Here is a 72,089-nt window from a genome sequence, read left to right as displayed (position 1 = left end):
AGATACTCACCACCACGATCGGATCGGAGCATCTTTATCTTCCTGCCCAACTGATTCTCCACTTCCTGTTTAAACTCTTTGAATCTCTCAAAGGTTTCTAACTTATGCTTTATTAAGTAGACATAACCATATCTATTGTAATCATCAGTAAAAGTCACATAGAAGCAGTTAGCATCCCTTGTGGTGGTTATGAAGGGCCCACACACATCTGTGTGTATGAGATCCAACAAACCCTCACCCATAGCACAAGTACTAGTGAAGGGTGACTTAGTCATTTTTCCAAGCAAACAAGATTCGAAACTATCATCTGACTTTAAGTCAAATGACTCCAAGACTCTAGCCTTTTGGAGTTGGCCTATGCGCTTCTTGTTAACATGTCCAATACGACAATGCCACAAGGATGCCTTATCCAAACTAGTGGAAGAATCAATATGCAAAACATTGTTTCCTAAGTTGTCTACAATCGACACAGTTTCATATACACCGTTATAAGGTAATGCTTTAAAATAAAGAACATCATTATAAAAAGCATCAATACCACCACATTCATTATCAAATGAAAAAGTAAATCCTTGTTTGTACAAACCATGAAAAGAATAACATTTCTCGCCATTTCAGATGAGTAACAACATTTATTCAAATTTAATACTAATCCACTACTAAGCAATAAAGAATAAACTCCAATCTTGGTGACAGGTGAAACTTTCCTATTCCCCATGATCAAGTTTATCTTCTCGTGCTCCACATCCTCACTTCTTTTTAGGCCCTGCAAATCAGAAAAAATATGAATTCCACACCCTGTATCAAGGACCCAAGAATTAGTATGTGGTGAATTATTAGAAAATATAGTGTAACTACCTGCATGGGTGGGTTTCACTTTCCCATCCTTAAGATCCTGCAAGTACTTGGGGCAGCTTCGCTTCCAGTGCCCCTTTTCCTGACAGTAGAAGCATTGTGCATCCTTCGGGTTGGAAGAGGGAGTAGCGGAACCTCCTTTGGTTCCACTTGAAGAGGAGCCATCAAGAGACTTTCCCTTGGGACCCTTTGAAGAGGATTTCCTCTTTTTCCCTTTACCTTGCCCGATTGTCAGAACAGGGGCTATGGTAGGAGTAGATACAACCGTTTTAAGTTTGAGACCAATTTTGGCTGTCCTCAAAACTCCTTGAAGTTTGCTAAGTGTGACCTCCTCCTTGTTCATATGATAGGTCATACGGAATTGATCATAACATGGAGGTAAGGAGTGCAGTATGATATCAATAGCCAACTCCTCAAGGAAGTTCACATTCAACTTAACCAATCGGTCCATCAAACTTTGCATCTTCTGCAATGTCCCGTGATGGGTTCACCATCCTTCATCCTGGTTGTTATCATGGAAGATATGATTTCATACCTCTCTTGAAGAGCACTCTGATGGTATCTCTCCATCAGGTCCTGGTGCATCTCATAAGGGTAGAAATCTTCATAGGATTTCTGGAGTTCTGCTGTGATGGTAGCCAACATGATACAAGACACCTTAGTGGCATCCTTCTCATGGCTAGTGTACTCAGCAATATCCTCTGGAGTAGCAGAAGACTCATCGATTTCCTTCAGCTCCTTGTCTAGGAGATATTCCTTGTCCTCATAACGAGTGACCATCCTGATGTTCCTAATCCAATCATTGCGGTTGGAACCATTAAAGATGACTCTCCCACAAAGGTTCATGAGAGAGAAGGAGCCAGAAGGGTTTGAGCCAGAAGCACTATTGGAAGACATCTAAAAAGGAAGAAAGACAAGTTTAGATTAGATATAGAATCCTTAATATGACACCCAAATGAAATATTAAGGCTAGGACCCAACACAATACTTTATAACTTGGAAGTGGGATGCCGTAATCCAAGCTTTAAAATATTTGAAGGTAGGTAAATGACGATTTACCAATTTCCACTAAGAAAAACAAAATAGATTATTAGGTTTTAATTGGATTGAAACTCCTAGATCTTTTGAGATTCATTGAACAATTCAATGTCATGTTTAAATCTCGATTATGCCCTTCAAGTTTGTGACTGGGATACCGAGGATCACAAACAAGGTATGAATAACCATACAAATTACTTGGTACTCTTAATTTTATCACCTAACCAATGTGCCAGTTAACCACACACACTCCACCGATCTATGATAAACCTTAAGCCACCCTTTTCCACCCTCGTTAATGTGACAACCCGGGAAAAATTTGATTTTTAAAGCTCAGCCAGTCAGCTCAGCTGAGTGTCAAAGTCATTTCTGCTATAATTTAGCTTCATTTGGGGTCCGTTTAAAGGTCCAAAGGTCAGTACATTCAAGCTTTGAACAATAAAATGGATCGCGTACACTTTTAGCATCAAAATCGGGCCTTACACTCCAACATCAGGAGTGTACGGCCGCACACTGGGTGTGCGGCCGCACACCCCTCTCCTGGCAGCACACACTCTTGTATAAGGTTAGAACTTAGCCTCCTTTAATCCCTTTTCACTTTCCAAGGCTTAGAACTCGGTTTCTCTCTCAACTATCATCCGATTTTCAGCCTAGATCTTCAAGAATGTAAGTGTTCTTCACTTAAATTGTTGTTAATCCTTCCAAACTAGTAACACTCCTTGATTTCATCCATTTGAAATTGTGTTTTGGCTAGATCTTCAAATCTTCATCCATTTCACCAAGAACACCAAGAACACACACTTGTTCTTGGCGATTTTGGACCTTCTCGAGCTTCCGGATCGTAAGTACTCTTTCGTTAAGCTTAGAACTTGATAAGAACACTTGTTTAAAGCCTTGAAACTGCCCAGAACTCAAGAGCATGTGGTGTGTGCGGCCGCACACACAGTGGTGGCCGTACACCCCTCAAAAACCCCTCAAATCACCCTATAAACACACCTAAAGGCTTCCATATTGTAAGGACCATTACCAAAGCCTGTTACTACTAGATATGAGCCTTAGAAAACGTACAAAACATGTTCGTCAAGGAGTGTGCGGCCGCACACACTCCATGTGGCCGCACACCCCTTTGTTTGGTGCTTTAAGGCTTCCAAAGTGCCTTTCTAGCTTCAACACTTGATGAGCATCAGCCCTACAAGCATCCTCGCCATTTGGAAAACGTTTTGTGCGCTATTTACCATGAGTGTGCAGCCACACACTCCCCTGGCTGCACACCCATGGCCGCACACGCCCTTATTTTGAATCACATGTGATTCCAACACTTGGACAAAGTGTTTCCTAGTCCCGTAAGGTGTTTCCTTGCAATTGGTTGCTTCCAAGCACTATGTTTATGTCAATATATGTCATTATATGTCTTTTAGGACTCGTTAAGTCTCAGGACTTCATTCGTGGAACTTCTCATCCATACGGGCATACCCGTTTGAATCACCCGCATCAGGTGAGTTCATACCCCGTAATGAATCTTTTAAGTGTTTTAACTGTTTTAAGGGGGGGGGGGATACAAGTTGAACACAATGATAATTGTGTAAATGTTTGTTATAAACATCTTTCCAAATGTTACTTATGTCATTTATAAGTCGTTAAAACATTTCAAAACTGTTTTAAAGTTATGTTACTCTCTAGTTATACAAAACTTTGTTTTTAAAGTACAAACATAACTTAGTAGATAAACGAGTATTTCCAGTAACAGTCTAAGTAGAACATTAGTAAGCTATAATAGGTATAGTTTAGGAGAATGCTATTTCATTACTTCTAGTACAATGAAGCACATAAAGAGTCAGTTCTTACATGAATCAAACAATACCATACAGAACATATAGTGAAGAGAATCAAACAATACCATACAGAACATATAGTGAAGAGAATCAAACAATACCATACAGAACATATAGTGAAGAGAATCAAACAATACCATACAGAGAGAACGTACAATATACAGTCCAAAACAAACAAGTTAGGTTGCTATAGCATGAGAACACATACAGGATCTAACTATACCAATTAATCACTAACTCGTTGTTTTAAACAAAAGGTGATAGTTATATTGGGTATACATGATCATATACTTTAATGTGAATTACACGGCTTGCAAGAATTTGCAGAGGTCGCGTTTGGTTCCCTTAATCTCTTGATAGGGAGAGCGTTTAGTAGGGGTTCTAGCCTTCACATTATAACCGTAATAAAACAAATATGTTTTTAGGTTATTAGTACATCCGCATGTCATTATAAACGACAACTGTGTACTTACATTTCCCATTACTTTCATAAAGTGACAGTACCACTTGAAAGTCAAACTCAAACTATTTTCGAGTCAAGATAGTTATAAACTAGGGAAAATATACATTTTTTACAATCGACAAACGGAACAGTCGAGTCTAGCACGTAACAGAAGATGCCTTGGTAGAAGGCTACACTTAAAAGAAAGGACCATAATGCTAGTCTTATGATTCCTTAATGTATACATCACAGGATATATATATACCAATAGGTTCCGACAGGTAATAGGATGTGTGCTCTCCGCTTCATTTCATGTTCCTTGTTTGGTTGTGGGCTTGGAACGAGTTCACCCAATCTATTTTCTACCCGATTCTATATATATGTATGCTTAGTATACATTAAGTCTTCATAAGGGTACCATGTATGGGTCAGGTTAGGACACAGAGTCAAAGCACAGTTTTTCTAGTACAAAACATACTTTCTAAAATCAGTACTTTTGGTATTCAAAACTAGAAATTTCCCAGTAAAGGGTTTAATCGATTTTATTAAACCAGTACTTTTGGTATTCAAAACATACTTTCTAAAATCAGTACTTAGGTGAGTAACTCTATAATACCTTACTTTATATGCCATGTTTTTATATAAAACTAATACCCAGTAGGTAGTTGGATGTGTGCTTTCCGCCTTACTTCCTGTTCCTTGTTTGGTTGTGGGCTTAGGGCAGATTCACTCAATTAACTTTCTATCCGATATTAGATTATGTATATCAGTATAAACTAAGCTATTATAAAAGTAGTCACTGTGGTTACCATTTTATTATAAGAAATAAGGGTTTTCTTAAAGAACTTTTCATTAGATACAAAGGAACCATCACAACTAACTCCATGAGTAACAAGTGAATACACCAGGGTTATATATGACGACGATCTAACAAACAATGGGATGTGTGCTATCCGCCTTAAATTCAGTTCCTCGTTTGGTTGTGAGCTTGAGGCAGATGCGCATAATCGATTGTTTGTTTACTCTGAGTCTTATATAACTTGTACCCACTTAGTACCCAGAGAATGGGTTGTAGTGTCATTTTACTTAAACTTCCATCAAAGTAGGAAATATATGATTTTCTAGAGGAACATGCGAACTTTTCAAAACAGAACTTACAACTTACACCATTTTTACATATACATTTTCAACAACACCTTACAACTTACTCACATCACTAAAATCTTATGAACTCACCAGCTTAATTGTTGATCAACTCTTTCAAATAACTTGTATTCTCAGGAGACTATTAGACAGGTGCTCGTGCTGGGAATTCAGAAGATGGAGCATTCTAGCTTCAAGTCTTGTTTTGTTATTTGTTTATGAATTCTATGTTTTGTGAACACACACATTGTAAACACTTTCTTTCGAAATGAAATGGTTGTTCTTTACTTGCTTACCATATACATATCTCGTGATACTAAACATGACGTCCTCCACCCCCGAACGATTCCGTCGTTTCAGTTTTGGGGTGTGACTGATTGGTATCAGAGCATTGTTTATAGTGAACTAACTATACCAACCGATAAAAGATATACAACTATAAATACAATGGGGCTTAAGTGCTCTGGATAATGATATATTTTTAGAGTATAACTACAAGTTATAAAAATATACCTACTTGCTTATACATGTACATAATAGAACTAGTGTCACGAGGAGAACAGAACTAAAAGTATTTAAAAGTTGGGCACTGTCGTCAACCTGAACAGTTATGTAATCATAGCTAGGATCAATATAGCCTGATCAACTATATTCATTCGAGATGTGACCGACATGTGTTTGGGAATGATGTGGTGTTGCAACAGTGTTTAAAATTACCTGAACACGAGAACAAGTACATCCAGAGTTAGAATACTATAGGAGTATTTTAGTCCATATAAATAACTTATGTGATAACTTAAAAAGACCCTTACGGATAGGTCTATAATCTTGCAAGGTATATTCCTAAAGTTTTATATATAATCAAGATCTTATAGACTTAGAATCTGTGATCTACGCTTCGCTATCCATTCCTCTTAAGGGTGTAGTTTTGGAGTAGGATCACTTATTCGAAGGTCTATTTAATCTTCAAATATATACAAACTTGTATACATTGTACAATTATAGGAGGACTCCGTAAGGATTACCCCATAAAGTTACCTTAAAGCTCATAGACTCTTTAGTCACTTTCATTCTCGCACGACAAGCCCAGATACATGTAACCACTTCCTCATAGTAGACAACAAAAGAGTCCAGGAGGAACAAGAACAAGTTCATGAGAACTTTTCAAAGAGGGATCAACCGAAGTAACCAAAACGTCTTACACGTCACACTAATAAATAATAATCTTGTTAAATGAGCGAGTGGAAACACTGCTCACATTATATGTTAAGGATTATTTTCTTACATGCAGCTGGTAACAGTTATTCAGGAAAACAGATATTCGTTCGAGGATAGTTATTTCAAATTCATAGAGTTTATTAGGTATAGACTCTTTTATGAATTGTTTCTAGAACCCTATGGAAGTCAGGACCCGATACATCCAGAACTAGGATAACCTTGTCTTTTTAGCTTTCGGCTTGTGTCCATTGCTTTAGACTTATTCTGTCTCATCTTTGTATTCTTTTAGCAAAGATGCCTCCTCGCAGATCTATCAGACGCACTACTTCGATAACTCCAACGACGTCTCCTTTGCAAATCGATATGGCAGCTATAAACGTTGCAGTGGCTGCGGCTGTGGCAACAACCATGGCTCAATATCACTCCATCAGTACCAATGGAGGTGGAACGCCTACTGATTCTACTCGAGGTGAGGTCCTCGGGCGCTCGAGAGAGTTCTCCTACAAGGACTTCACCAAATGCCAGCCATTGTCCTTTAATGGGACTGAAGGAGTCATTGCCCTCAAGCAATGGTTCGAGAAAACAGAGTCGATCTTCGAAATCTGTTTATGCCCAGAAGGAAGCAAAGTGAAGTTTGCTGCCTGCACCTTCTCTGGCAAGGCCCTAACATGGTGGAACAGCTATGTTAAGTCACTGACCCTATCAGTGGCTAACTCATTAGGTTGGGAAAACCTAAAAGAGTTAATGCGGGAGGAATACTGCCCATTAGGCGAAATTCAAAAATTGGAACAAGAGCTGTGGGATCTCACTATGGTCGGCTCAGACATAGTGATCTACACTGACCGGTTCAGCGAACTAGCAGCTCTATGCCCCGGTATGATTACCTCGGAGAGCAAGAAGATAGAAAGATACATTTGGGGTCTGACTGCTCCGACCCAAGGAAATGTGTTGTCTTCTAACCCAGCCACGTTCGATAGTGCTAAATGCCTGGCTCAGCGACTCATCGACCATGGAGTCCGCCATGGCGTAAAAGTCCCTATTCCCAAGCCATCAAGGGAAGAAGACTATAATCAAAAGTCGGGGAACAAGAGGAAGAAAAAGCGAACAACACAAGACACCCCGCAAGAGCAACGAGCGAGTACTATGTACGCCGCTACGACGCCTACTGCTTCAGCACCTGCCAGTCGATATGCTGGAAACCTTCCGAAGTGTGGAAAGTGCAACTTTCACCAAACCAGAGTATGCCGAGAAATGCAGTGTCTGAACTGCCACAGAAAGGGACCCACAGTCCGTTTCTGCAGGGCACCGGCTCAACCGATCTCCCAAGTCCCCGGAACCGAAGAAAACCAAGCCTGTTATGGTTGTGGTGAGACTGGTCACAATCAGAGGGACTGCCCGATAACAAAGAACTCAGGCTCGGATGGGCGCATTCTGATGATCACCGCAGGAGAATCTACCCCGGATTCGTCGACGAGTAGCGGTACGTTTTCGAAATAGTAATTACTTTTAAAAATTTATTTATATTCATATAAGATTAAAATTTGGGGATAACACTTAAAAGTAACTATAACAACTCACATGTTGAAATAGGTCACAATATTCAAGAAAACTAAAGGATCCGTTTAGAGAAGCTATTAGGGCTTACCATATACATCAGGGTTATGCACAACTAAGATGTTGCAGGCTTAGAGTGAGTGACTCCGCTTAGGTCCCCATTCCTTAATTGGTCGAGGATTTGAGGCAGAGTTACTCAGTCGACTGCCTGGTACATCTTAAATATTCATAACTTGTATATGGCAGGCGATTATAGTGGTACCAAAGAGGATTATGATATAAAGTATCCCCACAGTTAGTAGAGCACTTTTATTCGTATGTATGCACACCTAGCGGTACGATACGTAGGAGTGTTAACTTCAAAGAGAAAACAGGAAACACGGGAACAATTACAAAGAGTACATTGTCGAACATACTAGGAGTACAGTATCGAACATACAAGGGATACATCGTCGAATATCAGACGTTTCTTTCATTTGACCAAAACTTTTTTCAGTATATAGTCCGTTGTTTTCATTCGTCATGAGCTGGCGTGGTCCTCACCATACTGAGTTCATATGTTTCTACCGCCTCGATCGGCAAGTTCTCGAAACTTTCGTCATTAATATCGAAAGTCTGACATAAACCTCGATTTTATCTTTCGTATTCTAAACCCCGAAGTACTCGTGCGAAGAGTACTTTGTCCTCCGAAGCCTTATCGTCAGATGTCCGCAGACCGTCACAAAATACCACTCGCCCAGCAGACCAAGCTCGAGCACAGAGGCCAAGGACAAATACAGCCGACCTATCACTATTCAGTGTATACGCGAGGGTGGTATATGATTATGATTACACAGATTTAGTATGTGTGTTTCCGCCCTGTCTCCTGTTCCTTGTTTGGTTGTGGACCTGGGGCAGAGTCGCACATCTAACCGTCTAACTAATTCTAATCACATACGACTTGTATACACGAGGTAATGATAGATGGACCAAGTACAAATCCTATTATGAACACTAGAGCAAAATTGCCAGGTCTACGAGTAGGTATTCCGCCAATCAGAGAAGCGCAACCCCAGTAGTACGGCCAAGAAAGCTAATTTCGGGACGAAATTCCATCTAACGGGGGGATGATGTGACAACCCGGGAAAATTTTGATTTTTAAAGCTCAGCCAGTCAGCTCAGCTGAGTGTCAAAGTCATTTCTGCTATCATTTAGCTTCATTTGGGGTCCGTTTAAAGGTCCAAAGGTCAGTACATTCAAGCTTTGAACAATAAAATGGATCGCGTACATTTTTAGCATCAAAACCGGGCCTTACACTCCAACATCAGGAGTGTACGGCCGCACACTGGGTGTGCGGCCGGATACCCCTCTCCTGGCAGCACACACTCTTGTATAAGGTTAGAACTCAGCCTCCTTTAATCCCTTTTCACTTTCCAAGGCTTAGAACTCGGTTTCTCTCTCAACTATCATCCGATTTTCAGCGTAGATCTTCAAGAATGTAAGTGTTCTTCACTTAAATTGTCGTTAATCCTTCCAAACTAGTAACACTACTTGATTTCATCCATTTGAAATCGTGTTTTGGCTAGATCTTCAAATCTTCATCCATTTCACCAAGAACACCAAGAACACACACTTGTTCTTGGCGATTTTGGACCTTCTCAAGCTTCCGGATCGTAAGTACTCTTTCGTTAAGCTTAGAACTTGATAAGAACACTTGTTTAAAGCCTTGAAACTGCCCAGAACTCAAGAGCATGTGGTGTGTGCGGCCGCACACACAGTGGTGGCCGTACACCCCTCAAAAACCCCTTAAATCACCCTTTATACACACCTAAAGGCTTCCATATTGTAAGGACCATTCCCAAAGCCTATTACTACTAGATATGAGCCTTAGAAAACGTACAAAACATGTTCATCAAGGAGTGTGCGGCCGCACACACTCCATGTGGCCGCACACCCCTTTGTTTGGTGCTTTAAGGCTTCCAAAGTGCCTTTCTAGCTTCAACACTTGATGAGCATCAGCCCTACAAGCATCCCCACCATTTGGAAAACTTTTTGTGCACTCTTTACCATGAGTGTGCGGCCGCACACTCCCCTGGCCGCACACCCATGGCCGCACACTCCCTTATTTTGAATCACATGTGATTCCAACACTTGGACAAAGTGTTTCCTAGTCCCGTAAGGTGTTTCCTTGCAATTGGTTGCTTCCAAGCACTATGTTTATGTCAATATATGTCATTATATGTCGTTTAGGACTCGTTAAGTCTTAGGACTTCATTCGTGGAACTTCTCATCCATACGCGCATACCCGTTTGAATCACCCGCATCAGGTGAGTTCATACCCCGTAATGAATCTTTTAACTGTTTTAACTGTTTTAAGGGGGGGGATACAAGTTGAACACAATAATAATTGTGTAAATGTTTGTTATAAACATCTTTCAAAATGTTACTTATGTCATTTATAAGTCGTCAAAACATTTCAAAACTCTTTTAAAGTTATGTTACTTTCTAGTTATACAAAACTTTGTTTTGAAAGTACAAACATAACTTAGTAGATAAACGAGTCTTTCCAGTAACAGTCCAAGTAGAACATTAGTAAGCTATAATAGGTATAGTTTAGGAGAATTCTATTTCATTACTTCTAGTACAATGAAGCACATAAAGAGTCAGTTCTTACATGAATCAAACAATACCATACAGAACATATAGTGAAGAGAATCAAACAATACCATACAGAACATATAGTGAAGAGAATCAAACAATACCATACAGAACATATAGTGAAGAGAATCAAACAATACCATACATAGAGAACGTACAATATACAGTCCAAAACAAACAAGTTAGGTTGCTATAGCATGAGAATACATACATGATCTAATTATACCAATGAATCACTAACTCATTGTTTTAAACAAAAGGTGATAGTTATATTGGGTATACATGATCATATACTTTAACGTGAATTACACGGCTTGCAAGAATTTGCAGAGGTCGCATTTGGTTCCCTTAATCTCTTGACAGGGAGAGCGTTTAGTAGGGGTTCTAGCCTTCACATTATAACCGTAATAAAACAAATATGTTTTTAGGTTATTAGTACATCCGCATGTCATTATAAACGACAACTGTGTACTTACATTTCCCATTACTTTCATAAAGTGACAGTACCACTTGAAAGTCAAACTCAAACTATTTTCGAGTCAAGATAGTTATAAACGACGGAAAATATACATTTTTTACAATCGACAAATGGAACAGTCGAGTCTAGCACGTAACAGAAGATGCCTTGGTAGAAGGCTACACTTAAAAGAAAGGACCATAATGCTAGTCTTATGATTCCTTAATGTATACATCACAGGATATATATATACCAATAGGTTCCGACAGGTAATAGGATGTGTGCTCTCCGCTTCATTTCCTGTTCCTTGTTTGGTTGTGGGCTTGGAACGAGTTCACCCAATCTATTTCTACCCGATTCTATATATATGTATGCTTAGTATACATTAAGTCTTCATAAGGGTACCATGTATGGGTCAGGTTAGGACACAGAGTCAAAGCATAGTTTTTCTAGTACAAAACATACTTTCTAAAATCAGTACTTTTGGTATTCAAAACTAGAAATTTCCCAGTAAAGGGTTTAATCCATTTTATTAAACCAGTACAATTTAAAGGACCTTAGGTGAGTAACTCTATAATACCTTAGTTTATACGCCATGTTTATATATAAAACTAATACCCAGTAGGTAGTTGGATGTGTGCTTTCCGCCTTACTTCATGTTCCTTGTTTGGTTGTGGGCTTAGGGCAGATTCACTCAATTAACTTTCTATCCGATATTAGATTATGTATATCAGTATAAACTAAGCTATTATAAAAGTAGTCACTTTGGTCACCATTTTATTATAAGAAATAAGGGTTTTCTTAAAGAAATTTTCATTAGATACAAAGGAACCATCACAACTAACTCCATGAGTAACAAGTGAATACACCAGGGCTATATATGACGACGATCTAACAAACAATGGGATGTGTGCTAGCCGCCTTAATTTCTGTTCCTCATTTGGTTGTGAGCTTGAGGCAGATGCGCACAATCGACTCTGAGTCTTATATAACTTGTACCCACTTAGTACTCATAAAATGGGTTGTAGTGTCATTTTACTTAAACTTCCATCGAAGTAGGAAATATATGATTTTCTAGAGGAACAGGCGAACTTTTCAAAACATAACTTACAACTTACACCATTTTTACATATACATTTTCAACAACACCTTACAACTTACTCACATCACTAAAATCTTATGAACTCACCAGCTTAATTGTTGATCAACTCTTTCAAATAACTTGCATTCTCAGGAGACTATTAGACAGGTGCTCGTGCTGGGAATTTAGAAGATGGAGCATTATAGCTTCAAGTCTTGTTTTGTTATTTGTTTATGAATTCTATGTTTTGTGAACACACACATTGTAAACACTTTCTTTCGAAATGAAATGGTTGTTCTTTACTTGCTTACCATATACATATCTCATGATACTAAACATGACGTCCTCCACCCCCGAACGATTCCGCCGTTCCGGTTTTGGGGTGTGGCAGTTAAGTCCAAGTTAGTGTGCCGGTTAACCACACACGCTCCACTAATGACTTTAGCAAGGTTCAAAGTGTAATTTTATGGGTTAGCATCAATTTCACATTTTCCTAAAGTAACTAAGATTGGGAATTAATTAACGTTTAGTTACTTTATATTTATCATTATACTTGTAATGAGAATTATAGTCCTTGCCCTACCCGTTCGGCTAACGACCCTCCACCAGTCAAGGAAGCGGTGGGTGAGAGTGGACATCCATTAAGCTGCCATTTTATAGGCAACAACCTTATACCCCACCTTATAGATCGGCTTCGTGAATGAGGCCTACTAACGGTAAGACTGACTTGATCTTATACATATATATATTATTAACTTATAATATTATAAAGTATAAGGGTTGAATTTTAAACTATTAAAATCTAGGGTTTGGATTTAAAGTTTTCTAAAGTGACTTTACAAATTCCAAAACTTGAGGGCAAGTTTTGAAACTATTCAAAACCTTTCATTTCTATAACTTATGAGTTTTAATGAAAAGACTTTTGGAATTCCATAACTTGAGGACAAGTTATGGAGTCCTTTAATTTGCATTTAGATCAAGAATTACACTAACAAACAATTTGCAAATAATTCCTATGATCTACCAAACTCATAAGCATGGACATTCATATCAACAATTTTCAAGAATTACATAAGCATATATAAAACTTGAAACTTTGATAATAACCTTTAAAAATGGATTAGCATAATCATTACCACCTCAAAAACATATTTTATAAGTCCAAAACAGTTTTGGGTAATGATTCAAGTCCAATTCCAGCAACAAAACTCGAAAATCTGCACACAGGGCCTCATACTCGACGAGTAGGATGAGTTTTCACTTGGACTCGTCGAGTCCCCCCATGGACTCGCCGAGTTCACTGAACAGTGAGCAAAAATTTGACTTTTTTCAGCAATTTGGATAAACTATAATAAAAACAAGCCTAGGCTTTGATACCACTGATGAGTTTTGAGCATTCTAACACTCCTATGGTTTACATGCAACCCTAGAAACCTTGGATCTATGTTTTCTCTAATATACATGCAAATTTGATTTTTCCAAGGTTCTCATCCTAACTAGCATGTGATTAGGGTACATGTAATATAAAATCTAGTAGAATGACATACCTTTCTTGTTGCTTGAGTTCCTTAAGACCTTATGAGCCTAGCACCCGCAATGTGATGCCTCAAATGCTTCACAAAACACCACAACACTTGGAATAACTTGAGAGAAGTACACTTGAGCACAAAATCGGCTAGCCCTCCTTCATTAGTAGTTTCGAATTTTGCTAGCCATTGGGTTCTATATATAGTGTGCCACATGTAGGGTTACACCATGTAAACCCTAATATGCATGGTTTTTCATTTCCTCCATGACCCATGGGTTTTAACCTCCATGGAGCATCCATGGAGCACCCAATGAGACTTAGCCCAATCTAGTCAATCATGGATCATAAGCTCACTATACAAGAATGAATGATTTACATAATCAATCCCTATGTATTTAATTAGTCTCCTTTGATCACAAAATTAATTCCAAATTAATTTTTGATCAATACTAATCAAATAATATGATTTCATATTAATATATTATAACTTATAATATATTAATAAATCATAAGTGTCCTTTTCTCATTTTGTCTATCCAATTGTTGTGATGCCATGCAACCCAAATGGACCATGCCAAATCGGGTCGAGTACATACCAGATATAGTTATGGACTTAGACACCTTATCCAACAAACTCGAACATTGGCGAACCCAAAAGAAACATTGACCATAACAAACTCCCTGACCAACGGCTACCTGTCGTGCAGATGCTCCTTCATTCCTGTGCACATACAACATGCATCATCTCATTCTGCACCTCACCTTGACCATAACTAGACCCAAGTCTCAAATACCCGGACTGTAGATCCCTACAACCCAGTTTTCTGAAGCCGCAACTCGAACATGCCGATGATCCTTCCAACAGAATACCCAGTTCTTCCCCACTTAGGGTTCGAACTACCACCAATTGGCATTCCAAACGGACCGAACTTCAAAAATGGCTCACCACATATACCATACCCGAATCTTAGATCGTTCCACACAACACTCATTGACCTTCCATATACTTACCAATAAACTCCAAGCATTTTGAATCTTAGATAGAGACCTCGGAAACTGCCCAACGTGACTTCCCCCAATCACCAAGAATCTCATACAGCTACACAAGCAGATATTTCAGCAATCCAAAAATAGCACCAACTCTTGATCTGGGTATAATGGACTATCTCACACTTCATTCTCTGAATCATCAACCAACACCCCATCGCAAGAATTGATATAGAAACAGGAGACCTCACTCTCACAGTCGATTCACAACATAGACAACGAGATTATTCGTTCTGATATACTCCTCCTGATTACATGAAACAATTGCTAGAATACGCCTCACTATGCTCAAATAAGTTATATCCTTGTCCTCATCTATCACAGTCCCCTTTGATGACTCTCTTACAACATAAGAAATACCTCAAGGCAGTCATACCACATAATCCTTTGGTTCAAATACCGCAACTATCTGGTACCCCACGAGGTCTACCTCCAAATTTTGAAATCAGAAGCTCACTCACCCTTCCTTCCAATATGAAAAAGCTGGAATAATATAATCCTCGTCCTAGAAAATGGCATCACAAACCATAGGCCGATCACTCAACTCAGACTACAATCCTCAACAGGTCATCACATCCACTTCCTTTTTGAGTCCTGCGACTCAAACTGGCACCTTACCAGTCAAATCCCTCAGGACCTAAACTCAATTTTTCTCGCAAGGCCTACTCCATTCAACCAGAACGACATGGCCCTCGGGCCCAACAATCACCAGACCCATTTTCAGTCTGAACAACCACTGTCGGATAACTGGTAAAGACAGAAACACACTCTGCCACGAATCATGGTACCCAAACCATGTTGTCTTCCCTCAACCTGCTACTTACAAACTCGAGAATTTTCCTCGATTCGAGTATGGATCCTCTGCTTTCAGTAGTATGGGCCTAATACTATCTTCCACATCTATCCATACTTTCCTCAAGAACCGTTCCAGATTTTCTAAGTAGCTACTCAACTCCACTATCGACCAATCCAAATCCACATACCTGCTCCCCAACGATTACTCACCTCTAAACAACACACTCATCGGACTGAAAATACTCCCTAGGTTCTCCTAGGATTCCCTTCACTCCTTTCTCCGCCATCAGCTGCAAAAGGAACTCCTATTAATACCTACTAACTACTACTCGAATACAATTACATGCTACATGCACTAGATAATTCTTCGACTGCAAGATCCTGCCCTACAACGACTAGGCTCACCCGAGAGTTGCGCAATAGAGCTAATCTAACCTTCTAAAATTATCTACTCCATGAAACATGTAACTTAACGTATTCAGTTAATAGTTGGTCGGTGTTAATGGAAGTCTGTAAAAGCACAAAGCAAGCAGCATTCAGGCATTAAGCAACCTCTATCAGCATATAACCTAACAACCTATCCAAACCAACACATGGAACCAGACTGGCATACAACCCTAACTGCTCTAACCACAACACAAAATGCATCATCGACCTCAAGCAATCCTACCTCACAACCCCTGGAGATCACTAAACATAAGCATGCAACACTACCAGCTCACATAACAGGCATAAATGCATCTCTCCTAAGCAGGAACACTAGCATGCACTACTGAGCAGATTCCTAGCCCTAGAGTAGCATGAAATTCTATCAACCCATAATAAAAACTCATCACAACACATAATCAAGTAAAGGTATTTTGGGAAATCACCGCTCAGGCTCCGGCTGATTGTACACACTGCTTGGGACCTGCTTTCAGAACTCATAATTTCCTTGGAAAATCGTGTGATGAAAAAAATCATTTCTTTTGAAAAGTTATCAAATCCTCAGTTTGAGTCCAGACATACCCGGGGGTGTGCTCGAATCCCTCAAACCAAGGCTCTGATACCAAATTGTAACACCTCAAATTTGGAAACAATTTTTTCATTTTTATTTCACCAAACATTATTCATAAATCCAAGTCATCGCAGAATTATAAGTCATTATGAAAACAATATCAGAGTATCCCAAAATCCACAACACATCATAGGCCGGCGAATGTGTACAATCATGCATCCACCTTCCTAGAATCTACAAAAGTACACGAAACACATTTAAATCAACACTGTAAGCACGAAGCTTAGTAAGTTCCCCAAAATACCACATACACAAATAATTAGCCTCTCATGGCTAATCTCGATAAGGGACCTTCGTTCATGTGTCTCAGTGAAGAACCTCCGGTCTCACGTCTCGGTATGGAGCGTCCGGTCATAACTCAATATATACACAGAATTATATAACAACATAAGTCACAAAGACAGAATGCATAATAACACATATCTCATTATCACCAAATAAGACCCTTCGTTCAATAATACAAATAAGACCCACCGGTCAATACATGCATCACCACACAGGTAAGTATAGTAAGAACACTCACCTTAGTCGATGGATAGAAAATCGTACACTCGTGTCCGTTGCACAACGACTCCACACACTGAGCCGAACAAGATCATTCTCAAATAACATTCAGGGTTATACCCAAAACACAAGGCCCAATCTAAACAGGCCCTCTAAGGCCCAAACCCAAATAGGCCCACTAAGGCCCAACTCAAGAACTCCCTATGCCCAATAGGGCAACCCAACAAGGCAAGTCCAACAAGGCCAAAAACAACAAAGCCCAATCTCAAGAAGAAGTCCAAGTCCAAAGCCCAAAACTCCACGGATCAGAAGAACGCGCGTCGTTCATGGGCGGAACGCACGACGTTCGTCGTCGAATCGCTTGACGGGGACTCAAGCCGGAACGCGCTGCGTTCCTAGGGATTACGCACGACATTTCCGGCGAAATTCCAATTCTTGTACTTATTCCATTAAGTCTAACGTCCAACACCTTACAAGTATCCCATAATAATGAATTAATCCATAAAGTCGAAGGCTTTAAGCCTTAGCATGGCTCAAAGGGGCCCAAACATGATTTCAAGCACTCTAACTCCATAAAGAAGCCAATAACACATATTTAGTCCTTAACTCCTTAAGTCCTTTCACTCAACACTCAGATTTGGTCCAAGAAGGAATTTTACAACATAAAAGCTCCCAACTTTATGCCTTGTCATGGCTAAATGTACTCAAACCCAAACCCTAACTTTTAACACAAAAACCCAAACTTCATAATCCTTTGCATGGATAGGAGGAATGGACCAAGATCACATTTTTATGACTTAGAGCACTCAAAAACCTCAGAAGGTACAAGTCAAATGGTCTAGAGTAGCCCATACTCATAAAGACCAAAGATTTGGGACAAAAAGCACATAAAACCCAAAACTAGCTAGATCAAACACATGATTCATCAAGATAGAAACTTTATACCTCGAGTAGCTTGCAAAGTTGATAAAGGTTCTGGATCTAGAAGCTTTACTCCAACAATAGCTTGATCACCAAATTCATTCTTCTTCAAGGTCCAAAACATAACAAGTCATAACCCAACTAGATCCACACGAGAAAGCCACCAAGATTCAAACTTTATACTTTGTGGAGCGAGATCAATATGATTAGGGCTTGGATCCACAAGCTCTAAGCCAAGAAATGCTTCCTCAAGAAACTCCTTCTTCCATAACAAGATCCAAAAACCCTCTAAATCACCAAAAAAGCTCAACAATCACTGAATTGGATGCTAGGGTTTTGTTCTTAGGGTTAGAGACGACGGAGGCTGAAGAATGGAAGAGGTTTGGGTCCATAATGATGCTTATAAAGGGGCCAAACCCTGAAAACGAGTCTACGATGCAGCTCAGCGAACGCCCGACGTTCCTATCTTGACCCGCGACACTTTTCGCTTGAACGCCATGTGTTCCCATCTAGTACGCCCCGTATACCCGGTTCGACCCAAAACCCTTCTAACTTCAAATGGTCATAACTTCTTCGTTATAACTCCGTTTTTTACGTTCTTGATATCCACGAAAAGGAAACGAGAAGCCCTAAATTTCTATCAACTTTATTTTTCCTGAAACGCACTCGAACTCAGATCCAAAATTCATGAAAGACCCGAACCAACGCCTTTACCGATAACCTTGGGCTCTAAAGCACAAACCGAACTCTTTTATCACACAACCTACCTTACCAGCATCCAAAAAGGTCTAAACCTTTATTCTTTAAAGCCTCAAACCAATCCATACTCGGATTAAGACCCACGAGCCTTATATCACAGAACGATCCGAAACAGGATGTTACAAATCATAAACACAAATTGTAACCCTTGCTAATACGTCTGAAAAACAGAAATTTCGTATTAAGCGTTTGTGAGCGAAACAAGCACTCTCGTATCGTAGTTCATATTCACCTGAATATGAAAATATAAAGAACATCCATAATGGAGTGCGTATGCGAAATATCCGATTGTTATAAGAAACCAAACCGGTATAACACTGATTTTACCAGAACTACATAAACCGTTTTAATCCATTGAGGCACTTGCACACCTCAAAGTTAAATTTCAAGAGCATTTTTGGACTCAAACTATGGTCTAATATTTGATTTCACACTCAGAATATTTTTAGTTAAAATATTTTCAAAACTCGAAAAATCGGACGTTTCAGACCAATTAAACGCAAATCTTTAAACGCAATTTTCCGGAGTTCTAAAATTCAAAAGAATCGGCCGACCATGCATGCCCTCTCTTCCCTCTCTCACGTCCCCATCTCTCTCTCTATCTCTCTCTCTCTCTCTCTCTCTCTCTATATATATATATATATATATATATATATATATATATATATATATATATATATATATATATATATCTTGGACTTTGAAAGTCAACCTCTATATGTCTATAAGTTAATTAGGGAATGAGAGACCACATAGAGCTTAGAACCTTGACCCATTTCATGCACAAAAGATGAAAGAGTTGGAAATCAAAGAAATTGTTGCACTCTCCTCCATTGATCACTCTCCATTATAGTAGGTTTGACTTTCACAAGGGTAAGACATGCATGTTGCATGAGACTTGTTTAGGATTATAAGAATGGAGCTTAACCTTCTCATCTCATCACCAATTCACCAGCTTTACTAGTTCTTTCTCCATCACTTATGATCTCCCTCACTCTCCCTATATATATATATATATATATATATATATATATATATATATATATATATATATATATATAGGGTTAGGTTCATGTGAGACAACCTAATTTTGTGAGACCGTAAGACGCAATCGTAGCACTCATTTGGTAGATAAAAAAACATTTTTAAATTGCAAAATAATTGAAAATTTTCGATTTTTTTTTTTCAAATATTATTTTCGGAATTTATATTTTCCAAAAAAAAAAGTAAAAAAATACCAAAATAAATAAAAATAAATAAATAATAAATACATTTTTTACATATTCTAACAGAATATTAAAATATTCTACATATCTGACAAATCTAGTAGAATATTCTAACATTATAAAAATCACATTAGAATATTTACAGTGTAATATTCTATTAGAATATTTCACGTATTTTTCAAAAAAAAAAAACGGTAATTTTTATTATTATTTATTTATTTATTTATTTAGTTTTTTTAGGTGATTAAAGTTACGAAAATAATAATTAAAATAAGAATTTTCGGATATTTCCTTTTATTTTGCATTTTAAAATTATTTTTAGATTTGGTCTCACGGTCTCACAAAATTAGCATGGTCTCAAATGAACCTGAACATATATATATATATATATATATATATATATATATATATATATATATATATATATATATATATATATATATATATATATATATATAATGGGATGGTTCCCTTAAGATTAATAAAAAATTAGAGATTGTGAGATTAAATATTAGCCAATGGAACTTAACGTCAGCTGTTAAATGATTAAGGGGTATAACGGTAAACTTCGAATTAATGTTTAGAAAGCGGACACCTTCCTTCTCTAAAAATCATCATATCGCTAAATCATCGATTTTCAATATCAGTCACGTAATCATATCATCCAATCTTCAACAATCATTCAATATAATAAAACAGATCCTATTTTTACTGAATCTGTTATCAAATTAATCGCAATCTTCAAATCGAAAAAGACGATCGAAACAGAGCATCAGTTCATATCCTCATAAATACGAGATACAATCCTCAAATCGAAGAAACAAGCACCTCACAATCATAAACAAAGCATTTGAAAATTGATCAAAATCAATTTTCATAAATGATGTCGAATCCAAAAGAAATTAACAAGTCGATGGCAACTGATACTATTATAGCTGAAATCAATTCATCTCGTAACGAAGAACAAATCAATTCAATTTCTTTCACTTCTGAAGAACTTCAAAATTTGATTCGTATTGAAGGTACAACTAATTCGTTTTAATACTACATATTACATTACAGTTTCTACACTTCATTCTGATTCTCTTATTATAAAATATAAATTATGAATAATCATATATGATTATACAATACAATATGTGATTTAATCATATAAGGATGAATAATCATATATGACTGTTCATATCTATGACTAATCATATGTATTTATAGTTTGTAATTATGATTTATCATATATGTTTTCAAATTGAAATCTATATTAATATTATATTTGGATGAATAATCATATATGATTATACATCATAAAATATGATTAATCATATATTACAAACTACAAATACATATGATTAATCATACATGATTAAACAATATCAAGTATGATTATTTATAAATTAATACGTATAATCATTTATGATTACACAGTATATTATATGATCAATCATATAATACAATGTACAAATACATATGATTTAACATCTAACAATATATTAATATCTAAAATCATATATGATTTTTTATACTAAAATATAAATACATATCGTTAATCACATATGATTATTACAACATAAAATTATATAATAACATATTTGTCATTCCCTTCTTTTATCAGGTGAAAGTTCCAATTCAACAAATGAATCATATTGCAGTAACATAATTGAAGAATCTGAATATAAACCAGATGTCCCTACAGAATTTGTACCAGTTGTAAACAGTGTTTTCAAATCACTAAATTTGGCAGTAAAAATGTATACGGATTATGTAGAAATGCCAGGTTTTCATACAAGACTGAGTAGCCAATCAAAATATAATAGCCAAATAATAAACGAAAAATATGTTATATGTAATAGGGGTGGCAAAGATAAACCAAAACCTTGTGATACGTTGGCTACAAGTTCTGTCAAGTGGAAACCAAATTCAAACAAGATAATTACTAGGTTTACATCAAAGATTATATTTGAAAATGTTTATGGAACAACAAATTACAAAGTTAAGAAATTCTTTGAAATGCACAACCACCCACTGGAAAGTATTGAGGAAAGACCTTATACGAAAAAGGCAAGAAAATGTCATATTCTGAAAAAGAGTTTGTAGTACGTGCATCATAAGCTAAAATTGGTCCCACAATGGCTCACAAAATACGAGCGATTTTGAAAGGAGGATATGAATATGTAGGGGCGAAGGTAACAGGCTACAAAAACTTGAGGAGAGGAGAAGTTTGGAGAAGTTATTCTTTAAAGCCTCAAACCAATCCATACTCGGATTAAGACCCACGAGCCTTATAACAGGCTATGTTTTGGGCAGATGAAAGAGAAAAGGCTTTTTATGCAGAGTTTGGAGAAGTTATATCTTTTGATGCAACTTTTAGAACAAACAAGTAAGTTAATGTATATAAATTCAAACATACTATTAATCAAATATGATTGTACTGAACACATTTTCTTTATATATGTATAAAATGGTTTTTGTTTCATTCACAGTTGTTGACCACCACAAGAAATCAGTTACTGTTTGATGAAGTGATGAATCGAGAATGTAGCAAATCAGAGTAACAAAAATGTAATTTGAACACACGATGTAAATATGATCTTATTTCAGCTCTATTATGCTTTCAATTCTTACAGAGAGAAAATAGACAAGTTCTTACAAAGACTCTTATCTAACTCAAAGTAATGTCCCCATTTATAGGAAACATGAAAGCACACAAAAATTACAAGGACTAGACATCTATGCTTCGTTACAAAATGCCTTGTAAAATAACTTTAAGTCTTCGACATATTACAATAGGTCTTCGACCCTTAAAATTCCCCCCTTTGTAATAATGTTGACCTTCTTCAGTTCGTAAGAATCTGTATGGCATACAACATCACCCTTCGATTTTCCGTGTACCAAGAAATAATCTTCTTCAACTCTTGCTTGTCTCCTGGATTATTCTTCTTGAAGTTATTCATACGAACGATAAAGTTCGTATACTGAGATGTAGTATACCTCTCTACTTCGCATGCCTGAAACAAAAATCTCTTGGCCTTCCCATTCTTATCTTTCCCTGCGAAGACCATTCCAAATGGCTTCAAGTATATCTCCCCATCTGCATACTTCTTTAACTCGACTTGAGACTTCGTTGGTTCCATGGGCGCTTTTACTTCCATTCCCTTCGCATTTTCTAACTCCACATCAGTTAGTGCCAAACATTCATAGTAATTGTCTATGAATATCTTGATGTGAGCAAGCCCAAGTCGAAAAACTTCTGGATTAGTCTCTCGAAGATACGAAGCATCTTTATCTTTTAAAAGTACTGCAACTTGTATAAGATCATACAAGTTCATCAATGGAAAATCAGCCACAGAAAAATCACAGACTTGACCATTCGCTCTTACAACAAAGAAACGAAAATTCTGCATCAAGTTTTCGAACATAACATCCTTCTTAATACTGATCACCTTCTTTATCTTCACAAGTGACCATATTTCCTCTAGAGCTTTCCCAAGAACAGCATGAAACCTGAGTTTCATGTATGTGTAGTCATCATCATTATCAAATTTCTCAGCAATTTTGTACTGAGCCATGATGAACATCATTTCATTGATCGGAAAATCAAGCTGACTCATATCTGTATTCGTAACTATATAGCTCTGCTTGGGCTTCTTCTCAAAAGCATACATATGATTGAATGCCACTTTTGCTTCAATTGTTTCATAGTTGTAATGCTTAGCAGGATCTCCCTTGTCCATTCCAGGAAGGTCACTTGCAGGAAGTCTCATTATGCTTTGAACCACTCTTAATTTTTCCAACTCAGCTTCTGCTTCAGCTTTCTTCTCTTCTTTCGACTTTTCGACTACAATAGTTTTCCCTTTGTCTTTTATCAAAGAGCTATCAATGACTACTTTTGGCTTCGAACTACTACCAATCACAATTCCATTCAAAATTGGTCTTGTAATTGGTATCGTGGTAACAACCGTTGAAGTAACTGGCCCAGTAAATGAAAGAATTGGTTTTGTTGTTGGAATCTTTGTTGAATAAACTTTTCCAATAGTCTTAACATCTTCATGTGAAATCCCACCAACTTTCGCATCACCAACCTTCTTTTCTCCCCCTTGCACCCCTGTGGTAACAGGTGGGGCATCTATTGGTAGAAGATTTGAGATCCTGGATAATGGAGCCAACTGTTTATGCAAAACAGCTTCGAATTGAGAAAACTTCTGAGACAAGAATTTTGGTGTATTGATCGAAGAGGAAACAGGCTTGACAGATAATTCTTTCTGCTCCTTTAGCAGATTAATGACCTCCACAAAATTTTGACTGTCACTTGTAGAAAGTTGAGTAAGTTGAGGACTCAAACTTTCGTACATTTTAACATACTTTGTGACAGCATCACAAATGATATCCACCTTCTGACTGAGAGATGCATAGTCTTGCTGAGCACTAGCAATCTCTTTCACCATATCTTCACGAAGTTCTTGAAGCTTGAGATTTACATCTTCACGAACTTTCTTCACATCAAGAACGAATAAGGTTTTTCTTTCTTTGGCCTTACTCTTTAGTTCTTTTACTTCACGCAGAAAATCCGTGGACTTAGAGTTCACTCGTAACTCATTGTTCCGATCATGATGGTCTATCTTCTTTAAGATTCTAGACTCCGAGTCTTGAATCATTCCAGAAACTATGCTAATCATCCTAGCTTCGAATGCTTTCATCATTACATCAATTTCAAAACTGAAGACAGATTGACTTCCCCACATGTCAGCTTGAGACTAAATAATCGAATTCAACTTGTTATTCAGAATCTTGAATTGTTTCATGGACATCAACATATGATAAGGAAAATTCTCTTCCTCATCATCAAACTCCAAATCTTCAAAAGTCCCCCCAAAACTCCCTTCGTCAATATCAGTGTCTTCATTAGGTTTGGGTGGATCAATTGATTGGGATGAAAACAAAGTAGTAAAAGGTTGATTGAGCATGTTTCCGTAAGTGGGTGAAGTTGTTGTGTTTGTGGTTGAAACATGAATGATAAATGGTGGTAAGGAAACAAAAGTATCCATAAATGAAGAATCAGGATTACCTTGAGTTGATTTTGGAGCTTCTTGATTCAAATCTCCTTCACCCATATTGAAATTTACATCCGTATCAAATACGTGTGTAGTTATGTCTGAAGTTCGAACCTCCTCAATGACTGACTCAGTTAACGAAACTTCAGGTGGTATGACCTCAGTCTTCTCAGGATTTGATTTAGAAAGAGTGGCTTCGGGAGTTTCAGGAACTTTCTCCTCTTCATAAAAATCATCTTGAATAACCAACTTTCGTTTCCTTAGCTTCTTCTTCGAAATATGTTTTGCCACATCTTCAGCTCTTCGTTTCTTTGATGAAGGAGAAACTGGAGTTGAACTTCCCGAATAAGAACACCTTGGTGAGTAATATGTGGTTTACAAACCATTGTGGGAGAAAACCAAGAAGATCCATCTGTAGACTTTCGTGAACCACGAACTTGTTGCTTTAGTCTTCTAAAAACACCTCTTCGAAGGAATTGTTTCCTTAACTTGATCATCATCAACAGGCTTAGTAGGCTTCGTTGGATCAACAGACTTTGTCTCAACATACGAAACATGCTCCTCTGTCGTAGACTGTTTCTTTGGAGACTTTTTGAGCTTGGATTCTTGCACAGGCTTCTCAGGAGTAGCCTTTGCATCCTTCTTCGAACGGTTCGATTTCTTAGAAGGACCAACATCCTCTTTGGACAATAACTTTCCTTTTTCAATAGTAGTATTGATAGTCTTCAAATACTCAACCAACACCGGATTGGTTGGATCAACCCGTTTTAACATTGCATCAGGGATCCGAGCAATGTTCGAAAAGACCTCAGCATCATCTAAAACTCCTTTGGGAAATTGATACTTCAAGAAATCAGCAGTCTCTTCATCAGCAGGCACCTCAATCCCTTCTTTGTCATAGAAATAATGAATAATCAAACTCCAATACCTTGCACACGAAATGCCTTAAACCACATTTGTGTTCTCAACACTTTTCTGAAATTCCTTCCACATCTGAGTTGAGTAATCCACTGAAATATCATAATATAATCCAACAACCATAGCATAAACTTCCATTCGACCTTTATCTAAACCAACACTACGACCCGTCAAGCAGCTTAGAAAGATTCCAAAGAGAAAATTCCAAACAGTCGGAAGTCCTGATTTCTTGAAGTCACTGATCTTGGTGAGTGGGGGTTAATGACCCATCTCATTGAACATATGGTTGACTTGAGCAAAAGAAAGATCAGTATATGGTGGAGAATTAGGGGTATCAAGAATCTGACAGAATATCTTCTTGGTCAAGCTTATCTTCTTCTCATTCACCAGTTGAAAGGTAATAATATCCATTGCTTTGCTGTCAGTAGCACTGGATCCTGCTTGTGAAAGCCATGAAAGAGGAACAGCAAACGAGTTGAACATGGCAGTTGAAAGAACAGAGCTTTTCAACACGACAATCAACATCTTCAATGCTTCGGGATACAGTGAAACATCCCCCTCGACTTGATAATTTGTGCTTTGAATCTTCATAATCGGTTGGGAAGTGATTTCTTCAGTTGTTCGGGATGCATAATCAACACCAGCATGAGCAGCCATGATTAGGGTTTTGAAGCTTTGAAGAACATAGATAATTTTGGGAAATTTTCTTTTGTGAGCACAAACGGATAAAGAACCCTTGATTCCCCTTTTATATGTAAACCTTGGAATTTGAATTTAACGCGGGATAAGCATTAAATGAGATCTGACGTGATACCTTGAAACTCGCACCACTCTGCCGATAAAGTAGCCATGCGTCAAAAAGTAACTGTCACATCGCCTTGAAAGCCGGACTGAATACAAAACGTCTTGTCACACAGTCTGCTCATGTCACCCAATAGAATTGTAACCGTCACCAACCTTCAGATGGAGGTAAAGCTCTTTCGTCTTTGGGTTTAGAGACGAAGTTATTTGCTAGACGTTCAAAATCATCAGCCTGAGTTGGTAGTACACAGAACCTCAAGGATTTCGTGAGTGCAGTGTGCCAAAGATAAGATAAGAAGCAAATTAACGAAAATTTGGAACTGTGATGTCGAAAAACAAATTTTCGACACAAAAGCAGATAAACCCTGGGTAAAGATTGCTTCGTTAATTATCAAGAGAGATAATCAACTGCTTGTGTATGTTCCCGTGAATTTGAATCGAATACTTATAGAGACGTATCGAAGGGCTTCTTTTGCAAGGCTTTGTAGGTGGTTTACAATTTCGTTACATATCAACCTAAACATAAGGTGAGTAATGGTAACCGAAATTACCTGTTTGACCAGTGTAGTCAGGGACAAGTATGCTTTGAATTATTTTGCATATGAATTAGAAAGCAAATGAAACTCACACGGAAATCACATTCAAGAAAATAAAATTTGTGTGCTGGATCTTGTTGGGTAACAAATATCGCGGGATTCAAATATTTGATCAAGACCAGTCAAACGAATTGAACATGATTTGGAGTTTCAAAAATTGATACAGAAACAAATGTTTCGTTAAAACTGGAACTTAGTTCCCCGTCAATTCCTTATATGGGTTCGTAAGGTTGGGTTTCACTTTCATCACGGTCTCATGATGTTAGATCATTAACACAGAAGTTTGATATGCCTAAGTAAGGATTGGTTTGATCCATGACCTCTCGGACATATGTTATTGTGTGTGAGAGTGTAAGAATTTTGTGATGAAAAAGATTGATTTGAGAAACGAATTGTACCTCTGTTATTTTCGGACCAAACAGAAAACTCTTAACTCATTTGAGAAGAGTAAGGTAGCTCATTTGACTAATGTGAATATAAGCCTGACTTGGGAAGAAATTTTCGTATGAAAAATTTCATTAAGGCTTTCGTAAACACACATTGAGTCCATGGAAGCTTGGGTCAACATGTTGCAACATGCTTCTAGGGCAGTCTAACTAGTACAAAGTTGTCGAAATTGTACCTTCTCATAGAAACACAAGCATGACCCTTGGAAAACTTTCGTGTAATCTGCACAAAGGAAAGACAAAGAACAAAATAACAAAAATCTTTTTGATATTTTTGATTTTTCGAAAAGAAAGAAAATATTTTTGTGTTTTTGTAAGTTTTTCGAAAAAGAAGACAATTAACAAAAGAAAATCTTTTTTGAATTTTTGATTTTTCGAAAATAAAGCAAAGATACTAACTAACGAAAGTCATTTTTACAAACAAACGAAAATTTGTAAACTAACGAACATTTGACAATCTAACGAATATTTGACAAACTAACGAAAAGTTGTACCACAAAACCAACATGTGCAATGTGTCGAATTCGAAGCGTGTCGAAGCGTTGACTATGAACAGTAACCGATGAATGGTTAATTCTATCAGCCTCTGAATGAAGTATTATTGCCTCTGAATCGACACACTTGTATAACACTTCTTTGTTATACATTCGAAATCACTCCTGGAATTGAACTTGCTTCAATCATTCCGAAACCTGTCAAAATTCGAACAAATGATTTTTCGTCCAAAGCTTTTGTAAAAATATCAGCAAGCTGATCTGTTGTTTTTACAAAATGGACTTCAATGTTGCCGTCTTCCACATGATCTTTGATAAAATGATAACGAAGAGCAATATGTTTTGTTTTCGAATGTTGTACTGGATTATGAAAAATGCGTATAGCACTTTGTGAATCACAGTACAATGGAATCTTTTTCATATTAATGGCATAATCTCGCAACTGACTCTGGATCCAAATAATTTGTGAAGTACAAGCAGCAGCTGCAACATATTCAGCTTCAGCAGTAGAAATCGAAACACACGTCTGCTTCTTTGACTGCCAACTAACCAACTTTCCATCCAGAATTTGACATCCACCACTTGTTCTTTTTCGATCCAAAGTACACCCTCCTAGATCTGCATCTGAAAATTCCTGAATGAAGAATCCTGATTTTGAAGGATACCACAATTCTAACAAAATTGTTCCCTTGAGATAACGAAAGATATTCTTCTCAGCAGTTAAATGTGGTTCTCGTGGATTTGCTTGATACCTAGCACAATTACATACAGAAAACATGATATCAGGTCTACTTGCAGTAAGATAAAGAAATGAACCTATCATGCTCCTGTATAAGGTAAGATCAACCGCAGGCGTTTCTAACGAAGGTGATAGCCTTGTGCCAACCACCATTGGTACTCTTAGCTTCGTGCTATTTGTCATTCCAAATTTTTCGAGTAAATTCCTTGTATATTTTTCCTGATTGATGAAAATGCCTTCTCTGCTTTGATAAGTGTTTAAGCCAAGAAAATTATTGATTTTTCCCATCATGCTCAGTTCGAATTGGCGTTTCATCAAATTTTCGAATTCACTATACAAAGCAGGGTCAGTAGAGCCAAAAATAATATCGTCGACATAAATTTGAACACGCATTAGATGATTCCCAACTTTCTTTCGAAATAATGTGGGGTCAACTGATCCTTGTTTAAATTTCGACTGTTTTAATAAACTGGTAAGAGTTGCATACCATGCTCTTGGTGCTTGTTTTAACCCATATACAGCTTTATCTAATATGTACACATGATCCAGATGCATTTCATTTACGAAACCTGGAGGTTGTTCAACGTAAACAGTTTCTTCGAGTTCACCATTGAGAAAAGCACATTTCACATCCATTTGATAGACATCGAAATCCTTGTGAGCTGCATAAGCTAAAAATATTCGAACAGCCTCGAGTCTTGCAATAGGGGCAAAGGTTTCTTCATAATCGATACCTTCTTGTTGCGAATATCCTTTTATGACTAATCTTGCTTTATTTCGTACAATATTTCCATCTTTGTCGGTTTTGTTTTTGAAAATCCATTTTAACCCGACACGAAACATTTTCAGGTTTAGGAATTAATCTCCAAACCTTGTTTCTTTCGATTTCAGCCAGTTCAGATTGCATTGCAACAACCCAATCTGAGTGTTCCATTGCAACCTTAACTGTCTTTGGTTCAATTTTTGATATGAAAACATTGAACATGCAAAATTCTTGATGAGTATTTAATACCTCATTCTTTGCACGAATCTGAGCTCTTGTCAATACTCCATCTTGAGGATTCCCAATGACATGATCTTTCAGATGAGTCCTTGTCCATTTCTCTAACGGTGGATATGCCGGATCAAATTCCAAAGGTGCATCTTCGTACATCTCTTCATTTTCAGATCCTACAACAAAAAGATTATCATTTATTTCGTGAAATTCATCATTTTGATCAAGACTTATATTCATCATCATTATGTCTATTTTCGAGAGAATTATCATTCTGATGCTCCCCCTCAACAATAAGCTCCCCCTCAACATCTTCATCCAGCTCTCCGTTTGACTATCTCGGATATCCACAAAATCAGGATCATAAACTTTCGAAGTTGAAGGTTTGTCAGTGTCAAACTTAACCATCAAATCCTTAATTTTTTCTTTTCCTTTAGATTTTGATGCAACATTAATGACAGACAACTGAGAACAATCAACATCCTCAATATCACTAATTTCGCTAATATTGTTAGAGTTATCTTCAATATCGACAAAATTAGATTGAGAATCAGATGTTGAATTCTCAATCTTTTTCAAAATTTTGATTTGTTCTGATTTAGTCAAAGTATCATTCACAATGTTAACTAATTCATTCGAATCCAGACATTCATCAATTTTGACAATTCCATAAGCATATCTATCATCAGGAATTTTGTCAAACTCAGCAATATTTTTCTCACAATCATACGAAATATTACCAACCTTCTCTCTCTCGTATGCTAAAAAAGGTAATAATTTCCTATGTTGTTTATTGCTAATTTCACACGAATGATGCAATGCAGTTAATTTTCCATATAGACGTTTAACAGAATTACAGTATATATTTTGTTGAGCTAATAAGAGTTTTACATCACTAGACAACGAATCCCAATCACTCATATTGTTTGTAATCTGCAATTCTAAACATTCTATCTTGACAACTTTCGAATCTAACTTCTTCTGAGTCTCTAACAATTGATTACTTAATTTCTTAGCTTCATTGCTAGCAGAAACAATCAAATTATCAAAATAAGCAACAGTATCATCAAAAGCAGCAACTTCAGAATCATATGCACTCAAAGGAATATTGAAAGATTGAAGAATATTACGTACCTTAGTTGTCATTGGAGACTTATGGGCAGACTTTGACATAAAGCATCGGCCCGTCAACTCTTCGTCCGAATCTTCCTATAGCTTCGCATACATGACACCATGCGTAGGATTACACATGTCTTCATCATCTGAGCCCGAAGACCAAATTTGATACGTGCCATCATCCTCATGTGCAGCTCTAGCCACCAAAGACAAATTTTTAGCCTTCGCATGCACCTCTTCCAATCTCTCCACATAATACGCTTCGTCCTTTACCCTATTCTTTTTCTCATCCTTCTTTCGAAGCATGCAATCATTTGCTAGATGATTAGCTCCGTTGCAATAATTACAGTCCATACCCAAATCTCCTTTCAGTTTCTTCTCTTTCTTCTCCTCAGCAACCTTCCCATCATTCTTCTCATGCTTCTTCTTCTCCTCTCCTGCAGTCTTGTTCACGAAACTTCCTTTTCCCTCAGTTTGCTTCACCTTTGGATTAAATGGTTTCTTGAAAAACTTTTTGACTCGGTTGTTTGAGTAAAAAGCTATCGCCTCATCATCCGAATTCATGATAAACCCCTCTTTATCATTAGAATCACATTTTTCGACAGCTTCCTTTTCAGACACTTTAGAGACAAGTGCTAACGGACGTCCCAGACTAAGCTTCAACTCTTCTGCCATTTCGTTCACTTCACTTTTGTGAGTTTTCAGTTGATTGTACAAATCATTTAGAGAAGATGTGTCGAAACTCTGTTGATTTTTCACCATCATGCTAACACTCCTCCATTCTCTACGGAGTCCCATAACGAAGGTGAGATTGAATTCCATAGCAGACCTCGTGATTCCATAACGATTGCATTTGTAAATCAACTCATTCAGCCTATCATAGTAACTTTCGATCGTTTCACCATCTTTTTGCTTGAAATCCTTCAATTCAATCAAACAATGCTTAACTGAATTGAATTTGGTCTTCTCGCTACCTTGAAACTTTTCTTTGAGATTATTCCAGATTTCTTTTGCAGTTGTACAACTTCTGACATAGTTATACACAACTGGAGGCAATGCACCGCGTAACTCCCTTATGCATCGTTTTTCAAGTTTCTTCATTCGATCAGTTTGAACATCAACACTCGTAGTACCAGATGAAGATCCAATTGGTTGAAGATTTGTCGGAAGAGTAACATTCCCTGAGATGCATGACCAAAGCTCTTCATCGAGTCCATTCAAGTAGTCTTGCATACGATCAGACCACTGATCATAGTATTCTGGAATGAGCATTGGAATCTTAGTTGAAGATCCTAGCCGATGAGAGTATGAAGTCATCGAGTTGAGATTGAAGTTCGCCATTGATGTACAGATGAAAATTTTTGAGGATTTTTGAGAAATCAAAGAAAATTTGAAAGCAAATTTTTGAATTGAACAGAGATATCAACTAGACCACTCGATTCAACAAATCAGTTGCAGAATCAAATCACAACTGGAGATCTAGAACGCTTTTTTGCGTCAAAAGGTGCAGAAACTTTTTTAACCAGAAATTTGATTCAAAAACCTTTTGAATCAGAGTGAAAATCAGATCGCAGATAATGATTCCTGCTCTGGTACCAATTGATGAAGTGATAAATCGAGAATGTAACAAATCAGAGTAACAAAAATGTAATTTGAACACACGATGTAAATATGATCTTGTTTCAGCTCTATTATGCTTTCAATTCTTACAGAGAGAAAATAGACAAGTTCTTACAAAGACTCTTATCTAACTCTAATTAATGTCCCTATTTATAGGAAACATAAAAGCACACAAAAAATTACAAGGACTAGACATCTAAGCTTCGTTACAAAAATGCCTTGTAAAATAACTTTAAGTCTTCGACATATTACAACAGGTCTTCGACCCTTACACTGTTGGTTCTTGGTTGTTAAGTAGAGAGCCAATTGAGTCGTATGAATGGCTGCTTAAAGCTTTTCTTAGAGCTCGTGAAGGGGAAGCACCAAAAATTGTTCTAACTGATCAAGATGCAACAATAAAACAAGCAGTAGAATCTGTCTTACCAAATTCAAGACACAGACTATGCATATGGCACATAATGAAAAAACTGCAAGCAAAGGTATAATAAAAATACATTATATAATCATATATGATTATATAGTATTATGACAGATGATTCATATATGACTTATCAGATATCATACTATATAACCATATATGATTAATCATATATGATTAACTATTCTAATAGTATGAATTATCAGATACCATATTGTATAAACATATATGATTACATAGTATGTAATATGATAATACAATATATAATCATATATGATTATATAATCATATTATTAAAATACTTAATCATATATGATTGATATAATGATATATAATTAAGTATTTTAATAATATGATTATATAATCATATATGATTATATATGATTAATCATATATGATTATAATAATATAAGTTATCATATATCATACTATGATTATGATGATACAGTATATAGTCATATATAATCATATATGATTATATAATACAATACATAATCATATATGATTAATCATATATGATCAATCCTACATTACAGTACATATATGATATATGATTAATCATACATATATGATATATGATTAATCATATATGATTATATAATAATATATGATTAATCATATATAATCATATATGATTAATCATACATTTCATATCCTACATTACAGTAATCATATATGATTACTCATATATGATATATGATTAATCATATATGATTATATAATCATATATGATTAAGCATATATAATCATATATGATTAATCATGTATGATTACAGTACATATATGATATATGATTACTCATATATGATATATCCAAATAGGTATATAATTTATACTTATATAAGCAAAATTGTTCATTCATAGGTTACTGACGATTTATTTAAAAACAAAGACTTTAAGAAAAGATTTAACAAGCTTGGTTGGAACATGCATATCAAACCTGATGAATTTGAAAAGAAGTGGGATTTGATTATTAATGAATTCAATCTGGAAGATGAAAGATGGTTCAATGATATGTTTGAATTACATGACAAATGGATACCTGCATACTTCAGTGACACAAGAATGTCTGGATTGATGAAAACCACTTCAAGATCAAAAAGCATGAATTCCTTCTTCAACACTTACTCTCAATCTGAAAATTTACTTTTACATTTCATGATGAACTATGACACAACAATTCAAAAACAAAGAAATACACAACAGGAGATTGATCATCAAACAAAGAAGGCGGTATATAAACTTATTTCACCACGACCAATAGAAAAACATGTTGCAAACGTTTATACAAGTACATTGTTTTATGAAGTACAGAAAGAAATCTATAAAGGTTCCCGGTACTGCCAATACGAACATCTTGGAACAAAAAATGGATGGGAGTTATACAAAGTGGAACAACTGAACAAAAACAGTGATCTAAAAAAGAATTTGAGGTAATATATTCTTATTTTAAATTTTGTTGAATCAACACATAATATAAAAAATATTCAGTTATGATTATAAAACACTTAATGCTTTAATTTTATTTTGAACAGGTAGAAATAAAACTTCCAACAAATGATGTAAAATGTACTTGTGAACACTTCAACCGCTTTGGGACTTTGTGCAGACATGCATTAACATACTCATGAAACATGGAATTAAGGAGATAACTGAACAGTAGATTGAGAATCGTTAGAGAAAGGATGTGATATCAAGGCATTATAATTTTGGTAGACATGTATATGATACAGGAGACAGTGAAATTAACAGATCTGTCAATCAAGCATACTACAACTTTGAAGCATGTTTGGAATACGTAGAAAAAATAAAGAAAAAATGGATTTATTTGTTAAGAAAACAGAAATCATGCTGAAGGAATATGAAAACGATCCTACAAATGAATTGCAGAAGAATAGGACAGATGTTGAAGAGGTAGGAAAGCTTATGGGCATATCTATTCCAAAAGACATTGACATCAATGTTCCAAATGTTCAAAGCAATAAAGGATGCGGAAAGAAAAGTAGAATTCACAGTGTAGCAGAAATAGCATATAAAAATTCAAACAAGCAAACAAGAAGATGCTCAGGATGTGGAGAAAGGGCTCCTTATAACTTGCGGACATGCCCAATCAAACTTGCAGCAGAACAATCATTAAAAGCTACATAGATATTTACTACTTTAATCAGTAATGAATAAGTCATGAATTTGTTTTTCAAAATAATATACTTTTTGTTTAGTACACTTTACTCTTTTTATAAAACAAAATTTACTATGATTTTGTCTACTGGATTTAATCTACTTTGATAATTCTTTCTTTGATTTGATAATATATTCACTCATGATTAAACTTCTATTAAATGTTACTACAAGCATTTAAGATTACATATAAACAGTTATTCAATACATGTAATCATTACACATAACCATATACAATATTCATCTATATAATCATAAAATATTATGTAATACTACTTCATATGTTTTGTTTAATCATAAGTGCTTAAAAATATGATTACACATAAAAAACATCTAACCATTACATATAACCATATACAACAACATTGTTCCTAACAAATATACAACACTGCTCATAAAAAATCTAAAGATAACAATATTCATCATCATAGAATAACATCAAACATGATAAAATCTTCAATAACAAACAATTTCACAAGTCTCAAATATCATGTTCCCCATTTTCCAAGATTCTTGTTCTTCATATTTCTAGCTATATTTTTATACAAATTGTAGCTGACTCCAAGAATACTTCCACCATTACTTATAAAGATTATCTCCATTGAACATAACACATCTTTACTACATATCTAATGTAGAGAAATATTGTTCATTAAAAAGAAACCTTCTTTAAATGAACAAGATTCCTCTACTTCAAAGACATCTAGTAAAGATCTGATATGTTCAATGCAGATAAACTTTTTAAGTAATGGTGGAAGTGGTGTTCTTGGAGTCAGATATAATCTGTATGAAAATCTAGCTACAAATAAAAGAACAAGAATCTTTAAAAAATGGGGAACATGTTATTAGATACATCAAAATTATTTATTTTTAACTTATAGAGTCCATAATTTACCTGAAATTAAATGGAAGTTGTTTACATCATAAATAATCAATTCTGATATACAAAAAAATTAAATTAAAAAATATAGAAATTAATATAACAAACTAACCATTGGGGAAGTATAAGCACTCTTCTTTGAGCAAATATAAGGGGTAGCAGAAGGCTACCCCCTTTATAAAAATTGATTCACAACTCAAACACAAACTGGATGTCCCAATTCCTTTTGATTTATAAAGGAAAGATTCTTCACTACAAACACTAAAAAACAAAAGTAAAATCTTAGAAAGATAAGATTCTGCATGCTGATGTGTCCGATGCACTAAAGATAAGCTTACTTATCAATAAAAATATATAATAAATTATAATGTCCTATACATCATATGTAATCATTTATGATTACAAAAATAGATAAAAATTAACTGATACAATCACTAATGATTAAATATAACCAAAATATAATTAGTACAAAAACATAATTACATATAAAAATATAACATAATCAGTTATGATTAACATTCAATAACATAATAAAATCCACGAAACTACATATGAACTTGTTTTCCATCACCATAGAAAACAAACATTCTACAAAATATCCATAACATAAGACAACATATACAAACTTGTTCTTAAAACATCATCCAGTCATTTACTTCTAAAATAAGAAAATATTCAATCACAAAAAATTTGACAGACTTGTTTCTACATTCCATTGAGCATCATATGCATGCTTACCACAAAATTTTTGATCAACTTTTTGATACTCATACGCAACTTTCAACACATCATCACACTTTTTATTAATCTCAGAAGTTAAAATTGCTGCTGCATATTTCATTCTCAACTTCTCTAGAATTTTTTCTTAAGAAGCACCTTCTTTTGGAAGACCACATTTCCATTTAGAACCTTTTTCTCCAAAATAACTCTCCATATGTCTCATAGCAAAAACTCCACAATCCACTTTGTTATAAACTGTCCTACATGGCATTGTCAATCTTACTGGAGGAAGATTTTTATCAGCCATTTCGATTGCTTTAACATGATCGATCTCTTTTAGATACTTCAAAAAAGACTTTTTCTGAAAATCGTATATGATTTCAATTCAGAAAAATATAAGTATAATAATTATAAAACATATCATATATGATTTCAAATCTAAAGAATAAATATCATTTGAAACTTACAAGAGGTTTAAAAAGTGCACCATACTTATCATCGAAATCAGCATCATCTGCACCATTATCGATAACCTCAAAAGCACGTTTCTTCAGATTCATAACAATAAGATATATGTGCTTATGCCTCAAAACCGGGAAAAATACCTAACATCAACATGTATAATATTAGAAATAAAATATTAATATATATATATATATATATATATATATATATATGTATAAAAAAATAAATATACCATATCAACATCCTTCAAAACCTTCAAGTCTCTATCACCAGAAACACTGCGAGAGAAGCTGTCCTTGAAAACTTTATATTTTGCAGTTTCATTCAAATGAGTATATTCAAATGACAAAGTCTGTAATATAAGAAAATCATAAATGATTATATAATAACATGTAAATATTTAATAAAAAAATTATTAATGATTATCAAAATATGAAAAGCAAAGAATAAAATAAAAACTTATAGTGTCAGAATTCATTAACAATCTGATATGAGAATTAACAACATCTCTGAATTTCTCTTGATGATTTAGTATACGAGACCATGAATCAAGAACACTAACATGCAAATGGGTTTTTTTATAAAAACTTTCATAATTAGCTCTAAAACCAATAACATCTGTTTCCATAAGCAATACAATATTCATGTATATATTTATTTAAATGTTATTTAAAATAAAAAATTATAATTATAAAAATAAAAAATTATATTAAAAAAAATTACCCTGGATTTCCTTGAAGATTGAAAAGCCATTCACAAACAACATTTTCTACTTGTGTCAAACTAGGTTTAAAATCAATTAACCTTTCCTTAAATGGTGACTTATAAACATAAGAAAACTTCATTTGTATCTTTCCTTTGACATCCACTACTGATGTTGCTTCTTCATTTATATCTTTAGGTTTGCCAGAAACATGTTTTGATGGTCCTTCTAATGTACCCAAAGAGGGTGCAAAAGAAACTGGACTAGCATCAATAACATCAACATTTAGAATAACACACTCTGGACCAGCACTTGGTTTTCCCAAAATAACTCTATCCTTAATCTTTTTCTTTGTCATCCGTTCAGAAGAAATTTGACTTTGAGATGACTTCTTGGAACCTTCAGAATCTTGACTAAATCTAAGACTAAAACTTGGAACAATATCATTTTTCAATGACGGAGTCTCATTTGAATCCTTGTTTTTATTTGAACAATCTTCAACATTTTCTACCCAATAAAATTATAAATATCATATCTGAATAAACAATAATTATAAACACAATTATATATGAATAAACAATAATTATAAACAAATTACCTCCATCTTTATTTTTATTTGAACAATCTTCAACATCTTCACCTTCTTCATCCTTCTTTGCTACAATAACTTTATCAACAGTATGATCTGAAATTACTTTATTCTTATGATCATCCTCGCCTAAATTTACAGTCCCTAAATTATTAAAATCATAAATGAATAATCTATATAACATATTTATATATATTTTATGTATTAAAAATGCATAAATAAATACTTACCATCATCAATACCAGTCAAATTGAAATTCACATCATCTTCAACTAGTTCCTGATTTAAACAACCATCAGTACCTATAAAATTCAAATATAAAAAATTAAAATCATATATTATTAAACTATATATAACAATAAAATATGCCTACCTTGATCCAAAGTTTTAAGAAAACTTTCAACAACTGGATCGCAAATAAATTGACTAAAAGATACACCTTCCTGGCTATCAATTAGACCCACACTCTTAGTAACATTTTCGACAACATAATTTAAATTCATGGCCTCTTCTTTATTACATCCACTTCCATTTCCTTGTTCATCATCTTCATCATCATCACCTTTACCTTCAACATGTTTTTTACCAATATTGCCCTCATGTGGACCACTTCCATCCCCCTGATCACCAGAAAATTTCCCTTGATCATAATCTTCAACATTTTCATCATCATTAAGAAAATCATTCCCATAATCTTCATCATTAACTTGAACAAAAACAGGTGTTAATATCGGTTCTTTATATTTTTGTGAAACATAATGGAAATCAAAACTTTTTGTGCTTAAATCTTCAACAGGAAATAATAATTTCCAATTTTTCAAATTTTGACTTTGAGGAAACTTCAACACTCCCTCATCTATCTTTACAACAAGATCCTATTTCAAATCCTCCATCTTCTGATACATACATGAAATTTTACTTTCATACACCTACATAAGAAAAAAGATACTTACAACTAAAATACTTAAACATAAAAAGTCATAAATGAATAAAATAATTAAATCATAAATTAATAAAACTATAGAATTACCTCCACATCACTAACTTTATTAACATCAAAATCTTCTTCATCCTCATCACATAAATCCTCTTCACCATCAGATTCAACCTCATCACCACCAGATTCCTCCTCATTATACTTAGATTCTTGAAATTCTTCTTCAACATATGCTTCATTAACATGTCCACATCCAAGTCCTCCACTCTCTTGTAAAATATCCTCAAGAAACCTTATCTTCTCTGACGTCCAATAAAAAAATAGTTGGACGTTTACGTGTGACTTGAAAATGATCAAACTTGAAAGTATCCACATACAACAACTACAAAAAACATATATAACATCATAACATATATAACATCATATATGATTTTGATGTGTAATATATAATTAAAAAAAATTATACTACATAATCATATATGATTATATGTAATAAAATCATATATGATTTATTATAAAAACAAACATATTTTTACAACTAAAAAGAATAATAAATATCAAAAAATAACTCACGTACCATAAGGTATGCTGCTGGTCCATAAAAGAAAGAAGATTCTTTCACTGGATTGTAAACCTTCTTCGTCCTTACCAAACAATCCACAATGTAATCGCACCAGTCAATGCTACTTAAATCAGTATCTCTTCTGATTAAATACAATGGATTCAGATTACATTTACCCATGCTTGTAGACTCACAGAAAGTATTAATAAAAAGATCCAAAAAAATGATTTTGAAGTTGTCATCCGCAGCACTAGTTTGAACAAGTTCATTCTTTAGCTGTTTCAATCTCAATTTATCAATATTTTCATACTGTTTCTTCCACTCAAACATACAGCTCTCTTCATTATTCTCCGAAATGTATTCCATGTTTGAAAGTAATGAGCCACCAGATGGTAATCCTAATATCTCTTGAACAGACTTACTATCAACACTAACTTCACAATTATCAAACTCCACCTTTAAAGATTCAAAATTAAAATGATCAAGAACATACTGAACAATCTTCAACGGTACGTCAATCATCTTCCTCCCTAACAAACTCCCAAATCCCATAGCCCTAACACAATCCTTCTGTTCTCTGCTTAAACCTTGAATAACACCCAACAATGACCCGGGTGAACATCTATTCTTCAATGAAGGAAATTCTTTTATAACAACAACTTTTTTATCTTTCTTCAAAACTTTAGTTTCTCTCTTTGGTTTCTTTGAAGATCCAGGACGAATCTGAAAATCTGAATCATCTTCATCAGATAGTTCACGTTTCTTACTTACAGTTTTGACCTTAACCCTCAGCTTCACTTTTGGTTGTTCAATAACTGCTTTTTTGGATGTCTTTGAACGTGTTTGCGACACCTCATTCGCCTTTTCTCTTTTGGAAGATAACCGTGTCTTCCTTGAGCTATCTACATTCCCTTTTTTTAACTACAATTTTCATTACAAACATAGTGTTAGTAAAAAATAAAACATACATTTATCATTACTATTCACTAATGATTATAAACACACGTATAAAATCATTTATGATTAGAACAATAAATAAAAATACAACTAAATGTTATATACAATCCACTTAAAAGAACCACAAAGTCAATTATGATTACAAAAATAACTTTATATTCATGTTTGATACATAAAAATACATTTGTCATTACTATTTATCAATGATTATAAACAAATGTATAAAATCATCTATGATGAGAAGTAGAAATAAACATATAACTAAATGTTATGTTCAATACACTGAAAAAATCAAAAAATCATTTATGATTACAACAAATAACTTCAAACATTAAGTTATATGTTTATTTCTACTTATAATCATAGATGATTTTTTTGAACTGTACATTCGGAAATAACAGCACTTCTACCGCATTCGATATTTATTTGATTTTTGAATTTTTTTCGAACATAGTTTCTTTTTGAAATCCTTATCTGTGAAAATATAAACAAAAACTTACATAAAAAACCACCACAAACAAACATAATAAAAAAACATATCAACTCTAAACGAGACAATCATCAAAATCAAGTTAAAATGACGAAAAACCTACTTAATCAAAACAAAAAAACACCATTATCAACATAAAGCGTCAGTTAACTAATTAATAAAAACATGCATTATCAATAAAATGAAAAATAACTCGCATTCTAACCTTTAATTTCGATTAACGAAGATGCGACTTCGTTTTATATTTTCTCCTGAAGACATTTACTGATTTCTCAATAACAGGTAAGAAATGAAAACTAGGGCAAAATGCGATAAAGAAAGAAAAATAGGGTTTCCTGAGAGTTCGAAGTGAGACTTTGATCGAGAAAGAAAAGAAAACAATAGGCGGTTACAATATCATAGCCTGCAAAATTCATATCAATATTTATAAAATTACAACAATAGCCCGACAATCGTAAATTAACGGCGTTCGTTCAATAAGTTACCAATATAATTACAAATATGCCACCGCATAGTTTCAGAAACAAACATAAGCAAATCAAACGGTTATACACATATCTCACGATCTTTAATTTTTTTTTTTACCTCAAAAGAACCAATATATATATATATATATATATATATATATATATATATATATATATATATATATATATATATATATATATATCTACTTTATTCCACCAAGAGGTGGTTTTGGGCCACCCCAACATCACCATTGCCACCACCCATTTTGCCCTCCTGCCATCGTCGATCAGCACACCACCCACAACTCTTTCCCTTAACTCTTCCCCTTCTCTCATTCTCGCAAATAAAAGAAGAAAAGAAGGCAGCAGGAGGCCTCCGACGCAAGCCATTTGCCACCACCTCCTGTTGCTGCCACCATTATTTCTGACCTGCCACTATAAGTATTTGACCACCACGACCATCATTTCCTTATTTTCTTGTGGTGTTCATGTCCTGATCAGTCGATACGAGAGACCCAGATTGTGGGTCGTGCTTTCTTTTCTTTCTCTTTGTGAAATTGTAATCAGGAGGGAGATGGAAGCAATTGTTCAAACATTAATTCAAAATATTTAAAAACAACCCCCTTTTTGTCTATTATAACAAAACTAGTCCTTCTTTGATTTATATTAATTATTTTAGCCCCTTCCTTGGAAGTAAATTGCAAAACAGCCCTTTTCAAGCTTGCTTGCCTTTGCGATCATAAATAGAAAGCGGAGGAGGAATCCTCCTCAAACCAAACCTTGATTTAAAAATAATTCCTTTCATCCTCCCTTGGATAATGTTGAAAAATATAGCCCTAACTTGAAAAACATGGATTAAATCCATGTCATTTTCATCCCCCTTTGTTAAATGTTAACAAAATAAGTCTAATCCTCAAACTTGATTACCAATTAATCAAAATCAGTCCCTCATTTGATATATTTTTGCAAAACAACCCCGGTCTAGGATCGTTGCTAGTTCGTGTTTCTCGCGGTGCTTCCTGGCTCAAATCCTACACTTAGCTAACTCGAAATCATGCTACAAAGATGACTGCTACGACCCCCTATTAATTTTTTATTATATTGAGGGAGAATACTTGTGAAACATGTATATCGATTATTAAAAATGCATACGGAAATTCATATCTTGCATAAATGACATTTTATCTAAGTGTTATATTGTAACGCCCATGTTTCTAGGCAAAGCATTAGTGTGATGATGTAATAGATAGGGTCAACAATTTTATAACCTATGTTGAAGTAATAAAAAGGAATTAATGGAATATTATGTGAATTATGTGATTTTATGTGCATTATACTCATTTATTAGATATAATAAATTAAGAATGAAAATAAGCATAAAAAATAAAATAATAGATCAACCCAATATCTATGAAGAAAGTTTTGTTGGTGTTTCAAAGATTCTGCAGATATAAAGAACGCCGAAATATGAGTTATAACGAAGAAATTATGACCTGTCGAAGTTTACGGCTAAACCGGCACGACACCACGTAACGTAAAAAGTGCCTTTTTGATAAATTACTTTTTAGCCTTAGCGATCTAAACGAAAGTCGTAGTATACGTTAAACCGAGAACGTGCATAAAAAGAACGTCCAAATCTGACTTCGTATGAGGAAGTTATGATTTTTCTAAGATTTAGCACTGTAGCTCACAACCCGGAATTCAAATTTTAGATCGATCGATTTTTAGCCAACACAACCCAAATGAGAATTGAAGATGTCATTAATAGGAGTTCAACGATAAAAAGACAGTCGAAAACGGAGTCCGTATGTAGATGTTATAAATTTTACATAGTTGTTAAACAATGTAATCTTCTCATACTGTTAAATTTAAAATCGGTTGAGAAATAGGCGATGGAGTCAAAAGGAGAGTTGTAGATCTTGTAATTACCTATGCGTGGATATAAAGAACATAAAAAACGGGGCTCGTATGCAGAAGTTACGTAATTTAGAAGTCGGGAGTGTGCTGTTGCGAAGAGGGTGACGTGGCCGAATCTTGGCCATTGCTTTCTCCCTACACCTTGCCACCAGATGGTGACATGTGGCACCAACTCGACGAGTTGGAGCTTAAACACGACGAGTTGAGCCATTTTTCAGCCTATAAATAGGATGCGAGAGCACCCCATTTTCTTCACACCAAAAGCTTTTCTCTCTCTCTCTCTCTCTCTCTCTCTCTCTCTCTCTCTCTCTCTCTCTAAATTCTCTCGAAGCCCTTCCAAAGCCCTAGTAACTTCTAAGTGCTAGAGGAAAGCCTCGGAGTGCCCGAAGGCTCCAAGAAAAAGAGCTTTTCAGCTCGGAAACTCTGCCCCCGCAGAGCCCGGTTCATAGCCAAACCCCCGATAAGTGAGATATGCTTACCCTACTTTAATTATAGATTTTTTTTTAAAATTTAGTAATCTTATTATGAACTTATAAACAATATATATATATATATATATATATATATATATATATATTATAAAATATAATATATAAAGTGTTATTATAATATCTTTTAACTACTCGCGGTACGGGGAATCTGGTTTGGAGGGCTGCATAGGGTTGTTGGATTTCAGAAGTGCTATAATGCCAAAATGGTCATGCCCTCCAGTGTTTCATGTCTGGCCCCTGTCTGTACATAGTGGTTGAAGAGTATTGTTTAACACGTACAAAATAATAACGCTCATAATTAGTCGCAATAAATATTAGACTAAAATCTAGTGGTAATAATACTGGATTTCGTTGAAGGAAATTATATTGTTAAGAAGCGAAGCGCTGTCCAAGTTGGAATCACCACTTTAACAAGTGAGTACATAGTTACTTTCGTCTTACACATAGATATGAAGTATTTAATATAAATTACGTATTATGTGTGCATATTATCTGTGTTCTTGATATGTATGCTGGATGAATGATTTATACATGTTTTAAAGGATTTAAACTGTATATGTATTTTATATCTCCAAATATGTTGGGTAGAACATGGGTAGATGAAATAGTTGATGTGTGCTGAAATAAAATGATGAGAGGCCTCGATGTTTACGATGATCTAGCCATCTAGCGGAGTATAGATGACGACCACAGACTATTCTAGACACTCTAGTGGAACGCTAGCAGGCTCGCAACCTGTTGGTGTTTGTGAACGATGTGTTCACCGGTGTACTCCGTCCCCCTCATGGTTGCCTTACAAACATTTATTGATGAGGAATCCCCCTTAGCAGTAGTGTCCATCCCGATGAAAATCCTTAGGCTAGGTCCCTTAAATTAGATGCTTTAGGGATAGAAAGTGAGGATAACGGGAATAGGTAATCGGGTTGATTGATGTGATGAAACTAATAAACATAATTATTGTGGGTTGAAAACCCTATGTGCTCAATAGGCTCCCAAGCGTGACCTACTCAGTTTCTTGTATAAAGTTAGTGGCAAGAGAGCACAAGAGTGATGATCAAATGAGAGATCAATGGATTATAGGCCACTAGAATAAATAGATGTTGTATGGCGTATGTTTTTTCGGTTTATGCTTTTGATCTGTATTGACAATGACATCCCGAGGTTTTAATATAATGAAATACATTTCTTCAGAAATGCTTTGATAAAATCTTTATCATATTTTTGGGAACAAATTCCGCAACACTTACTACTACAGAAACACCTTCTTATGACACACAATGTGTGTCGTAAAACTCTTAGGCGACACACAAATGCGTGTCAAGGAAGGCCCTATCATAACGAAAGACGACACGCTTTTGCGCGTCGTCTATTTACGACACGCATTTACGAATCTCATTTACGACACGCAATGCGTACCAAGGAAGACCCTGTCATAAAGGAAGACGACACGCATTTGCGTGTCATAACCTTACGACACGCGTTTGGGATACACATTGCATATCATTAAAGCACCTGTCATAAATGAATATGACACGCATTTGCATGTCATAAACTTCAGCAACCATTTACGATATGCATTTATGGCGCGTCTTTACGATACTCATTTACGCATAATACAAAAATATGGAAACAAATGTATACGAAAACAATTAATTTCATCCAATAACATCATGTCAAAAAATTCTAATACATTGGTTTTAAGGGGATCTGATTGTACATTACTATTAAGAGGTTTTCCCTAACTATATAACCTAACACTACATTGCTATTAAGGGACACCTTGTTTCAGATATCATGTCAAAAAAATCCTTCATGTCAAAAATTGGTTGTTGTCCACCGGGTGTAGATAGCAAGTAATGACTTGAACATTAGCTGAAACAAAAAAGCTTTTATTAATCACACAATCAACAACTTTTAGAAGTACATCAGAATGCATATATATACTAACAGATGTGATATAATATGTACGATCCTATAAAAAGAAAAATATCAAAAAACAATTTAAGGAGTAGATTGCCGATGATAATGAATAATAAAGAAATGCCTCTTACTAGATGATCCAAGAACTTCTCCGACTTATCATTGAGTGAAGGCAATTCGCTCATACGAAATTTACTCAAAAACTTTCGCTATTGAAACAAACATTATGAGGAGCAAAGGAGGACTACAACACTCTAATTCTTTACTGATAATACCAATATAGATAACTTGAAACGTATATAAATAGTATATATATTACCCATAATATTAGTTACTTTAGGAGTTGAATGTTTAGTTTCAAAGCCCTAAAAAGAGCTTTTTCTGCTCCAAGAATTTACACAGTGCTTCCAGGCTGTTTTGCAGGGTCTAATAAGCTGCCACCATGGGCAATTAAGCGTGCCCCCACATAAATCTTTGATGTTGGTTAAATCAAGTTTACTGACTTCTGTTCCCATATATATATATATATATATATATATATATATATATATATATATATATATATATATATATATATATATATATATATATATATATATATATATATATATATATATATATTGTTGGATTAGGTGTCTAAGCCCATAAGTATAATTGGTATGTACTTGACCCGATAGTAGCAGGGTCCTTTTGGTTTGCCTTCACCATAGCAACTGGATAAGATGAGTTTTGGAGAAAGAGGTTAAATGATGATTTATTAATATATTATAAGAATAATATATTTATTGAGAAATCATATTACTTAATTAGTATTGATCAAAAATTAGTTTGAAATTAATTTAGTGATCAAAAGAAACTGAATAAAAGAACGGAGACTGATTATGTAAATCAGTGATACTTGTTGTTTGGGCTAATGGACCCTATTGATAAGGGGTGGACGGAAATCTATGGGGAGCCCATAGAGTTTTCATCCAAGGCCTGTCATGTGGGTGTCTGTGGATTGTTTAAGGCCTAAGCAAGGAAATTAGGGTTTCCAGTTGAAAACCCTAGCAACCTCAACTATAAAAGGAACCTCGCATCCTCCAGATTTCAGCCACTGCTTCCTAAAAAGAAACCCTAGTCGATTTCTGCCTCTCCTTCTCCTCATTCTTTTCTTGTGGTGTTTGTGACTCCATTTGAGGTGCAACGCTTGAGGCACTAAGCTCTTGAAGGTCAAGATTAAGGAAAGGATTTCTTCTTACTACTAGTTAACAAGAAAGGTATTCTTAACCCTAGTTTTTTCATTGAATCCGAAAATTATATGCTAGTTTAGGGTTCTTGCTTTGGAAATGTTATTTGCATGTATAACATGAGAAAAACCTAGATCCAAAGCAATTAGGGTTGCATGTGCACCATAGGAATGTTGTAATGCTTAAAACCCATCAGTGGTATCAAAGCTTAGGGTGTTTTTCTGTTATATTTGATGTTATTGTGTTTTGCCAAACCTGGAACAAAATCGATTTTGGCTCTTTGACTGCAGAAATCGACGAGTTGGACCAACTTGACTAGTCCATGCCCTGAATCGACGAGTTGGTTCGTCAGTTGACAGTTTTTTCAGATTTCAAGCCTAAATTAGTTTAGGATCATTACCTTAAATTGTTTTAACTGTTAAAATTCGAATTTTATGTTATGGTAATGAATATCCACATCTAATTGAAAGATAATGGTCGAATTTTAAGATAATGTCCAAAATTATGTGATTAGTTTAATTATTTAAAATTTGATCTAGAAGTTTTGAAAAGTTTCAAAATTTGCCCTCAAGTTTTGGAATTTAAAATTTAATTAAAAGTTTTAATTTTGAAATATTAAATTCTAAAACACTAGTGTTTTAAAAGTTTAAAATACAACCCTTATACTATTATAATATTAAAAGATTAATATGTATATATATGTATAATATGAGTCAGTCTTACCGTTAGTAGGCCTTATTCACGAAGCCGATCTATAAGGGGGGTATAAGGAAACTGCCTATAAAATGGCGGTTGAATGGGTGTCGACTCTCACCCACCGCTTCCTTGATTGGTGGAGGGTCGTTAGCCGAATGGGTAGGATAGGACATTAATTCATCATTAATAAGCATAATGAATATTATAAAGTAACTAAATGTTTTTATAAATTCCCAATCTTAGTTACTTTAGGAAAAATGTGAAAATGATGCTATTCCATGAAATTGCGCTTTGCACCTTGCCAAGTCGTCAGTGGAGCGTGTGTGGTTAACTGGCACACTAACTTGGACTAACAAGGGTGTCAAAGGATAGCTGGAGAATTACCATAGATCAATGGAGCGTATGTTGTTAACCGACACATTGATTAGGTGGTAAATGAAATCGAGAGTGCCAAGCTAATTTGCATGGTTATTCACACATTGTTTGTGATCCTCGGCATCCCAGTCATAAACTTGAAGGGCGTAATCGAGAATAAACATGCCATTGAAAAGTTCAATGAATCTCAAAAGACTCTAGGAATTTCATTTCATTTAAAACCTAATTCTTGATTTCGTTTTTCGTGGTGGAATTGGTAAATCATCATTTACCTACCTTCAAAAAACTTGCAATTGGATTACGACATCCCTTTTCCGAATTGTGAATTATTGTGTTGGGTCCTAGCCTTAATATTTCATTTGGGTGTTATATTAAGGATTCTTTATCTAATCAAAACTGTGTTCCTTTTCTTTTTCAGATATCTGGGTCAAACAACGCTTCTGGCTCGAACTCCGACTCCTCAAGCTCATTCTCTCTTAGGAACATTTGTGGGAGGGTCACCTTCGATGGATCCAATTTAAATGATTGGATTCGCAACATACGAATGGCCCTGTGATACGAGGAGAAAGAATACATCCTCGATGAAAAGCTTAAAGAGATAGATGAAACCAAAGATACTGCTGAACAAATAGCTGAGTATAGGGCTCACGAAAAAGACGCGACAAAGGTGTCGTGTATTATGGTAGCCACGATGACTCCTGAGCTCCAGCGGTTCTACGAGGACTACTGGCCTTACGAGATGTGCCAAGATTTGATAGAAAAGTACCATCAAAGTGCGTGTCAAGAAAGGTACTAGATTTTCGCCTCGCTGATTACAACTAAGATGAAAGATGGAGAGTCCATCAGGAGCCACTTGCAAAGAATGCAAATATATGTCGATCGTTTGATCAAGTTGAATATCAACTTTGACGAAAAGTTGGCGATTTATATAATCCTACACTCTTTACCTCCTTGTTATGATCAGTTCAAGATGACTTATCATATGAACAATGAGGAAGTCACCTTGAGCAAGCTTCAAGGTTTGTTGAGAACTGCTGAAAGTGAACTTAAAGGCAAAGCTGTCGAGTCCACTCCTACTGCTGCTGCCCCGATCCTTGTTATAGGACATGGAAAAGGGAAGAAGTGGAAAGCTCCCTCTAAGAGCCACAAGGGAAAGTCCCATGATGGATCTACTTCAAGTGGATCCAAAGGTAAAACCGGTTTTGCAAATCCCTCATCCGATCCTAAAGAAGCAACGTGCTTCTACTATAACGACAAGGGGCATTGGAAACGAAGCTGCCCGAAATACTTGCATGACATCAAGGATGGGAAGATAAAACCCTCATTTGCAGGTATTTACACTATTCAATCTAATAACTCACAACATGCCAGTTCTTCGGTCCTTGATACAAGATGTGGTTTTCAAATTTGTTCTTATTTGCAGGGGCTAAAAAGAAGTAGGGATGTGGAGCATGGGAAGATGAACTTGATAATGGGGAATAGGAAAACATTGTCTGTTACCAATATCGAATTTACTCTTTTGTGCTTAGTAGTGGGTTAGGATTAGACTTGAATGATTGTAGCTACTCGTTAGGGATGACGAGGAATATTATTTCTTTTCGTGGTTTGTAAAGACAAGGTTTTAGATTTTCATTTAATAATAAAGTTGGTTCTATTAATGCTTTCTATAATGGTACTTTATATTTTGAAGCATTACCTTGTAATGGTGTATATGAAACTGTGATGGTTGTAGACAACTTAGGAAATAACGTGTTGCATATCGATTCGTCTAATGGTTTAGAGAAGGCATGCTTGTGGCATTGTCGTCTTGGACATGTCAATAAGAAGCTCATAGCCTAACTCCAAAAGGATGGAGTCTTGGAGTCATTTGACCTAAAGTCAGATGACACATGCGAATCTTGCTTACTTGGAAAGATGACTAAATCACCTTTCACTGGTACTTGTGATAGAGGTGAGGGTTTGTTGGATCTCATACACACAGATGTGTGTGGGTCCTTCAGATCCATCACAAGGGATGCCAACCGCTTCTATGTGACTTTTACCGACTATTATAGCAGATATGGATATATCTACTTAATCAAGCACAAGTCGGAAACACTTGAAAAGTTCAAAGAGCTTAAGCAAGAAGTGAAAGATCAATTGGACAGGAAGATAAAGATGCTCAGATCCGATAGGGGTGGTGAGTATCTTAGTATTGAGTTCCACGACTATCTTAAGGAATGTGGAATTGTTTCACAATCGACGCCACCTATGACACCACAACTTAATGGTGTAGCTGAGAGGCACAATCAGACCTTGTTAGACATGGTTCGTTCCATGATGAGTCGAGCTTCGTTACCTATGTCATTCTGGGGGTATGCCTTAGAGACTGCCACCCATATCCTTAATCTAGTCCCAACTAATAAGGTTTCCAAAACACCTCACGAGGTGTGGACATGGAAAGTTCCCTCGTTGGCACATATCAAGGTTTGGGGTTGCAAGGCTCTCGTAAGACGAGAGACTTACGACAAGCTTGAACCTCGTAGTGAGCGGTGTATTTTCATCGGCTACCCACATAAAACTTTTGGATATCTTTTCTATAGACCTAGTGACAATGTGGTCTTCGTAGCAAGGAGAGGGGTTTTCCGCAAGAGAGAACTCATATGCCAAGAGGACAGTGGGAGGAAAATTGATCTTGAAGAACTTCAAGAGTCAAGCGGTGAAGGAACCTCTAACACTAGCACTCAACCTGAGGAAGAGATTCCTGTTGAACCAGTTGACGAGTCCTTACATCTGAGACGTTCCAGTAGAGTAAGTGTTCCACCTGTGTTATATGGTTTCCATATAACTAATGAAGGTGATACGTTTATCAGTGATAGTACATTGATAAATTTGGATGAACCTAACAACTACAAGGAAGACATGGCAGGCCCGGAGTCTGCAAAGTGGAAGGAGGCAATGGACAGCGATATTCAGTCAATGTATGACAATCATGTATGGAACTTGGTTAACAATGTGCCAGGTCGTAAGACGGTCGGGTGCAAGTGGATCTTCAAGAAGAAGATCGACATGGATGGGAAAGTGCACACGTTCAAGGCACGACTGGTTGCGAAGGGCTTTACTCAAACCCCAGGGGTTAACTATGATAAGACTTTCTCACCAATGGCCAAGATCAAGTATATTAGGGTTATGTTGGCTATCACTGCGTTTCATGATTATGAAATTTGGCAGATGGATGTCAAAACCGCTTTCCTTAATGGGAAGCAGGCTGAAGATGTTTACGTGTGTTAGCTAGAAGGTTTTGTGGATGCCAAATACCCCAATAGAGTGTGTAAGCTTGAGAAATCAATTTATGGACTGAAGCAAGCATCCCGCAGATGGAATCTTTGTTTGGATGAGAAAGTCAAAGAGTTTGGATTTTCGAGAAGCGAGGATGAGTCCTATGTGTATGTTAAGGCTAGTGGGAGTATAGTTAGCTTTCTAGTTTTGTATGTTGATGACATACTGCTCATATGAAACGACATCCCGACCATGCAGGAGGTTAAGTCTTGGCTTGGGTAGTGTTTCGCTATGAAAGATCTAGGAGAAGCTGCTTACATTCTGGGGATAAGGATTTTGAGAAATAGAAGTAGGAGACTAATAGGACTTGGTCAAAGTACTTAATTGGACAAGGTGCTAAAACGTTTTAGCATGGAGAATTCTAAGAAAGGGGAACTGCCAATCCAAAGCAATACCAAGTTGAGTAAGACTCAGAGTCCGAGTACCGATGCCGAGATAGTAGAAATGAGTCGAGTGCCATATGCTTCCGCCGTTGGCTCGATCATGTACACTATAACATGTACTCGCCCTGATGTGGCTTTTGCGTTGAGCATGGTTAGCCGATATCTAGGGAACCCGGGTAGAGCTCATTGGGTAGCAGTTAAGAATATTCTTAAGTACCTGCGAAGGACTAAGGACTGGGTCCTTACAATTGGTGGGAGTGATGACTTAAGAGTGACAGAGCACAGTTACGCTAACTTTCAGACCGACAGAGACAACTTCCGCTCTCAGTCGGGCTGGGTATTTATGCTAAATGGAGGAGTAGTTACTTGGAAAAGTTCCAAGTAGAAGACTGTGGCTGATTCAACGTGCGAATCAAAGTACATAGCAGCGAGAAAAGCGTCGAAGGAGGCAATATGGTTGAAGAACTTCATTGGAGACCTTGGAGTTGTACCAGCCATAAAGGAGCCTATGGAAATTTTCTGTGATAACGAAGGAGCGGTTGCCTTAACCTAGGAACCAAGGGATCATGGTAGATCCAGACATACCGACTAAAAATACCACTTCATCAGACATCGGGTAGAAGAGGGACTCCTCGTAGTCAAGAGGGTATAGTCAGAAGAGAATCCATCAGATCCCCTCACAAAGGGTCTGAGCAAGGTTAAGCACTTACAGCATGCGAGGAGCATTGGTCTGAAGGACGATATTAGTTTTAGTGATTAGATAGGTGTTTAGAAACTTGTAATAGATAAATGTAATTGACATTTGGTGATTAAGTAATGAAGATTTATTTATGAGTAAAGTTTACTATCTTGTGTCAATTGTTTACTATTGTTTCACTTTTGCATGTTTTACTTCCAGAATAATTAGATTGTTCGAATTATCCACAGTCAATCATACCTTTGGAGTAAGTTATGAGGTTAGACTGTCATGAATTGGTTTGTAGATTGTGTAAGTGCTTAGACATAGCAAAGGTTTGATGCAACGTTCATGAGTACTTATGAAATAAGATTTGAGTATTGGATTAAACCCACACTCATTTGAATCACTTCATGGAATTTATCACGAGTGATTGTGAGACGATAATATCGTATAATCTTTAAACCGAAATATATGAGTTGTTATTTACAAGTTGGTTGTGCATTGATAATGCGTAAATGCATTAGTAACTTGATGTTATAAAACGTGTTGTTGTGTACGATTTGATGAGTAAATAGTACAAGCATATAAGTCAAAGTTTATCTGTTCCTTTTATCCTAGGAGGGTAAAAGTGATATCTTGGGCCCCTAGATGATTTTGTGTTGAATTATGTGTCGGGCCCGGTCAGGACTAAATTGATGTGTTCAATTAACTTCTATGTCAAACAAATCAGAAGTCGGGAAACAAACTGTTGAACATTGAGAATGATTATGTTCCGTGTCTTTGTCCACACGATATCTTGCAGAACGGAGGATTATACGATCCCTTATCTAAAGGATGCGTCATTGACTAGGTCAGAGTTCGACAACGGCTTTTGAGAGCTAGGGTTGCTAATTTGATATTGAAGTCGTACTTGCGGTTATAGTTATTAGACTTATCCAAGTGGGAGACTGTTGGATTAGGTGTCAAAGTCCATAAATATAATTATTATGTACTTGACCTAATAGTAGCATGGTCCTTTTGGGTTGCATTCACCATAGCCACCGGACAAGATGAGTTTTGGAGAAAGAGGTCAACTGATGATTTCTTAATATATTATAAGAATAATATATTAATTGATAAATCATATTATTTAATTAGTATTGATCAGAAATTAATTTGCAATTAATTTAGTGATCAAAAGAAACTGATTAAAAGAACAGGGACTGATTATGTAAATCAGTGATAGTTGTAGTTTATATTATAAGAATAATATATTAATTGATAAATCATATTATATAATTCGTATTGATCAGAAATTAATTTGGAATTAATTTAGTGATCAAAAGAAACTGATTAAAAGAACGGGGACTGATTATGTAAATCAGTGATAGTTGTAGTTTGGGCTAATGGACCCTATTGATAAGGGGTGGACGAAAATCTATGGAGAGCCCATAGAGCTTTCGTCCAAGGCCTGTCATGTGGGGGTCTGTGGATTGCTTATGGCCTAAGCAAGGAAATTAGGGTTTCCAGTTGTAAACCCTAGCAGCCTCAACTATAAAAGGAACCCCCCAGCCTCCAGATTTCGGCCACTGGTTCCTAAAAAGAAACCCAAGCCGATTTTTCGCCTCTCCTTCTCCTCGTTCTTTGCTTGTGGTGTTTGTGACTCAATTAGACGTGCAACACTTGAGGCACTAAGCTCTTGAAGGTCAAGATCAAGGAAAGGATTGCTTGTTACTACTAGTTAACAAGAAAGATATTCTTCTAGCCCTAGTTTTTTCATTGAATCCGAAAATTGTATGCTAGTTTAGGGTTCTTGCTTTGGAAAATTGATTTGCATGTATCACTTGAGAAAAACCTAGATCCAAAGTAATTAGGGTTGCATATGCACCACAGGAATGTTGTAATGCTTAAAACCCATCATATATATATATATATATATATATATATATATATATATATATATATATATATATATATATATATATATATATATATATATATATATATATATATATATATATATATATCACCAAGTGTTGTGTGCATAATCTGGTAAATACCATCAAGGATATCAAAATCAAATAAATATTTTTAAAAGCAAAAAGATTGATTAGTCCACTCCCTTCCCTCATTCCATAATACCAAGAGTAGAGTACTTACCACGTTTTCTGGAAGAGATGTTGTAACAAACTTTCCTATATCTGATGCAACCATAAGTTCATTAGGAGGAGGCTTTTCATTAAAGACATCCCTACCCTTAGTTACATCATCAGGTTCATCTGGTAGTCTTCGACTATTATTATAACATATTACATATGTAAGTATGTAACCATAATCATATGATATTACTTTTACACCAAATAAAGAATACCTGAACAAATAGATTTTATGTTTCTTAAAAGCACAACATAACATAGTAGGATCTGTCATGGGATCTTTGCTTTCATTCACATTTACAGCAGCATCAGGAGTTTTACACACTTTTTTATTGCTTTGATCACTTTGATTGTTGCTTTTGGAACTTGGATAAACGTTCAACCACTTCATTCCATGCTGCAAAAACAAAACAGCTTAAATGAAAGAAAGTTGCAGGAGTAAATGTTAAAAAAAGGTCTGGCTAGTAAGATAGATAGATAGATACCTGGTAACGTTTTATAATCAGGATCAATTCCATTTCCATTTATGTCCAAATGATTTGGTGTGACATATTTCCCAACAATCACCACCACCACTGATCCATCATGAAGTTCAAATACAGACTGAATCAAACCCTACAGTAATAATCAAGAAACTTGTCTAGATTAATTAATGAATAAAAAGAACCCACAATAACATTTCATTTTTTTAAATTGATAACAATTTTATACAGACCCTTCCATAGGCCTTTTCACCAACAAGAATGGCTCTACAGTTGTCATGAAGTGCAGTAGCAACCTATTCAAACTATCACCAATTAGACTTTTATCAATACTTTAATAAAAAAATTAAACACATAATATGGTAATATTAGTGCTCACTATTTCACTTGCACTAGCAGTATTTTTGTTCACCAAAACCTGCCATAAAAGAACATAAATCAGGAATTAGTTACCCATAGCTCCAAATTTATAAATAATGTTATTAAAGAAGGTAAAACTTACAAAGACAGGAGCTGTAATAAGAGGCACTATTTCAGCTACTATACTTTTTAAATTCTGACTTTCTCTTCCACCAGTATATATTACAGTCTCCGCTTCATTTAAAAACAGTTTAGCAATTTCAATTCCCTTCTGAAAGAAAAAAAAATACAATCAGATGATTTACAAACAAAAATTAATTAGATTTATGCAAGTTTACCTGCACTAATCCACCAAGATTATATCTAAGATCAAGAATGAAGAATGAGGCAACCATCCATTAAAGTCTCTTCATTGTTGTCAATATTTCTCCTTCAAGTTAGCTACTCAAAAATAACAAAAAAATAGTAACCATATAATTACTAGCATAAAAGACAACATTAGATTCACTGTATCTTTTTCTTCAAAAGGTTCTGATTGAGGGAGTTTTGAGAATTCTGCCTTAAAGTCTGAGATCATCATCCAATCAGGAGAGCTTGAAATCCGGACCATTGAAAGGGATTTGAGCACACAAGCAATAGAAACTGCTAGTAAACAGCAGGTAGAAAACATAAAGAGAAACTGCTTGATGTTAATTACATTGAGCTAAAACTAGTGAATCTAAAAGACCAAGCTGAAGCATAAGGCCTTATTACTTGCTTTAAACAACATTCGCAAGATCAGTAATAAACACCAAACTTTTTTAAAACGAAAAGAACGAGGGTTTGGTTAAACTTTAAAGGGTTCTCATCTCATTTAATTCATTAAGCCCATCCTTTTATACCATGTCAAAAGGAATGACCACTATATATATGTCTAATAATAATATCATCATTAACTCTATTAAGTCAAAAAGAAATACCCGGTCTAACCCGTAAGATAATTAGATTTTGAAAAAGTGAGATTCTTAATTTTGGTGGAAGACTTTTATCTAAGATCTTGTTAGGTGGTGAGGATTTAGATGGAGAGAGTGAAGGCAACCGAAACTTGTGCATCATCGAGTCTGTTTTAATCCCTTTAGCAACTCTTCCTCTGAAGAATACCAAATACTTTTTTTAAACCAATGCAGTTAGTGCCATCAGATGAGTATATCAGCCTGTCAGTGCCAGTGGCTTTCCAAAAACCTACTCCTTTTACACGGTTTGGTCTTACATTATTCCTGTATTTACGATCCCTTGGACAGTAAAAGTACCACTCTTTTTCTCCTATGGGCGTTAAATCTGTTGAACACAATGGAATATGAGTTTATAAAGCACATATAAACAACAAAAATCTTGACTCAAGTGGTCATGAAAGCTTACTTGGTAAATCCCATGGATCATATTTGTATATATCCACTTGTTTAATAAGTTCGATAGGAAGAACCCGTTGCTAAATTTTCTTCTTTAGGTGGAAATTAACAAGCTCTTCGTCTGTTGGATGAAACCTAAAACCAGGTGACATGAGATCATACATTTAATGAAATTAATTCCTTTCTAGGAAGGAAAAAACTTTTTGAACTAGAGGAAAACCCGGATTAGAGCCTTTGTTCAGGAAGCTGATAAGTATGAGTCTGAAGATGAGGAGCACAAAAAGAAGTTGGAGGCAAATAATGCTTTGGAGAATTATGCATACAACATGAGGAACACAGTGAAAGATGAGAAGATTGGTGATAAGTTGACTTTGAGTGATAATAAGAAGATTGAGGATGCGATTATCTGGTTGGATACGAACCAGTTGGCTGAGGCGGATGAGTTTGAGGATAAGATGAAGGATATTTTTCCCTTTTGAAACTTTTAGGTTAGAGAGAGAGAGAGGGAGAGACTTACCTAAAATCGCATGAGAAGAAGGTTTTGCGCATCAATGGAAGAGAGAGGAAGATAAAGCGTGTTATGTGGCCGCCAGTTAGGGTTTTTCTTCATGTGGAGGATGTAGTTGTAGGTTTTCTTACAGAGAAAGCGTGAGTTGTGCTGCATGAACAAATAAGGGTTGGAAACACTGGAGGTGGGTGAAGACGAAGGCATGGAGCTTCTTTCTTGCTAATTCAAAGATTAGCGTCGATGGAAGAAGGTGGAGGCATCAGTAGAGGGAAGAAGGGAGACTGAGAGAGGAGATCGAATAGGCAGGGTTTTTAATTTTTTGGGATTATTCCATTTCCCCCCCTTGGTTATTAAAACATGCGTTTCATTAAAAAATTATAAAACGACATTCTTAGATAACACACATTTTATGATAAGCGCCCTCCATGGTTTTTTTTGTGACACTAATTTCAGGGCACGCAATAATGCGCGTCCTAAATCCTTCAAATTTCTGGAGAGTTGACATTATTTTTAGGTCACACACTTTTGCGTATCATAAATCAATGCGTGTCATAAATCGCGTGTCATTAAAGGTCTATTTTCTAGTAGTGCTTTATTTAAAAAGTTACTCTGATTTTTATATAAAACATAAACAAAATCGGTATCTTCTGGCCGTGAAAATGGGGATGTCACAGTTGATATCAGAGCATTAGTTTAAGCGAACTAGGAATTTGTAGGATTTCTAGACTTAAACTTAGAATGCTAGGCGATGATTGTGAGATGAGTGTCTACTATATTTTAGACATGAGCACTAGCTTATTTTACGAAAGATGTCTAAATTTCTAAATGATTTATGTTATAGCTATAAAGATGCCTTATATGGTATTAGTGAATCAGATCTATGGTCTGTTGCCGACCATATCTGGAAACTCTATGTGTTCAGGATTCTAAACGTATAATTACGGTATTAGAACTAGCATGTATCTGTTCGGAGTGACAAGGAAGATTTAAACATCTATCGTAAATAAAGATCTAAATTCGCCTATGCTGGTGTATAAATCGACATGGCGAGAACCCGAAGTGGATTCGGGAATACAAATGGAAATAGGAATCAGCAGCCTCAACCCCATGTGATTGAGTGTGCACCGGAAGTAGCAGCTGCACCTGAGCTAATCTTGATGCAAGAGTACAAGCCATGATTCGGGTTATGATGGCCAAACAGAGGGAAGAGATGAGGCAAATTTTGCTGAATAATAGGTAAGAACCTACTATGCATGTTGAACAGCGTGAGCTGAATGAGGGTCAGTCAGAAGAAGGAAACTACAGCAGAACCGTTGGCCAAGCTGAGCCGCCAGTGGTTGGAAGGAATAACCAAGATAGAGGGAATGACAGTGACGGGCGTACATATAAGAACTTCTTGGGTCCCTAACCACCAATTCTTTTTGGAAGCTCAAATCCAGTGGAGATTATGGATTAGATCTTCGAAATGGAGATGGTATTTGAAAGCTGAAACTGTAGCAACAAACAGAAGGCCTTCTTTGCAGTCAGACAACTGAAGACCGGGATTTTGAGTTGGTGGAAGTTGTTGGCAGATACGATGCCACGAGGAGAAGCCCTGAGGATGTCTTAGGAAGCCTTCATGGAGTAGTTGAGAATGCAATACTGCTTAGATGTAGATCTGATAAACCTAAACAATGAGTTTCAGAACTTGAAGAAAGGGAAAATGAGTGTTGATGACTATGCCATTGCATTCACCGAGAGGATGAAGTTATTCCCCTACTTGGTGTCTACTGAACTCACCGTGATAGAGAAGTTTGCTAATGGATTTCCATCATACTTTGGCCCAATAGTCAAAATGGCAAGCACTTTGAAGGCAACCGTTAGAGCAACTAAGAATGTTGAGACCCAATTAAGGGAAAAGGGTATGGAGAGAGCTGAGGTAGGAGAGAAAAGGATGTTTGATGGATCTTCAAGGTCCAACAAGAAGAGTACATTCTCGAACTCTGGTTCAAGGAAATTTAGAGGAGAAGGAGGTGAAGTGAAGTGGCACGAGAAGCGCAAAAAGAAGCACTTGGGGAAATGTGGCGAGGAAGTGACATGTTTTAAGTATGGAAAGGCTGGGCACTATGATAATGAGTGCACATTCAACAAGAAGGTCTGTTATGTGTGCAATGAAGAAGGGCACATTTCGAGGGACTGCCTGAAAAAGAAGGAGGCGGCAAGGCCTAATGTTCCACTGAGGCCGAAACGAGAGCTTTCCAGATGACTCTGGAAGCCTCAAAGGATGCAATAGATGTCACTTCAAGTACCTCTCTTGTAAATGGATTTCCTGCCAATATATTGTTTGATTCGGGAGCAAATTTGTGACAACCCGAAATCTTCATCTATAAATCAAACTAAATCAATAAAAGTCAGAATTTTTACTACTATCGCTTTATTGTGTTCAGGGTCAGTTTGAGAGTCTTTAAGCCTAATACACTTACGGGGTTGGATATTGAGAAGTGCCAGCTTGGGATTAGAGGAATAGAATCGAACCACAAAACCCTTCAAAGGGTGTTCACGGCCGCAAACTAGGTTCATGGCCGTGAACCCATGTTGGTTCGTGAACCCCTCCCGATATATATATATATATATATATATATATATATATATATATATATATATATATATATATGTTTTCCTTCATTTTTCCTCATTTCTTACCTCCTTGGCCGAAAACTCCTCAAGACTCTCTCAAGACTCATCCAACAAAAGCTCATTCTCACCCCTCAAACGTAACTAATTCATCCCTTTTCACTTGTTATTCATCTTCTCCATGTCGAATGCTTCATATTCATCCATTGATTCATCACTTTCATCACCATCTTTATGATCTTCAAGTTTTCACGGCCGTGAACCCTTCATAAATGGGCTATAAACCCTTAAATTATTCATGTGTTCATGGGCCGTGAACACATCTTGGGCAGTAAACCCTTCATGTGTTCATGGGCCGTGAACACATCTTGGGCCGTGAACCCATGGTGGTGTGGCCATGAACTCCTTCTTGTCCTTCATTCTTAGCTCTAACACTTCATTGTAAGTGTTTCCTACATCCTAAGGGTGTTTCCTATGCTTATTAGTGGTTTTAGACACTAATTGTAGGCCTATACATGTTAATATGTGCTTAATAGGAACATACTGTGCTCGGGACTTCACTTAGCATACCAAGCATCATGTCTTTGTTATTCATCCAAGTCACCCACAATCAGGTGAGTTCATACCCCTATTTACTATTTTAACGTTTTTAGGGGGATTGGAAATACAAGCCAAATATCATTGATCTTGTGAAATTATACAAAAAAAAAACGGATTTTAATACACTTAAAATTGATACAGCCTTACAAGTATCCATACTTTTATAAAATATTTAGGTATTTTATCCCTTTTGTATTATGCTGAGCATAAGGTAAGTTTTCAACATAATCATACAGTTTTCAGTGTAAAACATGAATGGAATACATTAATGAACATATAAACTATAATAGGTTTAGTTTATGGAACAATTATCTTATCAATGTACAAACATAGATGCAATGTGATCAAATATATAAGCTATATAGAGTATAGTTTATTAGACATATAATCAGCTATTAAATTCAAAGGATTCATTTTATTCTACACGTAATCGTTAGTATAGCATTTTATGAGTGAGCATTATTCGCGTACTTACTTAAGTATTAACAACAGTCCTGAGATTATAACCAGAGTCTCTTTGCGGGAGAACGTAAGTTTGTGTATAGATCTATACGTGATTGACAATCCTGCACCATAACTGTTAGCTACAGTTAGGCCGATAGGCCTGGGTGATAAAGTCCTATCGATTCCGACACCTGAAGAATGTCGTTCAGGCAATTCAATGGTCAAGTATGGTTATAACAACTCATAAATTTGGTACTAAGAATATACGATTAATGTATGAATGGTAATAACTTCAATTAGTTTTATTATAAAGTAATAGAACTACTATACATATTAGAGTTTTCAAAGCTTTCCGAACTTACTATACATACTGGTGATAGCCATGGTTTTTCATGTAAAATGGGATTTCCCATTCAAAACAACAATACACAACACATTCAATGGTGACTAGACATATGAACTAATACATTATGAGATTCATTAACGGATTTTCCTTACAAAAACATGCTTATGAACTCACCAGCTTTATGCTGATACTCTTTCAAAACTGCTTGTATTCTCAGGAAATCAGTAAACAGGTACCTCACATAGATTTTGAGAAGACAGAGCGTATAGAGTCACGTCTTTTACTTTTGTTATACTTTTGATGTATAGAAATTTGAATCAAACAGATGTAAATATTTTACTTAATCAATGTAATGGTTGTGTTTACTTTGATTACTATGATGCAATTGTTGTAATACTATACATGACGTCCTCCACCCCCGAATGTTTCCGCCATTTCGGTTTGGGGGTGTGACAAAATTACTTCTTTGTATTGCACAAATTTGGTGGAAGAATAGCATTTCCTATAGATAAACTTGATAATGCTCTAGTTGTAGAAGTTGCCAGTGGAAAATTCATACCTGTTAGCGATTGCATTAAAAACATCGTCAGCGACTTGAATGGAAACGAATTACACGAGGAGTTGTTACCCATTGAGTTGAATGGTTTCGACATAGTACTGGGAATAGATTGGCTTAGCGCCAATGATGCCGAGATACAGTGCAAAAAGAAGATAGTAAGAGTAAACCCGCCTGGAAAAGATTCATTTATGGTGTACGGGGATAAACGTAGAGTGAATTCTAGAATCATTTCCCTGATGAAAGGCAGAAAATGTTTGTCTAAAGGATGCATATTATACTTGGCATTTGTAATCGTTGCAAAGAAGGAGAAGAAAGAGATACAAAGAATACCAGTGGTGTGCGACTATCCGGAAGTCTTTCCCAAAGATCTTCCTGGATTGCCCCCTGATAGATAAGTGGAGTTTCGAATAGACTTGTTACCGGGATCGACACCAATAGCGAAAGCACCATACCAATTAGCACCAACGGAGATGAAGGAGCTTATGACGCAACTTCAGGAGTTGTTGGACAACTGTTTCATTAGACCTAGTTCATCACCCTGGGGAGCTCCGCTTCTATTCATAAAGAAGAAGGATGGAAGCATGAGGATGTGCATAGACTATCGAGAGCTGAATAAGGCATCGGTAAAGAACAAGTACCCATTGCCAAGGATTGATGACGTGTTCGATCAGCTGCAAGGTTCGAGCTATTTCTCAAAGATCAATCTCAGGCCAAGATATCATCGGCTGAAGGTGAGAGAACAAGATATTGAGAAGACCGTATTCAGAACGAGATACAGACACTATGAGTTCTTCGTTATGTGATTTGGACTAACCAATGCTCCAACATCATTCATGGATTTGATGAATAGGGTTTGTAAACCATTCCTCGATAAATCCATGATAGTGTTCATAAATGAGATTCTGATTTACTCAAAGAGCCAGCAGGAGCATGGCAAGCACCTGCGAGAAGTATTAGAAGTTCTGAAGAAGGAGAAGTTGTACCAAGTTCTCCAAATGTAATTTTTGGATTCGAGAAGTCCAATTCTTGGGTCATTTGGTTAACCAAGAAGGGATAATGGTTGACCCAGCAAAGATTGAAGATGTGATGAAGTGGGAACGACAAAAAAGTCCCACTGAGATTCGAAGCTTTCTGGGATTAGCTGGATATTACCGAAAGTTTATCCAAGGGTTTTCTTCGATACCTGCTCCATTGACAACTTTGACCCACAAAGGAGCTACATATACACAGAGTGAGAAATATGAAGAAGCATTCGAGGAGCTAAAGAAGAAGTTGTGTAAAGCACCAATTCTTTCTTTACCTGATGAAGTTGAAGACTTCACAGTCTATAGTGATGCATCTGGAGTTGGGTTAGGTTGTGTTCTGACCCAAAGATATAAAGTGATAGCATATGCATCTCGACAATTGAAAGAGCACGAGAATAACTATGCCACTCATGATCTGGAGTTGGAAGCGGTAGTATTCGCATTAAAGATATGGAGGCATTATCTTTACGACACGAAGTGCAAACTTTTCACTGATCATAAGAGTCTTCAGTATCTCTTTAATCAAAAGGAACTGAACATGAGGCAATGACGCTGGATAGATTTACTCAAGGATTATGACTGTGAGATACTTTACCACACTGGTAAAGCAAATTTTGTAGCTGATGCTCTAAGTTGAAAAGTAAACCTTGAAAGAAAAAGGCCAAGAGCGTTACGAATAGTAGTTGTCTCAACGATTGTGGAAAGCATCAAGAAAGCTCAGGAAGAAGCTTTAGAGAAAAATGATTGAAAGGAAGAACGTTTAGGCAAAAAGTTGGTGTTCGGTATGAATGGTCAAGGATTGAAGGTATTCCAAGATAGGATTTGGGTGCCTAAGATGGGAAGAATAAGGGATATTATGATGGAAGAGGCTCACAAGACCATGTACTCGATTCATCCCGACAGCACTAAGATGTATAGGGATCTAAAACCCTACTATTGGTGGACGACGATGAAGCTCGATGTTGCAAAGTATCTAGCAGAGTGTGTTACATGTGCGAGAGTTAAGGCACAACATCAAAAACTGTATGGGAGTTTAGAACCTTTACCTGTACCTATGGGTAAATGGGAAGATATCACCATGGATTTTGTGACTAAACTGCCCAGGACAAAGAACGGTCACGACATGATTTGGGTAGTCGTGGATCATTTCACTAAGAGTGCACACTTCATAGCAGCCAATGAGAGGTGGTCTATGGATAAGCTTGAAAATGCATACGTGAAGGAGGTAGTGAAACTTCACGGTGTACCACTAACAATTGTATCAGGTCGTGATAGCCGTTTTACATGATGTTTTTGGAGGAGTCTACAAGAGGAAATGGGTACAAAGTTGTGTTTATGTACAACTTACCATCCACCGACTGATGGTCAGAGCGAAAGAACGATTCAAACACTGGAAGATATGCTAAGAGCATGTACCCTAGAATTCCAAGGTAACTGGGATGAACACTTACCCCTGGTAGAGTTTTCCTATAGCAATAGTTACCATTTGAGCATCAAGATGGCACCTTATCAAGCTTTGTACGGACAGAAGTGTCGTACGCCGTCTTGTTGGGTTGAGGCTGGAGAAAAGCAATTTATGGGCCTCGAGATAGTCCATCAGACTGTTGAAAAGTTGAAAGTGATTAGAGAAAGGATGTTAGCAGCTCAAGATCGTCAAAAGAGTTATGCTGACAAGAAGAGACGACCGATGACATTCGAAGTTGGAGATTCGGTTTTGCTCAAAGTCTCACTGTGGAAGGGACTTATAAGATTTGGGAAAAGAGGAAAGTTAAGTCCAAGGTGTATTGGACCATTTAAAGTTCTTTAGAGGATTAGGAACCAATATTACAACCTGGAATTGCCAGAAGAACTAGATGGTATTCATAACACCTTCCATGTGTGTTATTTGAGGAAGTTCACGGGTGAAGTTCCCAATATAACTCGAATTTTAGAGTTAAGGATGACTGAAAATAAGAGGCTAATCGAAGATCCTGAAGCAATTGTTGACCGTAAGACTAAGAAGTTGCGACGCAAGATGGTCGACTTAGTGCTTGTGCAATGGAAACATACGAATGGTCCGAACATCACCTGGGAAACAGAGAGTGACATGATGAGTCACTATCCACATTTTTTTGCCAATGCATGATATTGGGACAAAATTATTCTAAGGAGGAGAGAATTATAACGCCTGTGTTTCTAGGATAAACATTAGTGTGATGATGTAATAGGTACGGTCATCAATTGTAATCTATTTTGAAGTAATAAAAAGGAATTACTTGAATATTATGTGAATTATGTGATTTTATGTGCATTATACTCATTTATAAGATATAATAAATTAAGAATGAAAATAAGCGTCAAAAATAAAATAATAGATAAACCCAATATCTATGAAGAAAGTTGTAGTGGTCGTGACAAGGATTCCGTAGATATAAAGAACTCCGAAATCCGAGTTATAACGAAGAAATGATGACCTGTCGAAGTTTTACGGCTAAACCGGCACGACACTACGTAACGTAAAAAGTGAATTTTTTGATAAATTACTTTTTAGCCTGATCAATCTAAACGAAATTCATAGTATACGTTAAACCGAGAACGTGTATAGAAAGAACGTCAAAATCTGAGTTCGTATGACGAAGTTATGATTTTTCTAAGATTTAGCATAATAGTGTACATTCCAAAATTTGAATTTTAGATCGATTGATTTTTAGCCGACACAACATAAATGAGAATTGAATATCTCATTAATAGGAGTTCAATGATAAAAAGACAGTCAAAAATGGAGTCCGTATGTAGAAGTTGTAGATCTTGTCAATACATACGCAGATGGAGTCAAAAGGAGAGTTGTAGATCTTCAACGATAAAAAGATAGTCGTTAAACAGTGTAATATTCTCATATTTTTAAATTTAAAATCATTCCAGAATTAGAAGATGGGGTCAAAAGGAGAGTTGTATATATTGTCAATACCTACGCTTGGATATAAAGAACATCGAAAACGGAGCTCGTATGCAAAAGTTACGGAATTTAGAAGTCGGGAGTGTGTTGTTGCGAAGAGGGTGACATGTTTGAATCCGAGCCATTGCTTTCTCCCCACGCCTTGCCACCAAACGGTGACATGTGGCACCAACTCGAGGAGTTGGAGGCTCAAACTCGACGAGTTGACCCATTATCAGCCTATAAATAGGATGCGAGAGCACCCCATTTTCTTCACACCAAAAGCCGCTCTCTCTCTCTCTCTAACTTCTCTCTAAGCCCTCCCAAATCGCTAGTAACTTCTAAGTGCTAGAGGAAATCCCCGGAGCGCCCAAAGGCTTCGAGAAAATAAGCTTTTTAACTCGGAAACTTTGCCCCCGCAGAGCCCGGTTCCTAGCTAAACCCCTGGTAAGTGAGATATTCTTAAGTATAAATTATGTTTAAATTTAGTAATGTTATTATGAACTTAAAAACAATATATATATATATATATATATATATATATATATATATATATATTATAAAATATAATATATAAGTTGTTATAATAATATCTTTTAACCACTCGCGGTACGGAGAATCTGGTTTGAAGGGTCTCATAGGGTTGTTGGATTTCAGAAGTGCTATAATGCCAAAATGGTCCTGCCCTCCGGTGTTTCATGTTTGGCCCATGTCTGTACATAGTGGTTGAAAAGTATTGTTTAACACTTATAAAATAATAATGCTCGTAATTAGTCGCAATAAATATTAGACTATGTTAAGACAAAGAATAATAGATCGATAGATTCTAAACTGGAATATGAATCAAGACAATAAGAACAATGATCAAAGTTGTGCCGAAAGATTAATAATCAATGCCTTAGAAGAGCTCAATGAAGAACTTCAGTAAAGACACCGTAGGGAATCACAAAAATGATTAACCGTAATACAATACATGCATGCAATATTTAAAGCCTAACCCTAGCATCATAAAAACGGATGGACAGGCCCAAACTGTAAAAAGGCTAATTACATACATAATAAATTTTACACAATATAACAAATGACCCAACAATCTCCCCTTTGTGTCAAATAAGGAGGGCAAACTCTTCAGTGTTGTTGGTGCTTTTGAACTTTGAAGAGTAACGACATTAGACCAAGCAAAGATTTACGAACAGTGATGTACTACTTAATCATATATGCGAAACATTTCTTTTCAGCAGCATCGTTCCCTTTTTAACCACTTGCCAATTCCAAAACATATTCCAGACACGGAGTGGAATACAGATGCTTGTCAGGCAGAAAGAAGCAACATCTTTGAAAATTTGCACCAGCCATTTCTTGTATCTGGATCGCCATAATGCAGTTGTCCTTCCGAATTCGTCCCAGTTTCATCTTGTAAAGATCTTTCGGAGGCTGTTTAGGTACCACTGTAGGTTTCTTTCAAAGAATAGTCGCAATCTCCACATCCATCTTTCCAACTTCTTGAATGTAGGAAACCAACATTCTTTTGAGATGTGCACAATAGGTTCGTGTTTTTGTTCATCCTTTAGCAATAAATGCAACAGAGAAATCCAGTCGAATGGGTTAAGGCAAGGAAAATCAGCGAGTGTAAATTCAAAAACAAAACTCGCAGCTCCACGAGCAACCTTGAAACGAGCATTGATAAAGCTCTCAGTTTCATTTGGTCCAAAAACTTTGATAGTAGTAATCTTCTTTAAGCTCCAAGTTTGGTACTGATGATTCATGTGCTTAAGATAGAACGAGAAAAGAATTTGATCAGCATCATAGTCTGAAAGAGGAACATTCACAATCTTTTCAAAGATACGAAACTGAAAACCCTTCGGAGTCATACGAAAATCAAGCTGAGAGTCCAAAGTATTTTCCAAATCAAACGAAGTAACTGGCTCCAACCAATATACATTCGGATTGTCTATTGCCTCATTTTGAATCCTCTCCATAGATTAAGCAGGGAATAAAAGCTTTTGTGTTTTCAGAGTAACTTGGGCTTCATGACCTTCCCTTTCTCGAGCTTCAGCTTCCTTGGAAATTCGCAAATTCTCATCAATCTCCGCGTCACGAGACTTGCGTTTAAGCTTTGCCCCTTCATCCTCTTCTTCTTCATCATCACCATCAATAAAATTTTCCTTACCTTTGGATCCCGAAGCTTCATTACCCTTCTGATCTTTTGATTTCGGCTTTTGTTCGTGCTCATCAGAGCCACCAACTGGTTTCTTGATTTCATCACCTGATTCCTTCTTCGCTTCTCCTCCTTGTTTCGGAAGAGTAACCGATGCCAAAGCACCTTCAATCTGATCAATCATAGAGAATACATCTCTGATTTTGTCAGTCAAATGTTGTCGAATAGTGACCGTGAGCATAGAATCACGAGTATCGATGAGAGTTTGCAAATACTGATTAACATCGGTGACAACACTTTTGACCACAACTTTTTTGGACTTGAGCTCTTCTATCTCCTTGTTGGCATGAGAGAGATAGGCTGAAACAACTTTCACTTTTTCAGTTTTGATGGAAGCTTATCCATGAGAGCATTCTCAGTAGCAAGATCTGGTTGAAGCTTTTCAATTTTGGAAGTGATCGACGTTTCCAGCTCTGTATTATCAGCCAGGATACCAGTACGAACCTTGGAAAGAGCATCTTTCTCAGCTTGAAGAGTTGTGTCATGGTTCGTAATTGCCTTGTTCGCAATAGTTGTGTTTCGTTCCAAAGAAGTTTAGAATTCTTCCATAAACTGTTTAACATCAGAAAGTAGTTTATCGACTTTTTCGGTCGTATCACGAACAATCTTTTCAGAGTGCTCAACAACCTTTGTCGATTTAGCAAGACTTGTGGCATGGTCCTTTGTGAAAGTTTCGATTAAAGCTTTGATAGAATCGTAGGAATATTCAATACCTGACGAAGTTCTGGAAAACTCAAGGAGAGTATCTAATTTATCATTTAGGCCTTTCAACTGCCCCTTCGTCATAGGTGCATCTTCGTCCTCACTAGATGGTTGGACATTGAATGAGATGTAGTGGAAGTCTTGAAAATAATCCCGATCGTCACCAAAACCCGTATCAATATCGTCAGTTCTTAGAGGTGAGATGGGAGAGAAATTAGCACCAAAAGTGACACCAGAAGAACCTGCCCCTATATCAAATACGTTGACAGTTACTGGCGGTGTACTAGTGGTTGTTGTGGTTGTTGCTATATAATCTGTGAAAAATGGAGTAGATTGGGGCACTTAGACTTGTGACTGCGAAACTCCAACATAGATATTCATACGTGGAGCTATGGTAATTGGAGTGGTGGTTTGAGTAGAGGTGCGACTTAGAGAAGATGGAGGAGTAAAGCCCTGAAAGAAATCTTCTGTTAATGGAACAGAGATGGGCATTCAGAAAGTTACCTCTGGATTGGGTTAAGTAGCAGATGTTGAATCATGAAAAGTGACCCTCTTGAACTTCAGCTACCGCAGCCAACAAGCTACCGCAGTCAAGCTCCCTCTTCAGCATCCGAAGTCATCAAAGCCAACCGCAATCACTCTTTGTTACTTAGTTTATTTTGTCTTACTGTAATCCTCTCTATTGTCCAGTATGCCTTGCATGGCTACTCTTAGATAGTGAATCTAATGTAACTCCTTGAGTCTCTATAAATAGAGCTCATTCTCTTGTATTCATAACAGATCTATCATTCTGAATATACATCTCTGAAGTTATCTTTTCTATCTCTCTATCTAATTACTCATCTCTTCTTACTCACAAATCTTACTAGAATATAACTGATTACAATCTCTCTTCGGAGCAAGTCTTTTGTGACTTAATCACTAAGTTTGATCTCACTTATTAACTTGGCTTGAATGCATTCCTTGTTATGAATCACTTATGTGTATACTTGATATAACAATTGTTGTCATTTCATTTCTTTACTTTTCCGCAACTAACTCTCTAACCATCTAACTCTAAATATTATTGTTGAGCTTTTAGATCCTTCGAGATTAACTATTCCGCAATATACTTGTTCTAACGTTTGTTCAAGTGTGTCTCAAAGTTTTTCTCTCAACAATTGGTATCAGAGCCATAGTGGTTGCTTTTTGAAAAACGGAACTCTGATTTTCAAAGGTCCTTCTATACCACTGAAGCTCATTTCTTAAAACAAAAAAAACTTCAAAAATATGGCACAATCTTTATCTCTGAATGTTTCCAACAGTGTTGGTGGTTCTAATCGAGCCCCAATACTGGTAGCAAATGAATATCATCACTGGTCCCAAAGAATGGAAAGATACTTAAGGAGACTTGATAGATATGTATGGCGATCCGTAGAAGAAGGACCACATGTCCCAGTTCTTACACCAGTCCAAACTGACGGCGCTACAACCAGACTAGGAGGAGGTCAACCAGTCATGAACCGTCCCACCAATGATGATCTCGATAAAATGGAAAATGATGCTGTTGCTTTTTATGAAATCTCCTGTGGAGTTGCTCCTGACAACTTCGATATTATCATAAATTGCAAATCAGCAAAAGAGATCTGGGAAGTTCTCAAGAATTTATACGAAGGCTCGGAACAAGCACAAGACAAGAAGCTTACTACCGCACTCAATGAGTTAAACAACTTCAAAGCTCATACTGGCAAAAGCTTGGAAGACTCCTTCAAAAGATTCAACCTGATAGTCACCAAGTTATCCAATGCGGGCACCATCTGCAGTAACCATGAAACAAATCTTCAGTTTCTTAATGGTTTGGGAAGACATTGGACTACGACTAAGATGATAGTCCAAGGCGATAGAAAGATTCATTCCTTGTCACTCTACAAGCTCTATGGAGAACTGCAAGCACAAGAATCCACCGTATGCTGACTTCGGAGGACCACTTGCTCTCATAGCACAAGCTCCATATAATCAATCTTACTCTCCCTCGTATGACACTCCACTGCAGTCATACGAAGCTGATTCAGAGTATGATGATGAATAAGAATTTCAGAAGGCTATTGCTCTGGTTAGCCAACAGTTCAACCGTCTACCACCTCCTTCCTTCCGCAAAAATCAACAGTTCAACAAACCTCCATTCAACCGCAACTTCAACCCATAGAATAACCATCCTCGATATCCCAAAAGTTCTCATCCACCACCGCAATCTCAAAATACTCAACCAAAGGAGGCACCGCAGTCTACTCAAACCACTGACTCCGGTACTACCTCAGAAGACAAGACTGATGTTGTAATTTGTCACAAATGCAACAAAGAGAATCATTTTGCAAGAGATTGTAAGGCCAATGTAGTAAAAGACAGAGCATTCTATCTTAGAATGGCTCAAGAATTGGAAGATAAGGAAAAGGCAAGGGCATACGTCGCCCATGTCAAAAGAGACCATCAAGTTTGGTCATCCGGAGACGAAGATGAAGCTATCAGAAGTGTCAAAGGAAAAGGGAAAATCTGCATGCTGGCAACTGCGGATGATGATG

At 36.1% G+C, this 72,089-nt stretch overlaps 1 protein-coding gene across 1 annotated transcript; it reads left to right on the top strand.

Annotated features, from left to right (window-relative positions):
* Positions 1 to 27,020: 27,020 nt before the first annotated feature.
* Positions 27,021 to 34,820, top strand: LOC145164753 (protein FAR-RED IMPAIRED RESPONSE 1-like). The gene is made up of 4 exons (XM_079083443.1): positions 27,021 to 27,026; positions 33,121 to 33,342; positions 34,146 to 34,714; positions 34,817 to 34,820. The coding sequence occupies exons 1-4, from the start codon at positions 27,021 to 27,023 to the stop codon at positions 34,818 to 34,820; spliced, it is 801 nt and encodes a 266-aa protein (XP_078939569.1).
* Positions 34,821 to 72,089: the final 37,269 nt, after the last annotated feature.

This window comes from Lactuca virosa, chromosome 3, assembly GCF_052849685.1.
Source record: "Lactuca virosa cultivar CGN04683 chromosome 3, Lactuca_virosa_CGN04683_v6, whole genome shotgun sequence".
Taxonomy (NCBI): Eukaryota; Viridiplantae; Streptophyta; class Magnoliopsida; order Asterales; family Asteraceae; genus Lactuca; species Lactuca virosa.
The sequence above is the reverse complement of the archived record's forward strand: the minus strand, read 5'-3'. Positions and strand labels throughout refer to the sequence as shown.

What these genes read in the sequence shown, in the direction of transcription:
- LOC145164753 (XM_079083443.1), top strand. An exon ending in TGAAAAAACTGCAAGCAAAG is followed by an intron (nt 33,343 to 34,145) that starts GTATAATAAAAA and finishes GTTCATTCATAG; the next exon opens with GTTACTGACGATTTATTTAA.